The sequence below is a fragment of the Quercus suber genome, unplaced genomic scaffold (assembly GCF_002906115.3).
Source record: "Quercus suber isolate HL8 unplaced genomic scaffold, Cork oak 2.0 scaffold_484, whole genome shotgun sequence".
NCBI classification, from domain to species: Eukaryota; Viridiplantae; Streptophyta; class Magnoliopsida; order Fagales; family Fagaceae; genus Quercus; species Quercus suber.
Window position 1 is genome coordinate 502,198 of NW_027069934.1, and position 72,089 is coordinate 574,286.

General features: G+C 33.7%; 3 protein-coding genes and 1 long non-coding RNA gene across 4 annotated transcripts in view; all 4 read right to left on the minus strand.

The window, feature by feature from the left end:
* LOC112008321 (uncharacterized) overlaps positions 1 to 5,791 on the minus strand; it is a 16,599-nt gene extending 10,808 nt beyond the window's left edge. The window contains exon 1 of the mRNA XM_065762965.1: positions 5,467 to 5,791. Within this exon, the coding sequence (XP_065619037.1) occupies positions 5,467 to 5,791 (325 nt within the window). The remainder of the gene's footprint in view (positions 1 to 5,466) is intronic.
* Positions 5,792 to 17,669: 11,878 nt separating this feature from the next.
* LOC112008320 (uncharacterized) lies at positions 17,670 to 39,042 on the minus strand. Its single transcript, XM_024040653.2, has 5 exons — positions 38,733 to 39,042; positions 36,037 to 36,231; positions 33,279 to 33,377; positions 20,810 to 21,237; positions 17,670 to 18,466 (listed from the first exon to the last, which is right to left on the minus strand). Exons 1-5 carry the CDS (start codon positions 39,040 to 39,042, stop codon positions 17,861 to 17,863), a joined length of 1,638 nt encoding a protein of 545 aa, XP_023896421.2. The 3' UTR covers positions 17,670 to 17,860.
* A 2,743-nt stretch (positions 39,043 to 41,785) lies between these two features.
* Positions 41,786 to 47,832, minus strand: LOC136063077 (uncharacterized). Its single transcript, XR_010624780.1, has 4 exons — positions 47,602 to 47,832; positions 47,236 to 47,415; positions 45,926 to 46,019; positions 41,786 to 42,138 (listed from the first exon to the last, which is right to left on the minus strand). It is a non-coding gene; the product is annotated as an uncharacterized LOC136063077 (long non-coding RNA).
* A 17,293-nt stretch (positions 47,833 to 65,125) lies between these two features.
* On the minus strand, positions 65,126 to 66,019 carry LOC112005492 (uncharacterized). The gene has a single exon (XM_024037747.1). It carries the CDS (start codon positions 66,017 to 66,019, stop codon positions 65,126 to 65,128), a length of 894 nt encoding a protein of 297 aa, XP_023893515.1.
* Between the last annotated feature and the right edge of the window lie 6,070 nt (positions 66,020 to 72,089).

Consider the following 72,089-nt stretch of genomic DNA (forward strand, 5'->3'; position numbering starts at 1 on the left):
TTTTGCCTCTTTTTAATTCTAGGTTGATGTTAGGGTTACATGCTCACATACTTGATATCATGTCTATGGTTATGCCTTGCTTAGATCTACATGTTTGTATGCATGTTCTATGCTCTTATGCCTATCCTTATGCCTCTGCATGCTTGTTTCCTTGATTATATGTTCTATATGCTTTGTGCCATCTTCCATGTGCTTGTGCTCTCCATGCCATGTTTGTATGCTTAGGCCTAGACTTGTTTGTCTTGTGATGTGCTATTGTAGCCCTTTTGTCACTTTGTCTTTCTTTCTTGTGTTTTGGCCTAATGGCTTGGACCCAATCTAGACCTTATGGTCTTTGTCATTGTCCATACACCTCGGCCCATATCAAAGGGTTTGGATCACCCTATTTGCATGTCTATGTTTGCTTGCTTCTATGTTTTATGCTTGTGTTAGCCTCTCTTGTTCTAGGCTTTGCCATGTTTGACACCCTTAGCAGGTTTGTGGTTGTGTGGTTACATCCGATGCCCATGATGCCTTGTTTGGGTGTAATCATTTGGGATGCATCGCCATGATGCCAGTTGCTTCATGCATACCTTTCCCCTTTTTCGCTCCATGCGATGATTTTGCTTACCATGCTTGTTTGTGCCACCCATTAGCTTTCTATGCATTTTTACATGCTTGCTTACATGTTCATGCACGAGTCTTGCTTGCTAGTATGTCGTCCATACTTCAACACAATGAAGCTATAGACACCCAATCCAAACCTACATTTGTCCCTCGTGGACACCCCCCTTTGTTTGCTATCTTGCTTGTTTACCTTCTGCTTGTTTGTTTACTTTCTTGCTTGTTTGCCTCCTCGCTTGTTTGCTCGCATCCTTGTTTCTATGCTTGCCATATCTATCACGTCTATCTACTTTATGCCCTTTCCTATGCTCTTTGCACTTTTTCCTTCCTTTGCTTGTTTGTTGGTTTATTGTCTTTGCCTTTGCATGTACACACATAGGGCGAGGACTCATGAAGTAAGGGCACAGTTTCCTAGGTGCGAGCAAAAGGCCATGGATGCAAGCATGTTGATATAAGCCAAGCGGCTGTAGTCAATAGGTTTAGGGTTTAGCTTTTTCCCTTCAGTTATGTACTCTTTTAAACCTTCTTCCCTTTCTCCCCTAGATGGTTTGTATTAGGTATATCATACCTTGTACTGTTCATCCTCATCTCTAGAGCATAGTGACCCCTGTTTACTTTCCTGCACGAATATTTTGGACCGAGCTCTAGAGATGTAGGCATTTACTTTCCTGCTCTGTGTGCTTGCATTGTGCATGATGTTTGTATATATATACCTGCTTGGCCCTTTTGATGTGATTGTCACAGTTCGTGTCACCTAAGGCAAACGATGCCTAATTTCCCCCGTGAGAGTAAGGTGACTCATTGCTGGATTTTCACTGTGGAAATCTGGCACTTTGCTCGAACACCTTAGGAAAGCATAGATTGGGACCACACCCATTCAAAAGCCAAACCTCAAACCTCGTATGTATGCAAAGCCCCAACAGCCAATGCCAAGATCATGTTTTCACTACCAATTTTCGAAAATTAAGGTTTTACCAAAATAAAAGACTGTCCTTAGACAGGTATGGGGTGTCTAACACATTTTCGACGCGTAACCAAACTTCCAAACTTACGAATTAAGATTTTTTGTCATTCACATTAGATTAGGAAAAATGACATTTTTCTTAACCTAGGATCAGTAATAAAATCAACTAGAAACAGACAACCAATCACACCTTAGAAAAACCCAATAATTGGTGAAGATTTCACTCACCTTTGGTAATCACCTAAAATTTGGCCCAGATTCTTGCCATAAATGCCAAAGGTAGACCTACCTTTCTCTAGAGAGAGAGAGAGAGAAAGCATCCGAAACTCCGCGCGAAACATACGCACCACATGCCATTGAAAGAGGCCCTCCAACGGGGCCCCGCGCACGCAGGAGCTATCGCCACGATGGGTGGTTGAACAAAGGCACGACGGCGGCGGTCTTTCCCGCTTAGTCCGATCAAGGCCGGGCGTCAACACTTGAGAACTTTCTCCTTCTTCCCAATGTGTAGAGAGGTTGTCAAACTTATTAAAAAGTTTGACAAGTAGCTCCAGTATTTATTGTTGATTGGTGTTTAGTGACTTAACGGACTGCTCTAGCTGCTGAACAGATTGCTCTAATGGCTCTATGCGTTGGTCGATGGTTAGGCTCTGATACCACTATGGTATGTACGGCTCTTTATCGTTACCTATGGTGGCTTAACTAAGGAAATTAAATTGAGAACTATTAGAAATATTGAATGAATGTATTATATTTCTTAAGTGATAAAATATATATGAGTGTCTTTAAAGTACAAGTATGTGTGTTATACAAGTAAACAAGGTGGGCCTAAGGCCCACTGCCTATTAGTCAATAATAATAGTATTTAATTAATTAGGTGAACACATGGCAAGTATTTATTAGTGGAGTATAAAGTGGAGCAGGAAAAGTATGACAGAAGATTTGGACTCGGTAATGAGATACAAATAGAACATATCTCAGGTGGGTAAAGATATTTGCAAGTTGATCCTTAGAGTTGACCAAGAATAGCTTGAGAGCACCATGGACAAAATGATAACGGATAAAATGACAATCGATCTCGATGTGTTTAGTCCGTTCATGGAAGACATCATTGTGAGCAATACGGATGATACTCAGGTTGTCATAATAAAGAGGAGTAGCAGAGGATGTAGACACACCTAAATATTTAAGAAGCCATCAAAGCCAAAGGAGCTAACATGTGGTATCAGTAAAGACACGATATTCTGCTTCAGTACTGGAGCGGGCCACAAGGGTTTGTTTCTTGCTTAGCCAAGAAATTAGAGAATAACTAAGAAAAAAGCAATAGCTAGTGGTGGACCTACGATCAGTGAGATCTCCTACCTAATCAGCATTAAAGAATGCATGGAGAATAGGAGGAAACTGAATAAAGTAGAAAAGGCCATAGAAGAGAGTACCCTTCAAATATTGTAGAATGTGCAGAACAACAGTATAGTGAATCGATCATGAAACAGAGAGATACTGGCCTCACCTAGTGAGCAACATAGGAAATGTCTGAATGAGTGATAGTAAGATAAATTAAGCTGCCAATCAAGTGTCTGTAAAGAGAGTGATTAGACAATGGTTTCTCCCCTGAGGGGGTTAAATGTGCATTAAGTTCAACTAGAGTGTCAACAGTCTTGCTATCAGTGAGTCTAGCTCGAAACAAAAATTCAGAAGCATATTTGGCTTGAGTAATATAAAGTCTATCTATAGAATGAATGATTTCAAGATCCAAGAAATAGCTGAGATGTCTAAGATCTTTTATCTCAAATTGCTAATTGAGAAAATCCTTAAGTTCTTGAATGCCACTAAGGTCATCACCAATTATGATCATATCATCTATATATAGGAGAAGCAAAATAGTGCCTTTGTTGGTGCAATGAAGAAATAAGGCAGAATCATAATGACTAGAAAAGTAACTCAAGCGATAGATGGTAGAACTAAACTTGGCAAACCAAGCTCGTGGAGCTTGTTAAAGGCCATAAAGAGCACGATAAAGGAAAACATTTTTGACATCCATCTAAAAAATGTCTCATTTACTAGCAACAGCAACAGTTAAAAGGACAAGAACAAATGAGATTCGAGCAACCAGAGCAAAGGATTCTTCATAATCAATTCTATACTCCTGTGTAAAATCTTTTGCAATAAGACAAGTTTTATAGCAACAATGGACCAATTAAAGTGAGTCTTGATCTTGCAGATCCATTTACAACCAACCATATATTTCCCAGGAGGGAGAGTCACCTTGTGACCAAGTCGGGAATGTTAAAGTGTAAGGGAAGGAATAAAAGAAACTGCACTGCAGCAATTGCAGTAGCAACAAAAACAAGATCAATAGGTGGAAGACAAAACCTATCCATGGGAAACATATGCCCAACTCTAGGACCAGTCCTAAAGTTTTGTCCCGTCCTCAGATCCTACACAATACACCATGAATAATCAAAGGTAATGCGATAACCCAACTCAGCTAATTGTCCTACAGAAAATAAATTGTAAGAAAGGTTAGGGACATTAAAGACCCTAGGAACTGAGAGGTTGGAGGTTGAAATAGAACCTATACTATGACCAAACATTATGGGACCATTTGCTGTGCAAATATTAAGAAGGTGTGGTGCAAGTTCGAGTTGAGAAAATAAGAATGAGAGGGGTGTCATGTGATTGCAACAAGCAGAATCCATAAGCCAAGAGGAAGGAGACATACCAAATAAAATTGAAAGAAAAGAGGAATAAGATGCATTCCAATCATCCGAATGGTATTAGTGATGGTGTTTTGAAGGTCAACTGTGGAAATGGTGATAGTGGATTCAAAAGACTTGGACTTTGCAAAGATATGAGCCATTGGTTGGATATTCTCAGTGTTAGCAACAGTAGCAGTAGAAATGAAAACAACTAATTTGTTGTGATAATAACAAGTCTCAATATTATGGTCAAGACATTTGAAAAATTACAAAAACGTATGCTGACATCAGCTAGGGCTGACATGGCAATGTTCATGTTACGGATGATGTTAGCCTGGACCAGAGGACAATGCGTGAGGTGCGTGACTGAGGTGTAGAATGTTTGGGCGGCATGTGAGGGCACGTGAAGACTCCGACAAGGGTGAGGTTTCCATGGGTAAGGTTTACAGCGGCGACAATATGGCAGTGGTCTTCGTAGTGTGAGACTCTTGGACAGTGGCGGATGTAGGTCTAGAACTAGAGACGATGACTAAGAGATGTCAGAGATTCAACGGTGAATAACTACAGTGACGGTTGTGGCAAAAGTGACTATGAATTTGGAGTAACACCAAAGAGAGACAAGACTGCTAAGAAAAATGTCAAAGTAATGGTTTTGATACCATGTTAGAAATATTGAATGAATGTATTGTATTTCTTAAGTAATAAAATATACATGAGTGTCTTATATAAGAGGCAGAGTGTTAAATACAAATATGTGTGTTATACAAATAAATAAGGTGGGCCTAAGGTCCATAGCCTATTACACGTTAACAAGAACAAAAGATAATTTTGGATTAATTTGAGGAAATCTAGGCCTCTTAAAAGATAACTCTTTGGATAAAAATTCCGGTGCCTTCATTCAATTCTATAGCGGGGGATTTATACAAATCCAAGCAACAATACAAACGAAATTTAAGCAACGTTAACGATAAAATGAGGGATACCAGACTTCTAGGACTTCGCTATAAAGTCAGCAAAATAACAAACTAACGTTAACAAAATAACAAGTCCTAAACAAATTTAATAACAAGCAGCAACTATTATTTTGAAAAAGAAGGAACAGATACTTCAGCCTTCACTTAAGGGATATTGGTGATCCCATCTTGCTCGTAACAGCGTAGGTGTTCAATCACAAAATGTTTGAGAGAAAGAGAGAGATACCTTCATAAACATTTTTGGGGATTCTGCATATTTCTTCCAATGTATCCCAAGCAATTTTGGCCGAAGTAATCAGACTAATCACAAAACATATGCGTTGCCCGCATGAAATCTGGATCATGTGTAAAGCCATGATATTCTTTCGACTCCAAGCCTTAGAAGCAGCTTCATCATTTTCCGATTTAGGTGGTTCGTTGGTTGCTTTAACAATGTCCCAAAGATCATGAACCATCAAATAGTTTCTCAGTTGAACACTCCAAACCAAGTAATTGTCTCCATCAAGAACTTCACTAACAGCTGCACTCCTTGAGGCAGACCTCGTTTCCATCTTTAATCTGTCAAATATATGTACATGGTGTTAGGAGTACACTTTGGTAACAAGACGGGTTTGATGAGTTCAGGTATAATCCGTTCGGGTTTGAGTTTGTATATAATATTGTACTAGTCCAATAATTTCACTGACGGAGAAATACACACAAAACTGCATATAATTGTCCTATATAAAACATGAAATTAATTCTAACGTTCTAGATTATACAGAATCTCCCCAAAAAAAAAAAAAAATTCTAATGTTCTAGTAAATATATAAAGCAACAAGAAAATTAAATTACTAATAAAAACAACTAAATATATAAACATTTGAGAATATAATAAAATAACATGCTAGACAAGGAAAAAATAGTAATTGTAGAGAAAATGTGCAAATTAGAATCAGTAATAACTTACTACTTAGGGTTTGTTGTCAAATTATTGTGAAAATGTTGCAGACATAATATTGCTATTAAGTCAATTGCTATAATTTTGGCCAATTGTCTCATATTAGATTGATTTTAATTTAATTATATTTTCAATGTTTTTCCAATTTAAATGTAAGTTTATTTTATAAGGAAAGAAAAATGCGCATGAATTAGTTTTAATGTATGATTTTTAGTGGAGTACTAAATGGAAAACAATTAAAATCACACTTTAAAGATTAAATGTTTGGTTAATTCATGTTCATTCTTTATTCATTTCAATGTGTGATTTTTCCATTTTAATCTTTGGTTATTTTTATATTTTATAAGGAAAGAAAAATGAATATGTAGTAAATTGTGATTAGTGGAGTATTAAATAGAACACAAAATGAAATGGTGAATGTTTATTCATATAAAACTATTTCTAATTCATTTAAAATAGCGTACACACTTAAAACTACTTCAAAAGAAATAAAGAAAATTTATATTGGAATACATCATCCAAATAAAATTTCGCTAACCTTTTTCTCAAAATAAAAAAAATAAAAATAAAAAACTACTTCAAAAATTATTTAAACCACTTACAACTATTTTAAATTAATTAATTCAAGTTCTCTTACTAGAGCTTACTAACTCATGCATAAACTTCAATGAAAAATTTTCCCATAAATATTTTTGTATTTTGAGAAACAAATACACATATTCACAAGTAGGGACAAAGCCATTCTTTGGCTTTGGGGGGTAACAGCTCCCCTTAAAATTTGAAAAAAAAAAAATCATTAGTATATACTATATATATATTGATTTACTAATTTGGTTCTATAAAATTGTACACTTAGCCCCTTAACAATATTAAGCCCAAAAAAATTAAGCCCAATAACAAAATCACAAATGCCAAAATTAAAAAATTTATCACAATCAAATAATTTTACCAAAATAAAAAAGCCCAGCCCTTAAATTTTTTTGATATAACACTAATCTATGGATTAAATCTTTCCTTTTTATTCTCTGAAATAAAGAAGGGAGAGGAGAAGAGAGCTTTCTGCCTCTAATCTTTTCTCTTTTTTTTTTTTTTTTTTTTTTTTTTGGTTTAAATAATGACCCATGTGCATTTGTACAATGAGTCATGAATGTCTGATGGTACATTGAAAGATATTTGCTCTACAATGAATAAATAAATAATCTAGTGGATCAAATGAGTCCAAAATTACAAATTGGATAAAAATTTCGCCTGCGTTATAGCAAAAAAATAATTGTTTTGTTTACAATAATTGCGAGTTGAGGCCGGGCTCACTACTGTAAGTTTGGATGTGAGGTTATGTCGATGGGTATTTTATTATTATTGCAATATGTCTAAATAAATTGAATTTGTTTTTTAGTGACAAATAATACAAAATAGATAAATAATTAGTATTTGTGTCTTTGTTAATACTAAATGAATGCTCATTTTCAATAAAAGAATAGATAATTGTCTCATATTGGCTAAGAAAATGTGTTTTTTGTAATATAATTTGCATTACCATTATCTTGGTTTTTTAGTGGTGTTTATGGTATGTCTTTGTATTAGAATTCATATTCCTTTTTCTTGTGATAATTTTCATTTTATACTACCGCCCATTAACTCAAACTTCTGGCTCCGTCCCTGTTCACAATGGAGTACTACTAAAAAAAAAAATTCAAAAATGAAATTCGATGATATCAAACTTTAAGGATGTTTCATACGTGTTTAATTATAGCTAATTTTAAATGCATCTGTGGATATAAATGCAATTAAAAGCTAGTAATAATAAGTTAACATACGAACCTGAACGGATAAGCTGAGTTCCTGCTCCAAGAAGACTGGTTTGATTGTGGTCAAGAAATATTTTCTGGCCAACCAAACATAAAATAAGGGAATGCGAGAACTGTGGTTATCAAAAACCGTGGATCTAATAACAAAGAAGCAATGGTTAAGTATTTCACACCTTTCTTTATATTTTTTTCTCAATGAATTTGAAAACAGAATTTTGCAGCTGTTGTGATTATAATAGTGTTATTGTTATGTCTATATAAACATAATGTTCCTCCAATGAAATCTTGCCACGTTTACAAATTACAATACGGGAAAAAGATCGTTAAAGATTTTGTATCTTTAGACTTTAGCTGGCCATAGCTATTTTAATTGTCACCAAATATCTTAATTCTTTACTTGTCTGACTAGGTTTGGTTCTCTCTCTCTCTCTCTCTCTCTCTCTCTCTCTTAAGACTGATCTAAAAAATACAGAGTGATCCAAGCCTACTGAGACAAGAAAAGAATCAAGGCTTTAGCCTTAAGTATAAGGAACTGATACTTAGCCATGCAATTATATGCGGTTTCTATATTGAGGAAGGTATATTCCCATTCCTTTTAAGCTAAATTTATATTGAAGAAGCTACGTTCCCATGATCCTATTCCTTTATAACTAGACGTTAAAGCACCGAAAAATCGTTACAAAGTTTTTTTGGTTCTTTACTTGTCTGGCTAGGCTTGGATCAGTCTTAGTTGGAGGAACTTATGCTTTGCTATTTATAACTAGACGTTAAAGAACTTATATTTTTCTGTATATTCCTACGTTTTCTATATTGAGAAAGCTATATTTCCATTTTTTAATCTCTAATTAGTATTAACTGGTTCAAAAATTTCTATCTATTTTAACATAAAAATTTATTTTCTATTTTACACTACTANACCAAAGTTTGGAAGAAAAAAAAAAAAGGCTCAAAGTGATTTAGTAACTTTTTCTCGCTCTCCCTTTATGTTCTTGCATAACTTGTTTGTTCTGCTTTCTAGTTGTTTTTGAGTCAATCTAGTCTTTTTGCTTTGTGTGTTTTGTTTAACATGTTTTTGTTTGTTGTTTTCAGTTTTGTTTTATATAAAAATAAAAATAAAATTGAAAAATAAAAAAAAATACAAAAACAGTGCGTGTTTGTGTATATTGGTACTTGTGTACCCTAGATGGCCATTGAAACAAAGTGTTTTAAATTTTGTATCTTTTATAGCTTAGATGAACGTCTTTATGCATAGCTAAACAAGTGAGCTTTGTAGTTCGTGTTTGTGATGAGTACGATCAAGTGATCTTTCACTCTTTATACTCTAATCACTCTTTTTGACAGGAAGGACTAGAAAATCTTAAGAGAAAGGTATAAATAACCATCTCATCACTAAAACCCGCCAATCATGTATAATATTTGTGTGCTTCAGTATAGCAAAATTGTGATGTTTTGGCTTACATAATTAGGTATTTCTTTTCTCTCTTATATGCCCATGCATGATATGTTCAAAAAGAAAATATGCAAAATATATAAAAGAAAAAAGAATCAAAATTCTTTTAAAATGATTGTAAGTGTGTTTCTAGGAGTTGTGGGAGTTATATGATGTACCTCAAAGGTGATAGTCTCCATTAAACAGTTATGATTGTGTGTGAGTGTATTAGATCACCTTATATCTTGAATCTTCATAATATGAGAAACTTGTGCACTCTTGCTATGTTTTCACACACAACACGCATACTTTTTGCTACTTTTGATACATCTACAGGTACAATATGTCTTGGCCATTACAAGGAATACATGTGTTAATATATGCTCGTTAAACTGTCTTAACTCATTTTTGAAATATAAAATTAGTTAGCCTTGTTTAGGGTGTGTGTGTGTGTGTTTTGGATGTAATGATGCTTTGCTTATATGTTAAGAGATGTTTTGAGAGCTTAACATGTTGAGTGGATCTTTATTTAAGTAGCTTGCTTGTTGCATTCATCTTTATGTGTTTTTCCTCGCTTGAAAAACTCTTTTTCTTTAAGCTCGACGACTTCTTGACAAATACCTCGACACATCCTCTTCTATTGAGCCTCTTTGCTTTTCTCTCGATAGATTCTTGACAGCAGGCCGATCCATTGAGATTTTCTTCTGACCTCTCTGTCTACTCGACAGATCCTCGATACATTCTCGATCTATCGAGATTTCTAGGTTTCTTCTTGATAGCACCTCGACAGCTTCTCAATCCATTGAGATGATTTCCTTGAGTTTTTGTCTCCTCAACACCTTCTCAACAAATGTTTCGATCCATCGAGATCATGTTTATGCTGTCGACAGCACCTCGACAGATTCTCTTTTGTCGAGATTTAGTGCTCGATAGTTTCTCGATAGATCCTTGATCCATTGAGCTGCATGTTTCTATATATAGCTAAGGCGCGATTTGGTTTCCATTTTCTCACTTCTCTCTTGATAGAAAACTCTCTCTCTCTCTCTCGACCTAAAACTCTTTCTCACTCTTAAATCTCCTCACCCATGTGTTCTTCAACCTAGATCAAGCTCCAAACACTTGGTAAGTGTTCTCTTCTTCTCTCTTTTCATGCACTCATGCAGTTTAGACCTAGGTTTTGGGGTTTTTCAAAAATTTTGGGGTTTTGAGTTTTTAATGAAATTTTTGGGTTGGGCTTTGTGAAATTGTTGTTATATGTTCATGCATTGCATCTTCTATACACTATAACAATGTTTCATGCATTTGTTAGATGTGTGCTTGATTAAACTTGTGAGTGCTATTAGGTTTGGATTGGGTTTTACGCATGATGTTTTCAATTTTTGCATGTCACATGTTCATGCATTTTTCATGCATACATTTTTCCTTTTCTTTTCTTTTCTGAACCAGTGTTGTGTCTCCTTCTGTTCTCTTCTCTCTCTCTCTCTCTCTCTCTCTCTCTCTCTCTCATAGAACCTTTCTATGACACCCAAACAGAGAAAATCTACTTCGGCTCGAAACCCTCTTTGTAGTTCCGGGTCATCCTCTTTTGATCCTCTTGTTCCATCTCATATTCAGTTCTGTAATGAGAAGGCCAAGACGAACTTCTTTGAGAACTTCTAGAATCGTGGCGTTCATCTGCAACGCCAGGTCATTTTGTCGAATTTCTCCAACACTATGCTACTCAATGTCATTCGGACTTAAGGATGGGAATCTCTTTGTCAAAAACCCGTACGTTGTCTCGTCATGTTTATTCAGGATTTTTACTTAACATACACGACATCGATACCTCTGTGCTTCAGTTTGTTTCTACATTCAGAGGTACAAGTATCGTAGTTATTTCGGATCTTATATCCGAGGTACTACACATCCCTAGAGTAGCGCATCCTAACTACCCTGGCTATGCACGTCTTTGGACCGTGTCTAGAGATGACCTTATCTTTTATTTTTGTGAGACTCTTTCCATATGGGGTGGTAAGCTAAACACTCCATGCTCGAGTTTTGCTAAAGGCTTGATATTTCTTAACATGGTGATGACATTCATTCTCACACCATTGTCTCACTATAACTCTATCACTAAGCCTCGTGCTCATTTTCTTCTTTCCTTGATGAAGGATCTTTCCATTGACTTTCCCTCTCACTTTATCACATCTATCATAGATGCATATTAGGACACTACTACACGTGATAAGCTTATCTTCCCTTTGGTTATCATGCGAATCCTCACATAATTTCACATTCCCATTCCTTTCTCTCATTTTTTCACCATCATGGGTGCCATCAGCACTTGTTCTGTTTGGCAGAGTGAGGCACCAAAGTGACCACGAGTGGAGACGACCGATCCTACAACTTCTTTTGTTCCATCCTTTTTCTCGGCTCTTTCTACCTCCGCAGTTGGTGGTGTGACCCTCGAGGCCATCGTGGTGCAACTTCAGTGGATGGAGGCTGACTTTGGTGGTCGTCTTGTCTATCTCATCGATGAGATGTGTCAGATGAACACCGAGTCGGTCACATTGCCCACAGACAGGCTCGCATTGCTGGTCTTGCTCCTTTTCCCTTTCTTTCTCCAGAGGCCTCTCCCGATGATGATGATGAGGATAATGAGGATGGTGCTAGCTCTTCCGGTGATGATGAGATGACCTCTCAGTGACTTACCCTTTGTCATTCGTGACAAAAATGGGGAGTAGTTTTGGGTTTGAAAGTAGTCTTGTTTTTAAAGGGAGAGTTAGTATAGGACATTTTTTATAGGGGGAGTGTGTATAGTTTTGAGGGATGTAGTGAGGTTTATATGTACTTTTCTTTCTTTTTAGTTACATTAGCCTTTTGTACACTGGTCTTGTGACCATTATTATTATGACATACATTGTACTTTATTTTCTTAGATATGACGATGATGTATGTTCATTTTCTTCACCTACATTTACATGTGTTGTTTTTTTTCCTCTCATTATGCACATGTTTCTTTATGGATGCAATCCTTATTTCTATTTCACATATGATGCCTTAATGAGTTTTGTTTAAGTGTTTCAAAAAGACAGGTTGTGAAAGTCTATCATGCCGTGAACTCTTTTCTTCCAAAGTTTTTCAAGAGTTTGTAGTAGGGATATATTTATTTTGTAATACAACAAGTGATTATGAGTTTAGTGATTTAAGACTTCTCTCATGATTCATTTGTTTTGTTGTAGCTTTTTCGCAGATTGCCAAAGGGGAAGATTGTTAGGGACATATTTTATGTAATTTGCTAATCTTTTGACAAAATACACTTTACTTGTAATTTGTTAGATTTAGGATGAGTTCAAGACTTCAAGAAACATGTTGTTCAAGTCAAGTGTTAAAGCCATAAAGATCTGACCAAGAAACAAGTGAAGAAGAGCTGTTCATTAAAGCTCGATAGAAACCTCGACAGAAACAGCATCTATCGAGATTTAAGAACGAAGCCCGACAGAAGCTAAATCTGTTGAGATCTACGAAATCAAAATTTTTAGATCTAATTTTTGGCCCTAGCTGACATGTATGTGTAGGGTTTCTTCTCTCACAACTCTAGACATATATAAGGCTTATTTTAAATGTCTTCATACATGGAGAACACATGCAGAAAGTGACATAGTTCATTATTCTCTCTAAAGAAGCTACTTTTGCGCCATAGGGTTTTGTAACTAAGGAGCTTCCTGATCTTCATTGTTGATGAAATGAAGAACTTTGCAGCCAACATCTTCATTAAGTTGCTGGTGTTAGTCACATACGAGGATTCGTGTATCATTGGTTAGTCACGTACTGAGATTTGTGCATTGAACTGGAAGATTGCCACTACAATATAAGTCCAATTGGGCATTGGGGTAAGGGTTCATCTGTAGGTTGGTATTTCGGGATAGGCCAAAGAGTTTGGTAAGATTCCTTATACTTGTAACTGCTTGTGATTGGTAATAGTGGATTCTTGGAAGTGGTGACCTGAAATTCACCTAGTGGGGTTTTGCCTCAGTTGTTTTCCCTATTCGCAAACAAATCACCATGTCAAATTTATTTTTCACTGCATTTAGATATTTTGGTGATTGTTTATGATGCCACACTATTACATGTAGTTGAACCTAATTAATTAACTTGGGTAATTAATTAATCTGCAAGGGGTCAATTCATTTTAACCCAACAACTAGTATCTCCATTCTACTTTGATGAGCAATGAGGTCAAATATCTTTTCCCTATCCCATTGCATTGTAGTATTATCAATCAAGTCAGTCACATGCAAGTTAGGCCAGTCTTCTCTATGGAACACGAGTTTATGTGGAGCCACGTGTGAGTTGAAACTACAATATTTCGACCATCCCTCACCCTCCAAGAAGAGCCTTCAGTGAAGATATCCCTCACTGCCAACAAAATCCGCCAAACATACGATGGATTATTACCAAGTACTACATCTATAAAAGAACAATTGGGAAAATACTTTGATTTATAGACCCTATAGAACAACGAGTGTATTTTGTGTATCAACCTCTAAGCTTATTTAGCTAGTAAGGCTAACTTAAAAGCTTGAATATCCCGAAAACCCATGTCACCACTCTTCTTTAATGTACACAATTTCTTCCAATTAATCCCATGGATTTATTCTCATCCTTTGTTTGCCCCCACCCATATTTAACCAAAGTAGAGTTGATAATATCACATAAAGCCTTTGGGATTTGAAACCATAGAGTAAGTAGGAATTGCTTAAGCAACAATTTTAATAAGAATTTCCCTACCTACTTTAGAGATGAATTTCTCTTTCCATCCCATCACTCAATAATTTTCTCCTGCAGGTCCTTAAATGTATTCACCTTTGATTTACCCCCCACCATAGGAAGGCCAAGGCAGTTTTCACAATTCTCCATAACTCTCACCCCCATTAATGCTTGGAAGTCTGCTTTGACTTCTTGTCTTGTGTTTCTATTAAGAAAAAAAGGATGTTTTCTATCCATTGATTGCTTGGCCCGAAGCCGCCTTATAACACCCAAGCAAATGAATGAGGTGTTGACATTCCTCCACAGTAGCTTGACATAAAATAAAGCTATCATCAGCAAAGAGAAGATGCGAGATACATACCCCATTAGACATGACAAGATACCATGCAAGTTTTGTGATTCCTTTGCTTTTCTCAGCAAAGTTGAAAGGCCCTCCGCACAAAGCAGGAAAAGATATGGAGATAATGGATCGCCTTGCTTTATATCCCGTGATGGATTGATAAACCCTCTAGGTTCCCCATTAATAAGCACATCTCACACTATTGTTGCACTATTATATACCTACAAAACAGAAATCCTATAAAATATATCACTACTATATACATATAGTCTATTGAATAGACCAAATGTGTTATTCTATCACATCAATCCCTATTATCAAAAAAAAAAAAATCACATCAATCCCTAAGATGGATTCTATAAAACTATTTGTCCTTGTAACATTAGTTTATTCAAAGTTAATGCAAGTTTTATTTATACAAATTATAAAATATTGTTTTAAATGTGTACCTTTGACTGATGGATCACCAAAAGCTATGAAAGATTATGTGAATTTGCTTATAGAAAAATAGAAAAATTAAATTAGGAAGAGAAAGTTGTTAAAGATTGTGTGAATTTGCTAATAGAGAAATAGAAATATGAAATTAGGAGAGAGAGAGAGAGAGAGAGAGAGAGAGAGAGAGAGAGAGGAATGGGTTTAACTGTACCTAAGAGCATTCCCATTAAAGGTGCTAAAAATGCTAAACGCTATTTTTTAGCATTTTTAGCACATCAAATGATAAAAACACACTTCCATCAAACATTCTAAATCCTAAAAAATTTAGCACCAAGCTATTGTGAGTTGTTATCAATAATAGCTCACTGTAGCTAGATTGTATATATAAAAAAAAAAAAAATTAAAAAAAAAAACTTTTTTATTCTCACAACTTCTCTCCTTTTTCAGTTCTCTCTTCTCTTTCGTCTCTCCTTTCTCTCTTCTCTCTCCCGATGGATGTGATCCGGCGATGGTTTTGGTTCGACGATGGTTCTAGTTCAGCAATGGTGGTCAAAAAGTCATGGGTCTGATGGTCCGATGGTCACGATGTTGTTCTAGGTCATGGTGCGGTGTTACTGGGTTGTGGGTCGTGGTTTTGATCTTGATTTTGGGTCACCGACGGTCGTGGGTCGTGTTGCTGGGTCATCGTCGCAAATCGAGCGAGCTCATTCGCTCACCGACGCAGATCGTGTTCTTGGGTCACTTGTGTTCCTTGGTCTTCTCTAGAAGATCCATGATTTGGTCCAATTGATTTTGATTTTGAATTATTTTTTTTTTTGTGCTGTTGATTGGATGTAGATGTGAGATGTGGAGGGTGTGGTGGGTGGATGTTAATGCTGATTTGGTATGATTGCTGTTGATTTTTTTTTTTTTTTGGTCTGACGGTGGATGTGGATGTGGATGTGGTGGGTGTGGTGGGTGGATATGGAGTTTTTTTTTTTTTTTTCCTCTGCTGTTGTTTGTGGTTGCGGTGGATCTAGCTGGTGGCTGGTGGCAGCGATGGTGGGTGGATGTGGTGGTTGTGGTATGGGTGGGTGGATGTGGTGGCCAGCAGTGCTGAGAATAGTTGGGTTGAGAAAGAGAGATAGAGGATAGAGAGAGGAAAAATAAAAAATGAATAAAAAATAATAAAGAATGAACATTTAAATGGAGTGTTAAAAAAAAAAATAGAAGTTTTTATGTAAGGAATACTGTAAAGTGATGTGTTATATGTTATAAAATTAGTTTTTGAGATGATAAATGTTAAATTTTTTAGAAGTTTTGATGGGAATGCTTTAATACCATATATCTGGTTTCGTTCTCTTTAGCCTCTTTGAGACAAACTGGAGGTGCAACAAAGAATAAGAAATATATAGCTGGATTTGTGCGGAAATTTTAGCAAAAAGTAGTAGCAAAGAGAAAAAAAAATTATAAATAAAAATAAGAGTATGTTCAGTTGCACAGTTTGAACTGAAGACCTAGTTCATTAAAAGTTGTAAAATGACAAATTTTTTCCCATGTTTTCACAAGCCTTAAAAACACAAAATTAAAAAGAGCCCAATGGCTGTTATTGTTTTATCTTTTCCGTTGTTTTGAGCTTACCAAACAAGTTTTTTGTGCTTGGAAATAGAAAATGGTCCTTGGAAATAGGAAATTGATAAAAAAGAAAAAGAAAAAAACAATTGTCAAACATAGCCTATACTTCTTCCAGACCAATCCCCAAACAACCCAATTCCCGTCACCGCACTCTTCTGCCCGCCTCCTTACTAAATCCGCAAAACCAAATACCACACTGCCACAAATACGATAGTGAAGTCCAAGTCTTCCTGAACCGGTTGATTTGTCAAAAAGTTGTTTAGTTGGACTTTTGGCTGGGATTTTAGTTTTCTTGGTGGCTATCTAATTAAGGCCACGTGCCTTTGTTGATGGAATTTAAAAAATAAAATAAAATAGTTCTGTTGGCAATTAATTTGTCAACTGCGATGGTTCCAAAAGATTTGGACTTTCTTAGATTGGCTTTCGCTTTTCCTTAGGATAAAGGGATTTGGATTGTCTGAAGATTAGGATAAGTTTAATATGACAATAAGTGTTTCATAACTTAGACTGTGCTTTGGCTTTGATGTATGAATTTTTAATAATAAAAGGTTGCAACATTAATTAAAAAGTTATCAAGTCATTGTTTTGTTAGACACATAAAATAAAGAACATTTTAGAAACAAGTAGTGTATTTTGGTCTCAATTTTTTCCTGGTTTCCTCTAAAATAAAATAAAAAATTGTGGTCTAAAATAAAACCTGTACTAAATTTTATGGAACAAAAAAGAACATACATTTTTACCTTTTAAATATAACTTTCTTCTATTTTTTATATACAACCATATATTGCTGAATGTCACCAAAACTTGGAATTCAGACACAAATTATAAAATATTGAACAGTTTGTCCTCAAATAGCTTTTCTTATTATCCATGGATAGAAAAGTATCTTGACAGATTTAACTAGAGATTTTTTTTTTTTAATTTCTAAATACAGACTTAACTAGACTTCTTTTGCTTCAAAAGGTAAAGATCTAAATTCGACATATACATTGCAAATTTTTCTCAAAAAAGAGATATACATTACAGATGAGGTTTTGTGGATTATATTAGGCATTATACTATCCTTGCTCAAAACAAATAACAGAATTCGACAATGAATTTAGATAATACAAACTGAAAATATATAATGGAGTCATGATTTATTTGATTTAAAGACAAAAGGTCTAAATTGGGAGGAAAAACACATGATACCAATCACAAACTGAAAGTTCATCAGTTATCTTTCTAAGAAAAAAAGAGAGTAATTTTTGGCTCTAAGCCAATTATTAAAGAAACAGTTATACGTGGTACGCACAACGAAATAGCTTACATCCAAGGTTTCACATTCCTGTCGAAGATTCTTGGTCTATAAGTTGAAGCGACCATGGCGAGAAGAAGGTGAACTTGTTTCCATGCGAATAGGATGACAGGAACAGTAACAAGACAAATGATAGGAATGACCACCCACAAATTTCCATCTAGAATAATGGAAAGTGAGGTTAAAAAGTTGACCATCATGGGTGCTATGGAAAAGATAAGAGATGAAAGGCCAATTATCATTTTTTGGGGTAAGGAAATGAGGAAATCTTCCTCTAAATTACGTGATGTGATTGTATGAAACACCAATAATGATGTTGTGGCAGAAGCTAGGAACAGTGCATTGGATAGCATAAAGAGCATAAACACCTTATCCTTTGAGAACATTGGCAAGCTTGTATTTTGATTGTTACCACCTCGAACTGTAATTGCTGCTGCAAACATAATAATAACAATTAAAATAGCTGGCACTGTACAAGACGATGTTGTCTCCTTGATCCAATTTTTTGCCTGATCAACCAAGCCCTTATGGTTCTCTACAAACAAATCTTGAGGTGTAAAACCATCGTCGTTTTCAGCTTCTATTAAGGAAGGACTGACAATGCTCTTCACTTCCTGTGCTTATTAAAAAAAAAAAAAACTCACATCACAAAATAGTTTAATATATAAATAAAATATCGAACACCTTGTAATTTTGCGTGTTTCATATCCCTAATTTAAAGAATCAATATCTATGGCTCAATATAACTTGAATGAAAGATTTATATGAGTAAAATTTTTATCATTACTTGATGGTCATAATTGACGCGGGTGAAAGATGGAACAAGGGAGAATTAGGGCCACCTAAAGATAAGGAGATAGATGAAATGGGGGCTAAGCTCAACTAAAAGATAAAATTCAATACAAAAGACTTGATACTGGACTTCCATATCTTCACATAGGTTCAAGACACCTCCACACCCTTACTTACTACATAATGAGTATGAAAACATCAGTAAGGTCATTTAATGGATACCCTTAAGGCACTAGCAAGCCAACAAAGAAAAAGGTGTAACTACTCAAGCATATTCAACACATTAAATGATGACCATTACTCAAAGATCTTACACTTCTATAAAGACAGTGACCAATAATAACCACCCACAATTTTTCTTCGAGTTTAAGCCAATAATCTTTCCTTTAGATCTTTTGGAAGCCCTATCAATAATTTCCATCTAATCATTTTCTAAAACACAAGAGAAATGAACACGTTTCTTATTCATCTTGCCTTACTCGTGAAAAACATGGCTAGATGAGTACGGATTTATAATCTTCTTTGCATTGACTAAGATTGAAACGGCTTGCACCCCAGTCACATCTTTGATTGTTGATATGAAATCTTCCACACAAGAGCTTTAATTAATTTGATCTCTGCATGTAGTTTATCTACTTTCATATATTGTTTCACCTTTCACGAAGGCTTTCCAGATGGAATCTAACATCTCTACACCATTATGACGTTCAAAAGGACTGAATCAATGAACTCCAACAGTAGATCCAAATTAAGATTATATTAACCTCAAGTCAAAGTGTGGCTTATGGGTTCAGCACCGTACACGATCTTTGCGATGCCAACACTATCAATTCTTCACCACATATATATGAAGATAATTCATTTGCATGACTATGATAACTATTAGTTTTTGATCTTCTGGAAACTTTGCAAGTATGAGGGATGTAAGAATAAAATGTAATCAATGTTAAATTACCAACTGTTCTAAAAACTTACACTATTGAGATATGGTAATTTATTTATTTAACCATATAGTTTAACATTCCTCCTCATGTGTGGGCTCAAACTCCATTTTTAAAGGTGAGACCCAATGCATGGGATTTTAAATAGGAGGTAATGTGGAGGAAATAATGATCGAATTTAGGACTTGCTGCAATGATATGATGTTAAATTATCGATTGGAACAATCAGTAAATTAACAATCTAATGATAGGCTTATTAAAATTCACATCTAATAAAATGATATTGAGAGGAGTTGTAGCCTTAGTATGCAATCTAGTTTGTAGCCAAACTTTGTTCCAAAAATAAGAAGAGTAAGGATTCAAAAATATCAAAAAATTCTAACTTTGAAAAGATACCTACAACTAAAAGTTTGAGAACATGGAAAAGACTTATTGGAGAGGCTAAAGATATATCTTGTTCGCTTGACGAGGGAGTAGATGTACCTATTTCAAAAAATTGTTCATCATCAATCAAAGTGACAGCAATGATTAGGTGAATTTGGTGAAGAAGAGAGCAGTGGGGTCGGAAAAAGATTACGTTCTAATTTCCTCTGCAAAGCTATCTTTCAGCCTCATTACCCAACATGAAAATTCTTAGTTTAAACTATTATGGGCTTGGAACTCACAAGCAGTTAGAGACATTCACTGTTTTGTGAAGCAGTTAGATCCCCAAATTATGTTTCTTACGGAAATTACTAAACTTGTTTACTCGAAGAGCTGAAATATATATTTATGAAGTTGAAGCTGGGAATGAAGTATACTTCGGGAGTTTTTAATGATTCGGGGTAGGCAAAGAATCTGATGCTTTGATTACATGAATTTATTAATCAAATTTGTAAAAATTTTCATTTAGTTTCTTTTGTTAGCTAGTGTCTCACTGAATTGTAATAGAGCTGTTCAACCATTTGTTAGTGTTGCTAAAAAAAAAAAAAAAAATACTATTTATTAGTTTGAAGAATGTCCATAATTTCTGTTCCCAAATGTATAACTTGATTATTTATCAAGTCTGCTATCGATTTTCCTCTCAAAAAAAATAAAATAAAGTAAGATAATTAATCATAATGTCGAGGAGAACTGAAAACAACTCTGCACTGAAATTTTACCAAAAAAAAAAAAAAACTCTGCACTGAAAGTATATACCTAAATAATATAAGGGTTTTAATAATGTAAAGCGAGAGATGTTACCTTAAACCATTGTAGGTCTCTTTGCATATGAAAAGCTGCGCCTGGAATAGTATTACGTCTGGCGGAAGGTTCTGTCATCGCCGCCATGTGTAATATGTTATTTCCTTCGTCATCTGTTGCAGCTAATATTGAGTCCTTCAAACTAAAACAGTACAGAAGACGAACTATTTCATACTGACGGTATAGAACGGCGCACATAAATGGGTTTCTCCCTGTGAACTCTTCCTCGGCCGACACAAGTTCAGGACATGCGCTCCAAATAGCAGTAACAAACTCAATCATCCCCTTCTTGGTTGCTTTGAAGATGGCCTCGTAAACAAGACCCTTTTCTAGTTGTTTATCACTTGAACACCGTAACTCTTGGCACATGCGAAGTAGAAGTTTTTTGTATTGGTGCTTCGATTCATAATCAGATGTTTGTCTGATTCCTGAGTCAATAATAAAAACAATGATCAGTCAAATAGATGAGGGAAAAAAATGAAGTAAAAATAAACTTTTTAACACAATCAATCACTAATAATCAAATATACGGAATTAATTGATTAAATATATTGTAACCAAAAGTTGAAGGAGATTCGAAACAAATAATAAGTCCTTCATAGTGAAAAAAGCAAATAATATTAATTTATTTAATAAAATTTGCTTAATTAAAAAAATTAAAAATAAGAGAACTATTACTGATGAGTATAGAAAAATCATTAGGTAGTCCACCATAATAGACAACCTTGTGTTCATGGTAGGTTAAAAAAAAAAAAAAAAGATGTAACCGTTTAAACAAGTTCAATCTATTAAATAATTGTCGGTTCTAGTTAACTCAATTGGTAAAATCTCTGATTGATGAATAATAGATATGAGATTCAATCTTCATCTACACCAAAGACGGATTAATGTGTTGACGCCATACATTGAAACTTTATCTAAAAAAAAACTATTAAATAATTATGTTACTCAAAGCCATTATAATATAAGGGCTATCTATAACAGAAAAGTTTGAAATGATGGAATAAATAACTTCATCTTATTAGATTCAGCACTCTGCTTATTTACAGCTGCACACTTAAAGCCACGTGACCAGCACACTTCACAAAATAAATTAAATCACTTGTAGCTTAATCGAAATGACTACTTAAACTACTGTCGTTTCATCTTTCTTGTCTTTCCTCTCTTCTAGCTTCTTCTTTGTGATTAATTTCTAACAACCTAGGCCACCTATAAAAGGAATAGCCTATCTCAATTTGCTAAAGTATGAGTAAAAAAACCACAAAATACTATCTACATACAAAATAAATTAATTGATACTAACTTAAATATCGGAAGCGAGCATACTTTAGTAGTCTCATTGATCAACTTTCTTTTTCTAGCAAATCTTAAAAAATGGTCAAAAATTCTAAATTTGTGTGGTTAATCCAACTGACAATTTTTGGCATTATTAATTATATTAGAGACAAACAATAAAGTATTTAAGATCAACCGTGAGAAACACCTTTCTTCCTCTATCTAAGATCAACCATGGTAAACACCTTTAACGAGATCATCTTTACAAGATCAATCATGAAGCTTTCACACCATTTGATGATGGGAAGGCCAATACTTAATGAGACCTTTAATATATATGTTCGAAATCATCTTTAACCACAAAATTTGGTAAACCATTTATTGATATTAAACTTTCACATTGCACTAGTTTTTGATGCGGGAGTTTACTATCAAATGTAATATCAGTTTTTTACATTTCCAAATTTCAAAGTAGTTAGAAAATTATGAAAGTCCCGTCTATTTTGTGTCAATGACTGTACAGGAATCGTTTTCATAAAAGCTCTTAACTTAGGTTAACTACCTAACTTACTATTGCAAAGTACGACAGGGTTTAGTCCAAGTGGATCTCGAATCTTGAGCTAATATTCTAACATAAAGAAAATAAGAAATAAAACATAGGAGAAGAGAGATAAGTATATATGATGAATTTTCCGAAAGTATTTAGCGTAGTTTTGGCGACTATGAGACTTGTGGGCAGCAGAATAATGTATGCGGCTAATAGCATTTTCGAAAATACTAGAAATGTAAACTATTTTATAATATTTTTTACAAATTATTGATGTGGTGAGTTGTTATCATTAAGTGAAAAAGTAATGTTAGTGATGAGTTCAAAATGAGAACCAGTAAGGATTGGCTACATCAAAAGTTTCTAAAAATATTATAAAACATTTTGTAGTTGTAAAATTACTCATAGGGTTTTTGTTTCTATTTAAAGAGAAGAAAATTGAATTAATATATATATGTAATAGTCAGCAACAGCCAACAAATTCCTATGAATTACATTATTCCGTAAGGCTTATCAAAACAAAAAAAGAAAAAAAAAATTATTCCATATGAATAGAAATCCTCTGTACTATTTTTTGTGTTCCACTTTGTGTTTCACTGATCACAACTTGTCATGTATTTATTTAATTTTCCTTATAAAATAGCCAAAATTTAAAATGAAAAAAAATAAACTTATGACAAGTTGTGATTGGTGGAACATAAAGTGAAACACAAAATCTAGCACAAAGGATTTGTATTCATTCTATATACCATAAGAAGAGATTTAAGAGTTTTCTATAAGCTCTAAATTTTATAAAAAAAAAAAAAATTGATTTTAAAAGTTTTCTAGAATAAATTCTACCTTCTAAAGCAGTCTACTTGTGAACCAAATGTTTTGTTGGCATTTTTTATGTTGTGAGTTAGCGTAGTCATTGTTTACTTTTATGTATTTAATAAAATAAGGATTAGTTTGAGTGTATTTTAGTAAGCATTTATTAAAAGACCCAATAGTAAATAGTGATCACCACGTATTGATAATATTGGGTCATTTTAATGCATTTATTATCATCTATTTTGTTTAATTATAGTCAGCTTTTAATGGAATGTGCTTGCAATTTTAGTTCTCACGGTAGAAAGGTCCATATTCTCTACTTGTTGAAGTATTGGTTTAGCCCATTAAAACCAATATACTCGGTAATCTCTGACCCGTATATATACACCATTTTCTTGTGTTTGGCGTGACTCAAATGTGTGTGGTTTTGGGCCTTTTGGCCGAATATGGAAGAAGACAGAGGGGAGCAAGGGAAGAGGTGTAGCTCTCCTTCCTCTCACACACAAACACTCCATTTTTTGCATGGCTTTGACACCCGTCTCGATCTATCAAACTAATGAAATTTCAGAATATAGCCTAGAACATTTTATTCTAAGATGTTACTTGTTTATGGGTTTGTGTAAACCTAATAGGAATATGAGAGCCCATTTAAAAGACCCATTAAGCTCCTATTTCAATAAGGTGGTAGAAAAAGAAAACCAAAACCCTAATGCTTCATAAAGTTTTCTTATTTAAAACCTAGCCTCCACCTTTTGAACTTATGAGTTTAGGAAAAAAAAGAATAAAGAGATCTTGCTGCGACTCTTATGCGCCTTTGGGTTCTGTGTATAGCAAAGTATCTGACATCAACAATTGAAAATCTTATTGTTGTTTTTTTTGTGAAGTCGTTGTAAATCAATTTCAACAATCAAAAGGTTTGGCATGGAGTTAGTCACGTAGTAGGATTCGTGCAAAACAATTAGTCACTGATTGAAGATTTGTTCAAAGGGAAGAAGTCTTCTACAAGTCAAGTCCAATTGGGGATTGGAGTAAAGGTTCAACTGTAGGTTGATATTTTCATATAGGCCATAGTAGTAGCAAGATTTCTTATATTTGTAACTACTTGTTTTTTATTAGTGGATTCTTGGGAGTGGTGACCTGAAATTCATCTAGTAGGGTTTTTGCCTTGTGAAGGTTTTCTCCATTAGTCAACAAATCACAATGTCAAATTTAGTTTTTGCTACACTCTAGATTAGATTTGTGATTTGTTTATGCCTTTACATTATTTGTAGAAAATCTAAATAATTAATCATCCTAGATAATTGAATCAATTAACCAAGTTAAATTTACAACCCAACATGCTAAAATAGATGCGAAAGAAAAAGTATGAAATAAACACAAGAACACAAGGTTACGTGGTTTAGCTTAATAGCCTACATCCATGAAAGAAACCTTTAAGGGCTACATATTTATTATAAGAGTAAAGTACAAATTTGGTATTGTAATAAACCCAACAACGATATTTATATTGGACTAAATTCTAAACTAATAAAACACTAACTATGGTTAATAGACCTGTAGTACAATTAAGATACTTTACTTGCACGCAAATAGGATTGGGGTTGGACCTATATGATTAATATATTTTTAAGACTCTAACCCATAGTATATGCTGGTGATGATAGAGAGTTAAAGAGTGTTTTATCCGCTTTGGTTTTATGGGTCTTTGTTAAAGTTCTTCTATCCTATTCTTTATGTTAAAAGAAAAAAGCTATCTTCTTTTAAGTAGTGTTAGTTTTAGACCCCTGGAAAAACAGTGTTTAACCTAATTCATTTTGAATCAAGTTTTCACTTAGATTCATTTTCCAAATCTAGGTTGAATGTTCATCACAATCAACATATACAGTGGAAATCTAAATAAAACAAGATGTAATGACCTAGGAAAATCAATTAAACAAACTAGTTTCAAGGTAAAAACCTGAGGGGAAATATCCCAAGAGAATAATCCACTATATCAAATTGAGATTTATAGTTCAAGAATACCAATTCATAGTAAAGCTAACACAGTTACCAAATTGAGCTATGACCCTCTCAAACTTCTTTGATGTTAACTTGCTCCAACATGAACCTCCAATTCATGTCTTGATCTTCAGTATGCTTGATAGCTGAAACTTGACTACAACTTTACTCCACTAGTACTAGCAATATGCGTGTGATCTTCAGTAGGTGCTTGAAAGAGTTAGAAGGTACAATAACCTCACAGATCTCATAAGAGTAACTCTCAAGTCTTGAAAAACATGTATTAGGATTTTCCTTATATACCAAGCAAAATTGGGTTCAAACCCTAATTGTTACGCGAGTTGTTGGGCCTTATTTAAAATTCTGCAGAATCGCATCTCGATCAGTCGAGCCTTTCCTTCGATCAATCAAGCTCTTTAGTTTTTCAATTCAACTTTCTGCAGCTTATACGTTATTGTTTCTTGACTTGTATCACCTTGAGTAATGTCTAAAACACTTCATAGACTCTAAGATCTAATTCTAAACAAGTTTTTGTTCTCAGTTTGCCAACATACAAAGTATTTAAAACTTAAACATTTATGAAAGTTCAAATAGCGTTGAAAACATTATGAACGTTTAGACTCCAAATTACAAATTACTAATTCAAGCTTATTATCAAACAATTAATGTGTGGAACATGAACATAAGCTAAACACAGAATTAATAAAAATTTAAGCCAATTATAATCACATCCACAGCAGAAAATAAAAGGCAAAGATAAGGGAAGAGAGATGCAAACACAAGGACAACACACGATGTGTTATCGAAGAGGAAACCGAAGCTCTAGGCATAAAACCTCTTCGCCGCCCTCCAAGCGGTCAATAATCCACTAGAAAATGTAGTTGGAATACATGAACAGCAATAGACCTTCCAAGTCTAATCTACCCAGGTACCTAAGCCCTCAAAACTTCTTGCTCCAACGAGGTTGCGCTGAACCTTTTTCTTCTCTAGCTTACCGGATTCCGCTATAACCCATAGCATCAACTAATAACCATTAGTTCCTTCCAAATTGCTTCCCTTAGCACCAACATACCTTCTCACAGACGTGGGTGTGGTGAGAAAAGAATTTGGTCAAGAATCTTTTAAGGATGTATCAATGGAGAGGAAGAGAGTAGAGGAATTTGAAGAGTCTCTTAGTGAAGATTGGGGATGAGACAATCTTATTTTTCTTTAGGGTTTTTCTCTCAAAATTCTCTCTGGAAGCTCTCTACATTTCGTGGGTATAAGGGTCTATATATAGTGGTGTGTGTTTGGAATACGAAGAGACAGTTTTTCCCAAATAGGGCAAGTTGGCGGCTTGGCCACGCGACTGGTCTAAGTCACAAGTTTAAGTCGCAAGCTAACGGCTTGGCTAGCCTAAGACTTTTGTCTTGTAGTGCGACAGCTGGCGTGACCCTTCACCTCCCCACATGCTTTTAACGTGTGCTGCAGTTGGTGGCTTGCAAGTTACGAGTCAGCCACGAGTCCCTGCTTCTTTGCACATTGTTGAGCAATTCTTCACACTCTCTCACACACTACCCTTATATGAATCCCACCTAAATACAGGGTTACTAAGTGCTAAATTATAAGCAAATTTGCACGGAATAAAGCCAACAAAATGGTTGATAAAATTCAACCTTACAATCTCTCCCTTTGACTATTCCGTGACAAAACCCTATAACAAACTCTAGACTTAACGCGTGAGTTGGGAACAATTGGAAAACTCACTCACACCTAACTCTACAATCTGTGTAGCTCTTGAACCATAAGAACATGTATCTCCTGAAACACAACAACACAATAAGTTCATTATATGTAGAAAACTTGTAATGCATATGGAGCAAGCACAATGCGATCAAGCAAAGTGGAATATAACAATAGACCATAGCATGACCAAAACAGGCAATCACTACATACAAGTGATCACAATGCTCATTCACACTTGGAATGAACATCCGGACATTCAAGCTGATAAACACAAAGCAAATCACTTGAATGACCAACACTCAACCAATACATAGTACATGAAGTAGATGCATCTAGGAATAAAATCCTACAAGGGCACAAGAGTGAGAGTACTTAAAGAAAATGCATAACATTTAGCAGCAAGTACTAAAAACCTTAAAAGCTTACAAAAGCAACAGGTACAAACATAAACTAAGAACCTTAAAAACCTACAAAGGTACTAGGTAAAAACTATAAAGTACTTCCCTTAACATATCACTCCCCCTATCATGAATCATAGGAGTTGTGATGAACTTGGAACATATATACCTGTAACCTGAAACACTCGCACAAACCACATTAGACCCTCAAGGTAAAGCAAGTAATAAAAGGACAAGTATAATGTAACAAGTAAATAACGATCAAGTAAACATGATGTGAAACATGTGAGCAACTTGATCAAACACCAAACACCAAAACAAAGTTTTCTTATTAGCTCAATGTCTTCTCCCCTTTTGTATATGCATATCCCCTATGAAATATCTCTCCCTCTACAAGTGTGCATGAGAAATAGAATTTCTCCCCCTAAGAATGTGCACAAGGGTCATAAAGAAATGACAAAAACTCTTCGGTATACTCTCCCCCTTTTTGTCAGAAATAGACAAAGGGTCAAGGAGAAACGAGGGCAAGAGATGAAAGTATGAACAATGATAATGATGCATGAGGGGTGTAATGATGCATGAGGGGTGTAATGATGCATGAGAGGTGCGAGATGAATGAGAAAATGAAGCTCAATCCTAAGACATGACATGCTAGGATGAAGAAAAAATGTATAGACCAAAGCATGACAAGGATAGCAAGGTGTGTGCAAGAGGTGGCAAAGTGCAATGCATGGCCAATGCATGGAAAATGCACATGTGGGGTAAGGTGTGTTAAATACACAACCAATGAACTAAACATGTTCTTAATGAGGAAACATGAGAAATCCCAAAGTTTGATACTCATCGGAGTCCAAACAAGTGAGAAAATGCCTAAAAGGCATTTTATCATGCACGTAGCATGTACATTATAAATTACAATGTAAAACAATGCATGAATATCATGAAATCCACCCTTAAAACATGATCTTTTTGCCACAAAGGGCCAACATCCAAAGAAAATCATCAAAAGAAACCAATCCCATACAAAATTTTGATAAAAATTAAGTTTTCCCAACCCCTATGATGAAAATCCCAACCAAGAGCACAAAACTCATCAAAACATAATCCAAGAATTCAAATCAATGAAAAGAGTTTAAAATTACCTTAGAGTTGTTAATGGAATGAAAAACCATTCAAATTGGTTGGGTTTTGATGTAAAAATATTGAAAGAAGGGTTTTAGAGAGGATGGAAGAGGTTTAAAACAAGTTTCCCACAAAAAAGCTTTTTAAAAATTGATTCTGGGCGTTTCGCGACTGGTGAGTCGCGAAACCATTCTGTGTGAACTGGCAGCTCGGACTCGCAATTTGCAACTAGCCAAAATGAGTTGCCAAAACTGATAGCTTGGATTCGTAGCTTGCAAGTCGCCAAAATGAGTTGCCAAAAATTCTAACACTTGTTTTTCAACCCAGAACATGTTTAAACTATAAAAAACAAAGTATGCATTAAACATGAACACAAAGAGTGATAAAAATCACTTCAAAAAACATATAAAATGATCAAAAATCTTTTTGAATTGATCCATATAAAGATGAGAACACACACATCACATTTAAACAAGTACAATCGAACAAATAAATAAGGCATTCATTGAACATTAGGCATGTGTGTTGTGTGTGTGTATTAAGTGTGGAATAGTCCATAGTCTAGAGTGAAGTTTCAATGATTAATTCAATCAAGTCATACACAGCTAGTACTAAGTCAAGTGGTCTATCTCAATTATAGAAATGAACATATATGACCTCCCACAAGAAAATGATTACATATCTTTGAAACTTTTCATTTGGCTCCATATACATCATATCATTTAAACTTTTTGAATCAATACATCTCATTGTGAGATCGATGCCATAAATTTTTGATATTCCAATTTAATGAGTTAGCCTTTGGCTTTTTGGGCATTATACATTTTATTTTGATCGCTTTCCCTTTTTCCTAGTCAAATACTAGTATGTGCGACAAGATTTTGTAGCTCAATATCTCTTTTTATTTTGAGATTTACATTTGTTGAGCTCTTTAAGAAAAAAATAATAAAAGGGTGGGAAGATATATAGGCACAAGTCTATGCATGTATCAAAACCTACATGACTATTGACTAATCATTCATGACAAGCTTGACGATTGATTTACAACAATCACACAAAGATGTCAAGATTTTTCCCACAAAGATATAAGTGCATAAAGAACAAGCTAAGCTCGTAAATGCATAAAGTCATTTGTACGAAGGTACAAGGCAAAACTCATATGTGATATGTGCTCAAATATATACGATCAAACTTTTTGAATTTTTTACTTTTTATGTGGTTTTGGATTTTTTACTCACACAAAACTAAAACATAAAAATAAGATCAAAACAAAAGCAATGCATACAAATAAATGCAAAATGCACAAATGCATGAAGATATAACAATCAATGCGTGAAGGGTTCAGCAAAGATCGAAAGAATTAGATCAAGGACCAAAAGAGCAAAAACTCAATCATAGGAACCCTTCCTCATCCAAACGAAATGATTATTTGGAATGAGTGTCTCAAGAGAAGTGAGACGAGGGTTGGAAGAATGAGAACCGGAGATGCACATAGTCAAGGAGTTAAGAGCATTAAACACTTTCTTTAACAACATGCTATTATCACTCAAATCTGATTTACCCTTTTTAACACAACTTCCAAGAAGCTCAAGTTTTTCTTTCCTTTTAATTCTTTTAAGAGCATGAAACTTAGAGCAATGAGGTCTTAGATGACCAAAAGCACCACAATGGTGACAAACAATGTGTTTAGGTCCACTAGACTTTTTAGGAATGGATCTAGCAACATGGTTTTGTTCTCTCTTCAACTTATGACATTGAGGTCTTATATGACCAATCACACCACAATGGTGGCAAGTTGTAACAAACTTAGATCCATCCAAAGCCTTAGGTTAAGACCTAAACGGAGGCTTTGACTTAACAGCCTTTCTTTCCACCTTTTGATTTCTTTTGAGTGGAGGAATGTACACCGATTTTTCCTTTGAGGTAGAACACACAATAGGCACAAAATTGGGTACTACAACATGATTGCAATAAATATTTTCACCCTTTTTAATAATAGGTTCAGCAATCAAACACTTGACATACATCTTAAGAGATTTAGTTTTACATTTTAACTCATCAACAAGTTTGTTAGATAAAACAAATTTAGCATCCAAGTCCATATTCAAACACTCAAACTCTTTCAACTTTTCAAGAAAATTTTCAGCAAGTTTCTTATATTTTGCAACCAATTTGTTAGATTCATTGAGCTTAGCGATCAAATCATCATTTTCACAAAATAAATTGCTCAAATCCTTTTGAAACTTCTTAGCATTTTTCTTCAAGAGTTTGATGTTAGGAATATCAACAACACCCAAGGATTTATGTAGCATAGCATCACAATCATGAGGATTATCACTCATAGAGGCATTTTCACAAACACGTGGCATGCTACATTTATCAACATCTAAAACATGCATAGAGGCATACAAAACACTATCCATGGCAAATAAACACAAAGGGTCTAGGATCACACTAAGATATTTAAATCACAACAAGTGTACTCGCTCTGATACCAATTGAAAGTTCAAATAGCATTGAAAACACTATGAATGTTTAGACCCCCAATTACAAATTACCAATTCAAGCCTATTATCAAACAATTAATGTGGGGAACATGAATATAAGCTAAGCACAGAATTGATAAACAATCTAAGCCAATTATAATCACATCCACAGCAGAAAATAAAAAGTAAAGATAAGGGAAGAGAGATGCAAACACAAGGACAACACGCGATGTGTTATCGAAGAGGAAACCGAAGCCCTCAGCATAAAACCTCTCCGCCGCTCTCCAAGCGGTCAATAGTCCAATAGAAAATGTAGTTGAGATACATGAACAACAATAGACCCTCCAAGCCTAATCTACTCAGGTATCTAAGCCCTCCAAACTTCCTGCTCCAATGAGGTTGCGCCAAACCTTTTTCTTCTCTAACTTACCAGATTCCGCTATAACCCATAACATCAACCAATAACCATTGGTTCCTTCCAAACTGCTTCTCTTAGCACCAAAATACCTTCTCACAGACGTGGGTGTGGTGAGAAAAGGATTTGGTCAAGAACCTCTCAAGGATGTATCAATGGAGAGGAAGAGAGTAAAGGAATTTTAAGAGTCTCTTAGTGAAGATTAACATCAACCAATAACCATTGGTTCCTTCCAAACTGCTTCTCTTAGCACCAAAATACCTTCTCACAGACGTGGGTGTGGTGAGAAAAGGATTTGGTCAAGAACCTCTCAAGGATGTATCAATGGAGAGGAAGAGAGTAAAGGAATTTTAAGAGTCTCTTAGTGAAGATTAAGGATGAGGCAATCTTGTTTTTCTCTAGGGTTTCTCTCTCAAAATTCTCTTTGGAAACTCTCTACATTTCGTGGGTATAAGAGTCTATATATAGTGGTGTGTGTTTGGAATACGAAGAGACAGTTTTTTCCAAACAGGGCAAGTTGGCGGCTTGGCCTCGCGACTGGTCTAAGTCGCGAGCTAACGGCCTGGCCAGCTTGGGACTTTTGTCATGTAGTGCGACAGCTGACGTGACCCTTCACCTCCTCGCATACTTTTGACGTGTGCTGCAGTTAGCGGCTTGCAAGTCACGAGTCAGTCATGAGTCCTAGCCGCGAGTCCCTGCTTCTTTGCATATTGTTGAGCAATTCTTCACACTCTCTCACACACTACCCTTACATGAATCTCACATAAATACAGAGTTATTAAGTGCTAAATTACAAGAAAATTGGCACGGAATAAAGCCAACAAAATGGTTGATAAAATTCAACCTTACAATTTATATCTAAATATTTAGAACCTAGCCAAGTAGTTTATCCTTTGTTTTTGCTTCTAGACCGACAAATAACTAAACTCACAGTTTGAACCAATATGAAATCCGTCCAGAAAGTCAACTCCACCAACTCATCAGTAAGTCAAGTTTTCTCATCAACTTGCATATTTATATGTCCTTTTGCTTCTTTGTGGCTTTCTGCCACTTTCTTCTCAACATTGTACAATTCTTTTATCTTTCCCGTTTTTGCTTTATACTCCGTTTTTCTAATTCCTAGTTTCATTATTTAGTAAGTAAAAGTCCTTATTAAAAGAAAATTTTAAAATAAATAAGAATATCACATAAATTCTGAACAAGACATTTGTCTTGAGATATTAAATATCACCAAAAAAGTAGTTCAAATTCTTAATTTTTTTTTCTTTCCCTTCTTTTGACATCTTAGCTTATGCCTTTTCTGTTTGATTTTTTATTTCTTCTTTCTCTTTTCTCTTATTTTCAAACAATGTCCTACAGATTAATCAAGTATATATAAAAAACCAAATCAGTTTCTCCATTTTTGTCGCCAGCAACCAAAAAATATTTTAAATAACATTTTTCCATTACCGTGTGAGAAAAAAAAAAGTTATTTTACGGCCATTACAATATCTCACAATATTCTTACAATAAATGATATGTCAAGCTATCATAAGTCCAAATTAATAAAATGAAATAAGAATATTATGAAAATGCATTGAAATTTTGTTGTCTCTAAATTTTCTTGAAAAGAAAAATAAAGTTGCACAAAAATATGATTTTCACTGTGACAAAATAAAATTCCTAAGAAAGGAGACTGTAGATGGGAACATACCTAATCCGATATTTCTTACTTGAGTACTTTTCCCTTTTCTGGTTTTTTGGATGCGTACAGGAATTTGATTGATGTCATCAACCCCGGGAATGCGTCTACCTTTCAGCAGAATTGACCAATGAATCTTGAGTAAAAAGTATATATATAATAATAGTAAAAGTAAAAAAATTTAATTTTTAATTTTATGACTATTTCAATGTTATTACGTAACCTTGTCGACATTATAATATTTACTTTTTATTTAAAAAAAAAAACTTAAAGAGATATAATAAGAAGCGATCAACTGTTATATTTTAGTTGAAAACAATTAAAATCTACTAGACTAAAGCAACTTAACATTAAACAAATTTTGAATAATCTGGGTTCTGTATTTGCTAAATATATTATATAAAAAAAATATTATTTTGGTCCCTAAACTTTATCAAAAGTTTGTTTTTCATCATTTTAAAAAGTTCTCTTTTTGTCCCTAAACTATTGAAAAGTCCATATTTTGTCTTTAAACTATTGAAAATGTTTTATTCATGTTCTTAAACTTTTCATCCCTATTTTTGTCAGTAAACTATTGAAAAAACTCTTTATAAAATTTAGAGACGAAAAAAGAACTCTTTAAAATTTAGAGACCAAAAACATACTTTTTGTAAAATTTAGGGACCAAAATAGTATTTTACCCCATATTCTAAATTAGGATTAATTGTACTGATTCATCCAAAAATTATGGGGATCATTGCACTACTTTGCACTCCAATCTACTAAAACTTGCAAAGCAATCACCACTCCATATTTTAAAAATTGCATGTCCAAGTCACATGATCCTAATTCAAAAAATTGTCCATTTTACCCATTAAATGACAACTTTCACCCAGTACCAGTGTTGAGCACAAACACATTTCAAATAACAATTGGATAAAGTTTAGGTACAAAATGTGTTTGTAGCCTATGGCTACAAACTTACTCATTGGAGCTGAACTTTGAGAAATCCATCATTGAATTACATCTTCTTCTTATATACTCTATACTTACAAAATTTCAAAACAATTTAAGATCAATAGTTATGTCATCAATAAATTGTTTCAATTGCAAGTTTTTGTAGTTTAAAATTATGCATAATATATAAACTTATAGATAATATGGTAAATAATATCTGATTGACACAAAATTTGATATGTGTATTAAGAGCATACAGAACATGCAATTCAACAATTAGATCTTCAAAATATGTAGTAATATTTATTTTATTGAGTAGAGTTATAGCCTTAGACTACAACAAGTTTTGTAGCTAAACTTTGTTCATAACAATCCACGTAATAATTTTAATATATCTACTATGTGGTAAGAGCTCTTCTATTTATGAGGATAAAAACTTTTACATGTATAAAATAAAGGGTAAAAGGATCTACCGTCTAAGGGCAAAGGCCATTCATATGGTGTGATTGCAAATTACAAGACATAATTTTTATTGTAAAAAGTATCATCATTTCGCGTTGTGGTTTCAATATTGATAACAACAAAAAATTTGAGGTTCGAATCCTAAGTATACTTAACACTGATTAGTATCATTATGAGGTGCTAAATTTTTATCAAATCTACGAAAAAACTATCATTATTCGCCCACGTGTGAGGTATGGGTTCATTAAAAATTCATATGCAAATTAAAGAAAATATTTCAGAAATATTCATTTTAAAATTAACAATAAAATAGTCAATGAAAACAATTGAAAACATACTATTTTTTTTTTTCTTTTTTGGTAAATGAAAACATACTTTAAATTATATGATGGAAGCATATTGTATAGAATTGAATATTTCGTCAAACATGAAAATAAAAAGATAAATAATTAAAATAAGATACACTTAACAAAATTATATATAATCTTAATAGAAATTTTGACGTCTTGGAACTTTGATATGCAACAGAGTAAGTAGAATTAACTTCATATATTTATATACATATAATCGAATATGTATAGAATATAATTTTAATACTTATGAATGAAATATGTATTGCTAAACTTTCCTATGCATTGTACATGTTAGAAACTAGTTGTAAAACATAATGTGGAGGAATTGAGGGTTGAGGATCAGTGGTTTCAAATTTTTGTTTAAGCTTGGCTATTATATTTTAAATTTTTATTGTCAACACTAATTATTTTTTGGTTAGTCAGGTAAATATTGGAAATATGATGAGATAATGTATATCATTTATTTAATTAGTAGATTATGGAAAAGTAAACTATGTAGCATATGGCCTTTCGGTCATAAATATTATTAAAACAAAAATTTTAAGGAAAATGAAAGATAATTTTCTAATAAGACTCATTAATATTATATTATATAGATAAAGTAAAATTGCTGCAAAATTTAATGTGAAAAAAATTATAGATCATTTTCAGAATTTAAAAAATGTCAAATTCCATATTTTAAAAAGAATAAATAGAAATGTATAAGGAAAATTTATTTTTTGTATTTTTATTTTATTTATTCCTTTTTAATATATAGTGAATATATGTTAGTTTGAATTTGAATTTGTTAATTTAGTATTAAATGATATTTATTCTTTTTATTTAATTTTATGTATGACATAAAATCCTAATTTGTTCTCTTCGCAATATTGTTTAGTGCTGCAGTTAGTATTATAAATTAAATCCATCCTTTTCAAAAAAAAAAAAAATAAATAATAAAAATAAATAAATCCATCCAAGGTGTCTGCAAAATAGCAAAATAATTTAATAGGCAGTAGATAATAGAGAGTGAGACTCACAGTTATAGATCCATTGTTTCCAAGATATGAGTTGATTTTCACTCGTATATGGAAAAGACATGCTAGCTAATGCCAGCACAGGGGACTCGTCCTCGATATCTAAAGCAGTCACCAAAGTAGGGATTTTTTCCAGCACATCCAAAGCCATATCTATTGAGTTGCAAACAGAAGGAACTAATTGAAAGGGAATCATAGCTAATATTTGAAAGCATAGAAATAATGAGTTATTGTCAAATAGTGGCCAAAATGGCCAAATACCACATTTTTTTGAAATTTTTAGCAAAAAACCACTGTTTCGGTAATAAATGGCAATCTATCACTTTTTCTAGTACTCGAGTTTGATGAACTTGAGTACCCTACTTTATAGTTCCACCGTGGCACTGCTAAGCTGAAAATTGGGCGATTAAAAAAAATAATGTGGTACTCGAGCTTGGTAAACTCGAGTACCATGCAACATAATACTCAAGTAAACTCATTTTGGTATGTTCCTTAATTTTCATTTGAATTTTCACAATTTTACACACTCAACGAATTCGAATTTTAAACAAATTCATATGATCTGTACATCTAACGTACATACTTTTCCATTGAATTTTCATTATTTCGTACTTTCAATGAAATCAAATTTCTCAACAAGTCTAGAATATCTGTACATCTTATTTACACATTCACGATTTGGTACGCTCATTGATTTTCCATCGATTTTTCCTGAATTTCTACATTCAACTAATTCGAACTTTTTTACAAATTCGAATTATTCAAGGCATTTACCATTATGTGATTTATACGAATCATTCATTTTTCTTTCATGGAGTTTGTCCATTATTCATATGGTTACATATTTAAAAAAAAAAAAAAACACAAAAACCATTTAAGTGCAATAACCGCGCCAATGCTAAAAACAGTTTATGCAAAAAACAGTGAACATTTTTATAAGAAAATAGTGAATAGTTTTAATTAATGCAAAAAAAATATATTTTATGAATGCAGTAAGCAGATATGAATATACAGTAAACATAATTTGCAGCGAGCAAATTTTATTAATGTAGAAATAGATTTATCAATGCAAAAAATAGATTCGATTATTGTGAAATTTAAACATGAAAAAGCATACAGATTGGCTTTTAAATTTAGAGAACACAATTTCAAGAGGTGTTTATGAGAAAACAGTGAACAATTTTTTAAATAGTGAACAAAAAATAATTTATGTAGAAAAGAGAGTGAACAATTTTTTAAATAATGCTAAACAGAAAATAATTTTATGCAAAATCCTAGAAATAGTTTATGCAGAAAACAGTGAACAATTTTTATGAGAAAACAATGAACAATATTAATTAATGCAAAAAACAGATTTTATGAGAAAACAGTGAACAATTTATGCAGTGAACAAAGAATAATTTATGAAGAAAAGAGAGTGAACAATTTTTTAAATAATGCTAAACAAAAAATAATTTTATGCAGAATGCTAGAAATAGTTTATGGAGAAAACAGTGAACAATTTTTATGAGAAAACAATGAACATTTTTAATTAATGCAGAAAACAGATTTTATGAATGCAATAAGCAGATTCAAATATACAGTAAACATGATGTGCAGAGAGCAAATTTTATTAATGTAGAAACAGATTTTATTAATGTAGAAACAGATTTTATCAATGTAGGAAATTTTTTTTTATCAATGCAGAAAAACAGATTTGATTATTGTGAAATTTAAACAAGAAAAAACATACAGATTTGACTTTTAAATTTAGAGAACACAATGAACAGTTTTAATTAATGCAGAAAACAGATTTTATGAACCATTAGGGAGCTCTAACTTTGTTATCTGATCAAACAAATCCTTAGGGAGCTCTTACCATGGCCTCCAATCGCTATTGTCAACCATTTTTTTTCTTCTTACTTCTAGACCCCTTGAGATTCGTGTCACTGCGCCACCCTCGCAGTGCCATGCCTACCTTCCCACAAAGAGAAAATATAGTTTAGATTGTGCATATGGTTATACACTCATAATAGTGGCTTATTGTTTTATCCAATTTTCCACATTACATGCTTCAAAGTTGGTCAAGAGGCAAAGTATATAACAAATATGATATTGAAAGACTTTAAAGAAGTATTTTGAAATTAATAAAAAAAAGCTACTTATTTTTATGTTTTTGTTTTATTTGTAGATTATCCCAACCAAAAAAAAAAGTATTTTGAAATTAAAATCTCTATATTTTACAATGCTTCTATTTAAATAAATAAAAACATAAAAAAGCTACTTATTTTTATGTTTATGTTTATTTGTCGATTATCACCACCCCCCCCCCCCAAAAAAAAGGTTATTAGGAACTCGAGTTCCTTACAAGGTACTCGAGCTCACCAAGCTCGAGTACCATAGAAATAAACATAAACATAATTTTTTTTTTTAAAAGTACTCGAGTCTAGTATACTCAAGTATTGTTGCATGGAACTCGAGTTTATCAAACTCGAGTGCCACATAATTTTTTTTAATCGCACAAATTCCAGTTCAGCAGTGCCACGGTGGCAAAACTGATGAGAAACTCGAGTTTTAGAAAAAGTGGTAGTTTGCCATTTATTTCTGAAACAGTGTTTTTTTACTAAAAATTTCCAAAAAAAAGTGATATTTGGCCATTTTGGCCATCAAATAGTAGTAATAATAATGAGTGTATAGTCAAATCTAATTAAACTTCTTACCAAATATTTTTGAATAAATGCATCGAGTAACAAACGTAGCACCATTTACACTGCCCTTTCCAGGACTTAGACTTCCTGGAGGAGTTACAGAATAGAGATATTGAGCCGTAGCTATTGAATTGGAGTTACGCGTAAGAGCCATCACGACTGGAATGAGTTTGTCAAATTTGTTTCCGTTTCCAATGCTAAGTAACATTGGACACTTTTCAACTATGCATTTTGCCATCTCGGTGTTTCCAACAAGAGCACAACAACCAAGAACCGTATTACCATCTTTATCCGCTATTCTAAATTTGTCTGTGGGCAACATGTTTACCAACTCTTCACAATATGCAGATGTCCAGCAATGATAGCAATGTGTAAAGCCGTACTTGTATTTGAAATTATTGCACTCTCTGCCCCCGGATTGGAAGTAATGAACTGATTTGCTCTGGCCCAATTACCGTCACGAAGATACTGCTTAAATAATACATACTTACGGAGTTCACTGTTCTCTGTCCCTGCAAAGTTTTTAACAAAATATTTAAGAGTATCTAATAACAATTACAAGATTTTTTATCTGGATTTCAACTTATACCTCTTGATGTTTTCAATAGAAACAGTTACGGATCAATCCTCCCAACAATTGAATTATAAAAAAACAAGAAAAAAAAAAATAGCACTAAAAGAATAATCATATTTGCACGAGGGTTATACCCTAAACTCCACCCAAAATACATATAGTGCAAATTAAGTGAAGATATAACTTTTTTTTTTTTTTTAAATTCCATAGTTGGTGCTTGGAAAGAGGGGGAATGTGAACTTTGAATATCGCTGTTAGAAATATTAGGAGATTTTAATCGAGATACAACTCATACAAGACTCTTGACGTAAAGATATAGTTTTTATTGTTGACAAAATCAAATAAAAATGACTTTATTAATAAATTAAAATTTTTATCATTGTGAATTGTATCTTTGTCTTTCATGGATTTGCACTGTGTATATAGCTTTGCCACTGTCTTGTGGATTAAGCCTATTTTAGAATGTTTGAGCATGTTCATTTTCAAGAGATAGAAGAGAGTGTTGAGGGTCATTTTTGTAAAACACAAATAGAAGGAAGGAGGCCCAACCCAGCAATGCAGGCAGCAAATAGAAGTGGCAAGCATAGAATAAAACTATTAAGCCCAAGCGGCAGGAATAATGGATCACAGGTCCATAAAATAAATAAATGGTAAAATAGTGAATTAGAAAACAATCAATTTAATATATTATACTTAATGTCATGGTAAAATAGAGAAGGGGGTTGATGGTTAGTTGTTCAAATAATGATGTTAATGTGTAGGTGTTCTTCTAAAAGACAGACATAACTTAGCATCAACACATGATCTAGAGAAAATGTTAATTAAAAATGTTATGGGTTCGAGAGAATATAGTTATTGAAGTATGAAATAAGTAGAAGAGAAATTTGGTTAATAAAATCAATTTGTAAAGAAAAAATTGGTTGCAAAATGTGTAACATACATTAGTTATCAATCTGTTTGTTTATTATTACTATACATTCTAAAATATGCATGTTGAAATCCGGTTACGAACACAATCGATACGCAATGTTGAAATCTGGTTACAAACACAATCGATATGCATAGTATTCTCTCATTGTAACAGAATCAGTTGTATTAGATCTAATTCAATCTACATCTCTATACAAAATGCCAAGCCTAAACTCATCCTCGTGTTGAAACCTCTTAAGCATCGTACTGTTATCAAATATTAAAACACCAATGTAACACACCAATGTATTAGAAATTATAAAAATTTAAATTAAAAATTTTAAAATAGCACTCAAAATGTCAAAACCAAAATCAGAATTTAAAACTAATTTATCATCATGGGTTTAATATTTTTTAAATCTTAAGATTTCTCTCTCTCTATCTCTCTTATATGTATTATCTTCGTATTTTTTTAAATTTTTTTTTTTTCTTTTTTGAAAAAAGGCAGTAATATATTTATATCTAAAAAATCTTGGGATTTTATGAGAATGTAAGGAAATAAGTTAAAAAGCTTAAAGTTGAAAGTAATATAATTCTTGACAAAAACTTGAATTTTTTTATTTTATGACAGCATTGTACCCTCCTTATCCCGGTTTAATAAATTAGTAAGTCTTAAACTATCAAAACTCATTACACATTAGTGTCTAAATTGGCATGGCAATCAAATTGGTTCATTTTGCAAACTTTAAAGATTACTATTACTTATGAAGCATTAGTAATTAATACCACGTTTATGTCCCTTCTTCAACCTGGATATTTGCCCAAAATATGGAGTTTGGACCATTCATTCAACACACTATTAATTTAATCTTTTGAATCTATATGGAAACTACAAAGTTGAAGCGCAGGTAGAAGCATGAACACAATTTTCCACAACCCATATATATATATATATATATATACACACTCACAAAATATCATATTCTCTCTACTAGTACCCACATTTACCATTCCACACCATCCAACTGATTGCTTTCACATGTTAAAAACATGGGCAAAATAGCACTAAGTTGAAAATTCCATATGATCGTTGACAGGCAGATTTCAAAATGGTCTTTAACCATCATTAGATGTCCATATTTTATTGGTGCAGTAGAATTTTTAGCAAATTTTTAAGCATTATTTCATTTTCATAATGACTAATAAAGTATCTATATATAAATCACTTTCTCAATAAAAAAAAGTATCTGTAAATCAATCAAATCTTTGATACCCCTTTGCAGCTTCAACTTTGTGGTCATGCCACGTTGGCTGTTGCACACACAATCTTTGAATGTATTCTACTTAGTGAAACTCAAAGAATAAGAGGTGTCCTCCAACCAAACATGATCTACTAAATGAATTACATGCAATCTCTGTCAACTTAATAGCAATTACATTGATTGTTTTATTAATGAAAATTCACCCGCCAACAACCATAAAGTTTGTACGTTTTTAGACCCCTTAAACACAACCAGATTAACCTAGTTATTTGGCTAAGTGATTAACTTAGATAAATTATTGAGTTCTAGGTTAACACATATAAATCATATCATTGAACAATGCGAAAAATAAATAACACAACAATATGATAACCTAGGAAAACCAAACTGGTAAAAAACCTAGGGAGGATTTAACCTAGCTATTCTCAAGGTAAAACAGATCCACTATAAAAGAATTGAAGTTTACACAATAGTGACTTAAACCACTAACATCCTATTACTACCTCGAGTAGGAAACTTACTACCACGACCACGTGACAGCTCCGAGTCCACGGACTACTTCTTTCTTGGATTCACAGCATCCATAAGTACTCCCACTTGTGTTTCTTTAAGCTCTTATGCAGCAACTGAATCGATCATCAAGCTCTTGACATAATCTTGATTCTTGATAACCCTAAGTATATGTGAAGGAAAACACCTCGAGATCTCACAAAAGATTCACATACACAGCATAAACAACAACTACAAAACGTGGCTAGGATTTTTCCTTTTATACTTAAGGTAAAACATAAAACCCTACACATCATACAGGCTTGGGCTGAGTTGATAAATTTTGCAGAAAAACAATCTACACGAGCTTCGATCGATCGAGTCTAATTTTCGATCGATCGAGCTAGGTAGATTTACACAATAAATCCTGCAGTACACTCGATCCCAACTTTACACATAAACACACTTTGAGCAAGTCTAAAACAAGACTAAACGTTTTGATCATGGTTTGCCAACATTACAAAATGAAGTTCTAATACATTTAAACCTAAAGTCTTAGAATGCAACAAAGTTACAACAACAAAATACATTTTCTGCAATTATCTACCATTAAAATAAAAGTTTAAAGTAGCTAACCCTAGTAATTATGCAGATAAAGTGGAATATTAACTAAAATCTAAGAGATAATCAACTTTGTATAAAAAACATTACACTTTCAGATTTCAAAGTTCTACATTTTCAATCACTCTTCAAAAATAGCAGAACAATAAAGAAACTTTGTAAGTGTACTATCTTACATAGGCCTAAAGCAAATTTGAGAGAAGCCAAGATGGATGGACATCGACCCCACTCTTCATCCAGCTTATACACTTTGAAATCAACCACTTTGGGACTATTATAGTCTCTAATATACTGGTTGGTATGTTCTACCCTCCCCCTTTCTTTATTAAAGTATCTATCAATGATGAATTATCGATCCACGAAACGTTTCCCAATGTATCAATCACATAGAATTGGCCCTTATATACAGTAATATCATCATACTCAAAACTGTTATCATCTACAATGACTAAACTCCTAGCCCCAAATTCTGCAAAGCCTAATCTTCTGGCACCAAAGATAACAAAAACGGTAGAGTCATTTACATTAGAGAAATCCCAAAAGAACAAATAAAAACAAAATAAGCATTCTAGTAAATCAGAGACATATATCAATAGAAAAATAATAGTAAAATTAAATATCAAGAAGAAAAAGAACAAAGGCGATCAGAGAAAATGCAGTTCAATTTGCAAAAATTCAGTAATTAACATTAAAATCCAATAATTTTACTTACAAAAAATTACAGAATAACTGTACTCCCCAAACATTTAGATTTTAAACCATCCATCTTACAAATATGGCTATTAAGAAAACATAGAGTACAAAACATAGGTGATTAGAGATGAGTGATTAGAAATGGCATCACAAAATTGTCTCTAACAGCCATATATGAAAGAAGAGCCAACAGGAAATAACAAAACACTATTCTAAAAGAGAACCAAGTGAAAGCATTGTTAAATATTATGTACCATGTCACCATAAAAGTGTTTTTTAGAGCATCTAAATCTATAGTTGGTGACGTCTAAGCCCACCAAACTCCAAAATTGAAGCAAAAAATATATATTGATAATTTAAAAAAAAAAAATATATATATATATATATGTGTGTGTGTGTGTGTGTGTGTGTGTAGGTAAAGATTCCCTTAGGAAAAATCATTATAGGCCAACATAAAAAATCTTAAAAGAAAGCTACGACCTATTAAGAAAATCAACCCTTAATGGACACAAAGGAAAAGCTTCATCTATTATTACCTCCAAATCATGTCACTCTGCACTCTATAGGCACTTACATAAAAATGAAAATAGAATTTGGCCTTTCAAATTAATTCAGTAACTCTTATTGAAGTTAATAAATGGTTAGTGAGAGGACCTTTTGTAGCATTAAGTAGTTAGGAATGAGAAGTTAAAGACTTTAGATATACTGAAAAAAGACTTTGATTTAGTAATCCTTAGCATGCAGTTATTGACAAAACATAATCAGTTCGAGAAAACTAAACAAAACAGAACTCAAGAAATTGGAAAAAAAAAAAAAAAAAAGGGATATTAGGGAAAAATGTAGCCAAACCTTAAACCTTGACTGAGTAATGCAGTAAAATAGTATCTAGCAAATTTTTTGTTATCTATCCATTTGTTTCTATTTAAAAAATGCAGTAAATAATTCAAGGGAAACCATTATTTCACTTTGAGGAACATCATCAATAAATCTACACTCTATAGTAATCAATAAAACATAAAGGCAAACGAAAAAAAGTGCAAACCTAACAAAAATCTGCTAAACAAAATAAAATCTAACCGATACAACAATGGAAGAAAACAGAACTCAATAAACTGGAAAATATAAATGAGAGATTAGGGTAAAAGGTAGCCAATCCTTAATTCTTGATTGAGTGATGCAGGAAAACAGTATTTAACAAAGTCTTAAAAGAAAGCCACAACATATTAAGAGAATCGACCCTCAATGGGCACATATAATAAGCAGAGAAAGTAAAACCTAATATGTGACCCCTTCTTTTGATTCAAAATGTTGTATTGCTAAAGCACATCCCTAAGATTCCATTACTCATCAATAGAAAATCAGCCCACTACCTTCATTTTATCTCTTCATTGGGTTGCGAAGCAAAATTTTCAATAAAAACTCAAGAACTAACACCAAAGGGTGGATGCACGCACATATGAAAAATTATGTGAACATGAGACACTTCATGAATCATATACTTATTCAGAGTAGGCCAAAACACCAAAACCTACAAACATTGAAAAAAATAAAATGCTAAGAAATCAACCATTATTGAACGACAAACATGTTTTTTTCTACACATATTCAAGGGCTAAACCCCAAGATGCCACCCCAAAAAAAATAGGATTATAATAAATCAAGAAGAAAGCATCAAAACAAAGAGTATAACACATTAAGTAACAAAATGTTGATCTTGGGTATAGGTGCTGCAGAAAAGAAGCGAAACAGAGTGGGTGTCAAATTAACAATTGGAAGGAGAGAGAGGTTTTATTTTGCTGTTTTCTTCTTTTACCAACTGCCTATTCCTATGAATGCAGATCATCTAATGACTTAGATTGTCCCTAATGACATTGTGCACCTTTGTTTAGTTTTGTCTCTAAATTTCTATTTCAAAGAAGGCAATAAATAATAAAAGAATATAATAATTCCAATTTGGAAAAGATTATAATGTTAGTAAAGCAGTAAAAACAAAGATTATAATCTGAGGTCAAAACATTGAAAGAGAAAGCATAAACATCCGGATTTTAATTCAAATTTGAATAACAAAAAAGTAGCGGTAAGGATGTGAAATAAGTACAAGGGAGAATTGGCTGAAGAATTAATTTGTAAAGACAGAAGCTAGCTAAAACATGCAAATCAAAGCCAATTGAAATAGGAATAGAGTAAATGAACAAAATGTAATACGAAGTATGAGATAAGTAAAAAGAAAATCTGCATTCAAGCAAACTATAATAAACTGTAAAATGGTGTTATCTTTCAATTCTCTTGTCGATGTTCCTTTTAAATGAAGAGCGCGGTCTGGTTTTTCAATAATCAGCATATATAGAGGTTGATCTGATTTATAAATGGCCTTTCATGATTCTAGGGTTCTGCCATTCTTGATCCGATTATTTCTAAATTTCTATTTCAAAGAAGGCAATAAATAATCAAAGAATACAATAATTCCAATTTGGAAAAGATTATAATCTGAGGCCAAAACATTGAAAGAGAGAGAATAAACATCCATATTTTAATTCAAATTCAAATAAACTATAATAAACTATAAAATGGTTTTAATATTCACAACAAAGCATCTAAAGGAGAGAATGGACATCTGAATTTCAATTCAAATTTGAACACAGAAAATTGATGCGTACCTTTCGTCGGTCTGTGATTAGTTCCAATTATGTTGGTCACGAAGTTGCGCCGATCTCTATCTTCGTATATCAAATCCCTAAATTGACAGCAAACCTAAAGAAGACAATAGGGTAAAAGATTAAACCAAATCTGACCCGTCTATTTTCATAAATTAAACAAAACTACTCCTTACCAAAAAACCTAAATCATAACCAATCAAATATATGATTTTGACAATCACTATTGGATACAACATACACAATATCAATTAACAATTACTATCCATGAAATTCTACTAAATACAATACAAAATAAAAGAATAAATTTGTCCAGGAGTATCTCCTAAATTGAATGGAAATGGGCACATAAGATCATTCAGCTTAATAACATTTTGTTATGTCTAAGATATTAGTATACAAAAAAAGCCTGCTTGGTGGCAATAATGCAACTTAAGTTGCTGCATAACTGATGTTGGTGTTGTTGCTAGAGGCTTAAGTAACTGCAAAATTGCTGGTTTTGTTGGAGACGTGATGAATTCTTTGATTGATCATGTAAAATAAAATTGCTAAAAAGAAAATTAAAAATAATTATTCCTCTTTCATCATACATAATAAAATTAATTAATTAATGTGAATAACACACTAAAGATGGTTTAAGTTGACCTAAAAACAAATACAGATAACATAAACTCAAGTTTTATGATTAAAAATGGGGTTGAAATTTTACCTTAAATGGATTGTAGTTCAGGCTCACCAAAAGCTTACAATAGAAGAAGGAAAGTTTACTAAAGAATTTCACTACATAAAAACATTATATGAGCCTTCTAAGTCTGACTTATAAGCAGAGACTAAAGAGTTCATAGGTTTAGTTGTAAACTATTTAATGTTTTGCTCAATATAAATGATTTAAATACTCAAGTGAATATAATTCCAATAATATTATAGAGATAGAAGAATTCCAATAATTTTTGTAAAGAGAGAGTTAATTTGAACACAGATAATATCAGTGTTTAATCCTAACAAATTTAAACCATATGCTTTAGCCATTCCAAACTAGAAAATATAATGGAGTAAATAGAGTCATTACCAAAGAGAGTTCAATTAAAACTGAAAATACAATATCCACGAAGTAAACCAAAAGCACCAAGAAAATCGACTATATAAAGAGTTCTATAACCTGAAAAATTATGGCAGGAAAAATGATGGTAAACTCTATACTCTAGTGCAACTAAGATAGAAATGATAAAGATTAAACACAACCAGACAATGGAAAATTCAATCTAAATCACTAATAACGCTCAAATTTAAAAGATTAAAATAAAAAACTTTACCAGAAACAAATTCGGCAGTCTGACGATGTACGAAGGCTCATATTTCTCTCTGTTTTACAGTCTCAAATTTCCAAGTCACTATTTTAACAGCCTCAAATTAATTTTTTCTGTTTGATATTGAGACGGTGTTTAATTTCAACAACCCTTAGGGACTGCAGCTCTTCCTTTCAACAATAACATCTGCCAAAGAAGGGTTGCAGGAAAAAAGCAAGGAAGAAAAGAAAAACCAAATAGAATTCATTGGATGAAATTTTTATAAGAAGAAAGAAGAAAACAATAGCATGAACAAAAGGAATATACAAATTTGAAAAATAAAAAGAAAAAAATAGAAGTAGGTTTGCTCTATCATGTCTTTTGCTCTTTCACCTCTCATCATCGCTCTGTGTTTAGTTCCGATTATGTTGGTCACGGAGTTGTGCTGATCTCTATCTCTGTATCTCAAATCCCTAAATTGACAGCAAACCTAAAGAAGATAATAGGGTAAGAGATTAAACCAAATCTAACCCGTCTATTTACATAAATTAAACAAAACTACTCCTAACCAAAAAACCTAAATCATAACTAATCAAACCAAAATACCCGAATCATAAATAATGCCCAAATGAATCTCCCTATTAAAAACCCCACTTTCCAAAATTAAAAACAGGACATATGGGTGGCGACCCTAACAGCTGATCTCTATCTCCGCATCTCAATACCTCTGGGACGTTTGATTGATGGGTGCTAGTTGTGGTGGTTTAAGGCTAGCAGGGGATGTCGATGGCTGGCTGTACGAATCTCCACTGCATTGCAAGTTTTTTTTTTTTTTTTTTTCCTTCTTCCCTTTCTCTATGTCGCAATATCGCTAGGCATTTTCTTTTAGAGAGAGAAAATGTTAAGCGAAGTCTATTGAAAAGAGATCACTTGGGTTTTCTTAGATGCAACGTTTTTTTTTTATATTTTATTTTAACCCTTTTTTTTTAATATACCAAAAAAGCAGTCAAACGGTGTTATCCTTGTAAAACAATATAATGTATTGCTTTTTAAAGTTAAACATGTCTAAATTTTAGATAGGCAGTTATCCTATGTGTCAGCACCTCCTTAATTGTAGGAATCAACTTTCTGTCCGCTTCTGCTATTATATATATGAGATAGGTTCAAGTTACACATTTTTTAAACCATTGGATTTAAGTAGATTCAACGGTAAAAAAAAGATCTTCATTATTACAAATATTTTTATTAGAATTTCATTAATTACCCTCATTTATTACATTCTAAATCTATCTCTAAACCCAACAAAATTTGATGTCTGACTCTCTCTCTCTACGTTTATCTTCCTCTCCATTTCTCTCTCTCTCTCTCTCTCTCTCTCTCTCTACATTCCTACGTTTCTCTCTCTATCTCCTCCTCCATTGCTCCTCCACCATTGTTCCACCTCCACAGGTTGTCGGTAGACAAAAAGGAAGAAGATGGTTTCAATTCATTGCAGCAGCTATGATGTCTGCAATTTATGAGGAAAATAAGAAAGAAGATGGTTTCCTGTATATGACCTACAGTGGTGAGAACACCTTTGGGATTTGCTGAATCGTGATTAAGCTGCATCTATGTGAATAGGAGTTGCAAATAAAACTAAGAAAATGATGGAATTAGATTAGAAGTAAATTCTCTGTAGTTCATTAGATTGATGTTCTAGGCAGTACACTATGGTTTGGATCAATGACTATATTTTTTAGTTCGTCAACTGATTAGTATTATGTTATTTTTAAATTCCAGATGGTTTGGATCAATGTCTACTTTTGCCAGTTTGACTACCTCTTTTATGATACTATTTTAAGTAAATGAATTCTTTGTGCAGCTCTATGGATGTGTGCGCGCTTGACTCTGTATTTTAGAGTTCTGGGGTTGGCATAAGCTCAATACTGATGGGTATGTGGGGAAAAAAAAGGGGAGGTGGGAGGAGGTATTGAATCAATTGATAGAAGTGGAGGGTTGAAAGCAAAATAGGGATGATAATGGCACATGGACGGGTTTCTTGAGCACCACTGCTAAAGGATGGCCTCCAATTAGTCGTCTAGTTTGAGATAATAGTTTTAGAAGTTGGACCTGGTGCAAAAATTGTTATTGGCATCATTAATAAATAATGGCACATCTAATGATAGAATTTTACAAGCTATGGTTAGTGACTAGTCTGCCTATTGACACACCCACACTCAACATCACAATATGCTTCAGTGTTATCCTGGGATTGGATTTTAAGCAATTATACATGGAACCACCATGAGTACTTGCTGAATAAAAAAATTAAGCACATCAGTTACAACTTCACACTTAAACATGTGGATTTGCATGTCTATTTGGAGGTGATATTAATACATGTATCAATATTGTGAAGTTGAGTGGGAAGGCCTAATCCTTTGTATAATTGGCTTGCGTGGGAAGTAGATTTGTGTGAGAAGCAAATGTACTTGTCAAGCGTGGTTGTTTTACTATTGCAAGATCTGTCTTCACATTTGCGTGAAAAGCAAATGTACTTGCCAAACGTAGTTGCTTTACTATTGCAAAATCTGTCTTTCCAGACCCCCTAGAGGATTTGACAACAATTCTTAGTTTAGTGATTGTCTCGTGTTTTAGAGGTGTTGTAATGTGTATTGTTTTCTATTTTTCTATGGTTTACCCTTACTATTAAAAACTAAAAAGTGTTTTCCTGTGAGATTATTACGAAAGTTCCAATAAATTTATAGACTCAGCTGTTATACAGACCATTCAGCTGGGAGACAAAAATAGTCATCTGTAGTGGCGGCGCCACGTTGAGGTCAAGGTGTTCCCAGGAACACCTTACCTCCAAAAAAAAAAAAATTATATATAATAATTAATAATTAATTTTATTTATTGGTGACTCTAGAAATTTTTTTTGAGGTGTTCCTTAGCAAGTATAAATTACACGATCTAATAAAAAGAAAATTTTGTATATTGATAACAACAACAATTAAAAAACACACAAAGACATAAAGTTTACAATTGTCTTCTACATGATTTTCTTATCAAATATTTGTCTATAATTCTAGCAAAAGAATAAATATTAAACTATAAGTCCATTTGAAATATTAATAAAATTATTAATTATTGTTGTTTAGTTGTTCATTAATTTGTTTGTCTTTTATAAACTATAATTTTTTATATTATTGTTTCATTAATTATAAAATTATTAATTGTTGTTTAGCCAAACATAATTTAATTTGTTTGTTTTTATAATGTATTGGTTAATTAAATTATTAATTATTGTTTATTAGTTGCTTCCCCCAATTAATTATTGGTTAATTAAATTATTGTTTATACTTATGTATTAATTAAATTAATATTTACTTAATATTTTTTTATTATAATATATTTCATTTAAAATCTATTTTTGGTGAATTTCTTGCTCATTTGTGATATTTTCATCTAAATTTTATGTTATATTTTGTTTATTACTAATAACAAATTTATCCATTAATCTTTTTTGAGATTCAATTAGTTTTTCTTCTTTTTTTCTTTTTTTAAGTTTTTCATATTCAGATGCATATTTTCTAGTAAAAATTTCTAATCAATCAATATATCTACAAAGACTAAATAAAAAATAGCTTTCAAGTGTAGAACAAATGAGAAATAAAACCTGATTTATATAAAAATTATTATTGTAGTTTCAACGAACAATAAATTTTTTTTAATAATCTCAACCTGCATAGATAAAGATTTATTCATTATATTCCAATAACTAAAATATATATATATATATATATATAAACACAAGATTAAAAAAAAAAAAATACAATACAATACTGTACAAGCCCAGGGCCCTAGCCCAGCCAAGAGGATGCCTGCCAAGATGGTACCCACCAAAAAAAAAATAATAATAACAAATCCTATCCAATAACACACACACACACACACAAACAAAAACGCAGGCTTAAGTTAACAACCAACAAAAAAAAAAAGGCCCAGACGTGGTGAAACGTCCAGCCCACTGCCCAGAGAAGGCAGTACCTCAAACTCAAAACCAGCCATTTTTCAGTTCTGCTTCTGCAGAATCAAAACCCAAATGCAGCACTCAGCAGCAGCGAAAAAAAAAAAGAAAAAAAAAAGATGAGATCGGAGGGAGCTTGGTCTAGGGCCGGCCCTGACAGTGGGAGTGGAGAGAGAATGAGAGAGGCGAAGAGCATGAGTTGAGAGAAAAAGCAGAGCAAGAATGAGAAAAAGAAAGGTAAAAATTTTAGAGATTTGAGGTTTTTTTTTTTTTTTTTTTTGACGACTTCTAATCGCGTTTTTGGTTTTTTATTATTTTGTTTTTAGAATCCATGGGTTTGCTACCAGGGTTTGCTACCTAGTTTTTTTCCGTTAAATTGGGTTTGTAGTATGCTGTTTAGGGATGATATTGGGCCCTTTTTTCCTGTAGGCTTGCTCTGTTACAATTTTTTTTTTTTAGATTTTATTTCAAAAAAAATTTTTTTGGCTTTTTTTTTATAAATTTTTGGGCATTCTTAATTTTGGATGAGGGTGTTACTAATTTTTTTCTAGGGTAAATNTTGCTACTATGGTAGAGCTTGCTAGCACTGCCATGGCATTATGTCACTAAAAGGATTTTACAAAATCTTCAGAATGTACATCATAAAGCACAACAATATTAATATATTATAGAGGGTGAGGAACAGCAAAACTAAATCAAATTGTCCACCGTCGGGCTTGGGATAAGAAAAGTGAGCAACTGACTACCAAGCCAACAAAGAGAGTTGTTCACATTGTCTACCTTGTATTTATAAAGTTTCATGTAAAATGTTCTTGGTTATTTTTTTGGAAAAAATACAAATTTTCATTCATCCAATCAAAGGAGCAAATCTTTGTTCATTTAGAGAGCTTTTTCTAGTACTGATTCTTGACCCATTTGATTCCCACCGAGGTTCCACTCTTAACCTTTTGGGCGCTCACTAATGCAGCTGCCTTGGCCTTGCCAAGTCCTGCCGATGCTGTTGCTTTCACATCTCCCATCTTGCTGCCACTGCTGTTTCCTACCTTGTTCATGAGCTTGTCATCATCATCATTGCCACCACAACCTTCTACGCTCCATTGCTCACCCCAGCCTGGTGCCTTACTTCCCATGGTATCTAAATTTTGCTCAAAGACACAGACCCATTAAATTGCTTTAATTTCCTCTAGTGTCCAAAACAGAACTCGGCAAATGAATCCATAGATTACATACTGTCCCAAAAGAAATCACATCAAAAGGAAAAAATTGCAATCAAACATAACATAATATTTCAAAGAGAAATGGAGACAAACAGAGAGAAAGAGACAAACGGAGAGAGAGAGAGAGAGTCAGACATCAAATTTTGTTGGGTTTAGAGATAGGTTTAGAATGTAATAAATGAGGGTAATTAATGAGATTCTAATAAAAATATTTATAATAATGAGGATCATTTTTTAATCGTTGGATCTACTTAAATCTAATTGTTCAAAAAATGTGTAACTTTTTAGAGTTACACAAAGTGTAACTTGAACCCATCTTTATATATATATATATATAATTGTGTTAGTTTTTAGAGCCCTATAAACTAGATTGCTTAACATAATTAATTAATCATGTGAATACTTAGGTTTATTATTCAGATTTATGTTAAAACAATAAAGTCATATCATGTAAAGCAGTGAAAAAATAGATAACAAAACGATATGATAACCCAGGAAAACCAAACCGGTAAAAAACATGGGGAGGATTAAACCTAGCTATCCTCAAGGTAAAAAGCAAATCCACTATTAAAGAGTTGAAGTTTGTACAATAGAACTTAGACCACTAAAATTCTATTGCTATCTCGAGTAGAAAACTTACTACCACGACTCCATGATAGCTTTGACTCCACGAACTACTCCTTTCCTAGGCCTTTGCAACACAAGCACCAACACTTGTGATAAAAAAAAAATAAAAAATAAATAAAAAAAACACACACACACACACACACACAAACTCTCCTATTTGTGACTCTAAGACCACCCTTAAAGGTTTAGATCATCAGTACCTTTGATGACTAGAGAAGGCAGCAACTTCTACAACACCGGATCTTGAAATTCTCCAAGGAATAACACCGGTAGAAGACATAAGAGAGTTTTTTAGTACAAAACCCTAGATCTACAAAAGAGGCATAAGATGTACTCTAATCTCTCTAAAAAACTTTGAAAACCCCTGGGTTAGCTTATAATCTCCTTTAAATACTGGAAAAAATGGCTTGCGATTTGGGCTTCAAACAATCAAGTTATGGGCTTTTTACATTTGCTGATTTTTTGCTAATATGTGACTTTCGATCGATCAAGTACCAATCGAGTATCAATCGAACGAAACAGATTGTGACTCATTTTTTTTATCCCGAACTTGAGTTTTTGTCTTGGACTTCAATGTAGACCATTCTAAACCAATGAGACTTATTTTTTGTCATAGTTTGCCAACATTACAAATTCAAAACCTAACATTTTTCAAACAACTTTATTCGATACATAATTACATAACTTATAAATAGTATTGATATGCTTCTTTTTTTTTTTTTTTTTTTTTTTGCCGAATAATAGTAGTGATATGCATGTACAACAATTTCAATACTATTTTATTGTAACATTAAATCTTACCTATTTAGTTAATATTCCTTTGATCATTAGCTATAGTTAATTTAATATTTGATTCTCAATCAAATATGGACAAACAATTGAAATCTTAAATGAAGAAAAAATTGTCGTACAATTATATATGTCCAAAAATTAAACTTATAACTCATAAGTTAAGTAAATAAAAAGAAAAAATGCCAATAGAATTAATTAAGTCATTAAAACCAGTACGTACTACTGATTTCAAAGTTTAAGTAGGTAAGAAAAAAAAATGTTGTTCTTGTAATTGGGTTGGTGTGTATATATATTTGAGGTTTTATTGTTTGATTAGTTGGTAATAACTAAATAACTAATAACAACAGTTGTTTTGGTTGGTTTAGGCCTCTCCTTGGCCTAGGTGTGTGCTAACTGTTTATTGCCAAGGGTAACAGCAGACTCAGCAGTGATGCGTTTTTATATGAAAACGTTAAAATGCTAACCATTAGAATAAAGTTAATCACTTGTATATATATGAGCATGTGCATTTCAGAGAGAGATCTAGAGATACCTATGAAACTACTTTTGGGGAGTGTGCATATTGCTGCCAAAGTATCCCAAGCAATTTTGGCAGAAGTAATCTTCCAAATCGCCCACTTTAAGGGGCCTTTGCGGGAATATCGGATCACTCCTAAAGCCATGGCATTCTTTTCGGACCAAGCCTTAAAAGCTTCTCCATCATCTTCTGCTTTGGGAGCTTATCGTTTCCTTCCACAATGTCCCAGAGCTGTTGATCTGCCAACTTGGTTTTCACTTGAAGACTCCAATCCAAATTATTGTCCACATCCTCAAGATTTTTAAAAACATCTGCATATGTTATAATATTAGAATTAGAGTAGATTATAACCATTTGGTAAACCTTTTGGATATGTTGTGTTAAAATTTAAATAAATTTGTTTCATTAGTGTAAAGTATAGGTATAGCCATAGCCGCAAAACTTAGGACTTGTAAAATATTTTTCAATTGTGTTGATGATAGTTATTTTGACACTTAGTGACTAATTAAACATTTGGTGAACGTTTTGGATACATTGTGTTGAATTTAAATATATTTGTTTCATTAATATAAAGTATAGGTATAGTTGTAGTCACGAAGATCATGCGACAATTCATGGTATAAATATGGCATCATATTGATGCAAATCTTTTTTTATGAATTCATATTCTATAAGATTATTCAACATATAAAACCACTGCTACTGTGTTTTTGCTCTTTTTTTCCCTAAAAAAAATAAAATCTTACGATATACGATTTTACCAACCCTTCACGATCTAAGATCTCAACTTTGACAAGCTTGTTTCCAAGCACTTTCCCATAATTGGAGAGTCCAAAAGCAACTCTACTATATATTGGTCATCCAAAATTAAAGATAAATTCTCTATCTTAAATCCAGTTACATTAGAAAAGTGAAATTGTTGTGGCATTTTTTTTTTCTCTCTTATAAAAGAATATAGGATAACTCCTATTCGCCAATTGTTTGCTGTTTTCAAAGCGTTTTCAATTTTTTTTTTCCAATTGTGTGGTTTCTTAAAACTGTAACAAAAATACACTTTCTTTAAGCCTATTTTTTAAGGTGGGCATATTATTTGTAAGATGAAATTTAAGGCAATCTATCAACAATTTGTAATGAGTTTCAATAAAACACGTTATTTTCTTCTACTTTCTTATCTTGGACTGAATTTTGAATGGTAAAAAGTTGCTGATATTCATCTTTACAATACGGCCACTATGATTCTGGCATCGTTAACCTTTGTTCTTGAGCTGATTGATAGCCTCTCCAATATTGTCTGACAGTCATTCTACCAATAAATCCACTTCCTTGAGGGAACTAACTAAACATTTTGACAAATTTGATATCAAATTATACACCCTCATATATATGATGTTCCTTGTTGATGTGGGCCAACCTTGTTTTCTCATTATTGAACTTATTATCATGACAGATGATGCATTCATACCATATGCGTTTCTCTCTTCCAACAATTCTTTCAAAACTTGTTAAGCCAAAACATTGTTTTGAAAGTGGGGTCGAACTAAAGAAACTAGTCGAGTTCCCACACGATATGTGCAGTGCAATTTTTTATTAATTAGTTTCCTCCAATATTCTAATAAATTTTTACTAAAATCTTGTAGCTTAACTGTCAATGGAGATATTTAGGATTCAAATTCTCACACCTAACTATTGAATATATATATATATATATATTTCAATCATTTTTCTTGTAAAAATTTATAATCTTTAGTTATTTTATGGACAAAATAGAATAATACTATGAATAGTATAGTGATTAATCATACTATATATATATATATATATATGTTTACAAATTGAAAAATTGCATGATAGTTAATATAGATAGGCATGTTTCATGCCTACTTAAAAATGCAAATATCCTTCAATTATTTTTTTACATTCTTAATTGTGTGTTACTAAATTTATTTATTTTTTCTTTTAGTTGAAATTTGCTTCAATTGTTGCGAAAACAACTAAATTTGAGCAAGAATATCATATTTCAAGTCAATTGTTTCTCACATAAAAAAAAGAAAAAAAATCAACTATTTCTCATATAAATCTTAGTAAGAATGACATTAAAATTTCATTATGCTAAAAATAATTAATATAACAAAATAAACATATTTATTTTATTAGTAATATTTCCAATTACATAGAATAAATACTACAATTTTAATTCCACACACACACAAAATTTATATTACATGTCACTAAAAGGAATTAGGAAATTTAAAGGGTTAAGATTAATTATAGTGAATTCACAAATATATATATATTTATAGTTTTTGTGTCAATTGTAATCAAAGCAACTAAATATACGAAAGAATGTCATATTCTAAATTCATTATTATTATTCCAATTAGAATTTACTTCTTATATAGTGTTTATAAAAATAATTATATAAAGGACAGAATCTGGCTACAAAATTTGCTAATTCAAAAAAATTAATATATAGATATAAATATAAACTCTGTTGAAGTAAAAGTCTAAATAAAGAGAGTCTCAAAAAATGTGCCATATAGCTCAATATCATACCCTCGAACTTGAAGTCATAATACTCTTTGCCGGTAGGTAATGAAGTGTCCATGGTGATGGTAGTAAACTAGTAAAGTGGTGTGGTTTCAAGTTTAGAAGTGATATGGGTATAAGTATGAGTATGAAGGTCTCCAATTCCAAGAATTCTTAAATCTTAGAACTCAAGCCTACCACTAACTCTAACCAATCTTCCTTCTCAAAAGAAAAACATTATCAGCGGTAACAACTTCTTTTTCCTTTTTTGAATGAAGCTAATACCATTCTATTTGATAATTGATAGGCATGCTAAGTCCACCCCACTACCCCTACTCCCACCTAGTTTTATTTTATTTTATTTTATTTTTTTAAGAATGTTTCAACCTGTGGCGTCTGCTTTTAATGATTACTCTTTATTATCAGACCAAGATATCAATAAGTTTTTAGTGTAAGCGGGGATTGAACCTTCTATGATTTTGTTAAAAAAACTATTCAGTGTCAATTTTATTTCCATCAAAATTAATATCATTCTGTTTTAATTTTAAGAATACTGTAATTTTCAAAGAACTACTTTGCAAATACAATGATTTCACATGCTGCTAATTTATTTACTTATCATTTTACCTATCGGAAATCAAAAGGTTTAAGTGAAGCATGATTTATGAAATTTTAGTAGTCTAATAATTTAATGATAAGTGGAGCAAGAGTGATATTGAGTCATTTTTTAATAAGTATGGAAGTCTTCTGATAATTAACTATCAATAATCTAGATTTTATAAATAAAATTAACCATTACACTATAATTCATTGGCCAAAAATAGTAATTTAACTTTTTTTTTTTTTTTTTTTTAAATTTTACCAGTGTCAACAATAATAAGAAAACTATTCCATACTCATGGTTTCTGAAGAGGAGAAAATAAGCTGACGGATCCAAGCAATGTTGATGGATGGGCCCATTAGGTGCAAGACTCGGTGAGGACGGATTTGTTGGCCACGTGTCAGACAGAATCCCTATATGGGAATACTTGCGGCACACCTCCTAGATTCTAGGGGTAATTAGAGTCCTAGAGCAATTAGGGTTCTAGAAGCTGCGTGCATCGATGGAGATCTTCTTTATAAGGAGTATGACTTGTCCATCACGTTTGGGACTCCTCAAGAGGATTTCTACAAGGAAAGACTTCGACTCCAAGTAAAAAAGGTCAACTTTCGACGGTGATAAAATCCACTAAAGAATATAGTTGGGATACATGAACAGCAGAAGACCCTCCAAGCCTAATCTACCCAAGTACCTAAGCCCTCCAAGCTTCTTGCTCCAACGAGGTTACGCCGAACCTATTTCTTCTTTAGCTTGCCGGATTCCGCTACTTGACCATAGCATCAACCAATGTATATTGGTTCCTTTCCAAACTGCTTTCCTAAGCACCAAATGGACCTTCTCACAGACGTGGGTGTGGTGAGATAAGGGTTTGGTAAATGACCTCTCAAGGGTATGACAATGGAGAGGAAGAGAGTAGAGAAATTTGTAGAGTTTCTTTAGATGAAGATTGGGGATGAATCAATCTTGTTTTTCTCTAAGGTTTTCTCTCACAAAATTCTCTCTTGAAGCTCTCTCAATATGATGGGTATAAGGGTGTATATATAGTAGGGTAAGAAGGGAATGCAAAACGTCAGTTTTTATCAAACAGGGCAAGTTGGCGACTTGATCTCACGGCTTGGCCAAGTTGCGAAATCAAGTCGCGACGTAACGGCCTTGCCAGACTAGAACTTTTGTCCTGTAGCGTGACAGCTAGCGCGACCCTTCAGCTTCCCAGTGTGCCTCTCACGTGCCTGCCTTTCGCGGCTTGCCAGTCGCGAACCACCCGCGAGACTCTGTTTTTCTTGCACACTCTTGAGCTTTTCTTCACATCTTCTCACACACTACCCTTACAATTTTCCCACCTAAATACAGGGTTTCTAAGTGCTAAATTACAAGCAAATTGGTCACGGAATAAAGCCAATTAAATGGTTGATTAAATTCAACCTTACATCCTCAAAGGTAGAATTCAGTTTATAATTCGCAGGCATTTTGATATTGTATATTTGTACTAACTGGAAATTATGGACTTTGAGGTGTACATAGAATATGGGGAAATGGGCATTTGCTATTAATTTACAAACTATGCAGTAAAATGCCCGTATTTTATAACTATTTAACAAAATTTTAATGTTTTTGAAACACAACAAAATCGAGCTACAGGTGGAACTCGACCTTAGCAATGTCGAGTTCTATACATATTTTGCCGCTTAATTGTTTTGGAAAATTTAAGTGGAACTCGTTATTGCTAATTTCAAGTTCCATTTAAAAATATACATAGAACTCAATTTTTAGTATATCGAGTTTACAAATGACTTGATTTTGTTAAAATTGAGTTTAAAAAATATACAGTGTGTTCAGTTTTTAGTTTTCAAGAACAAGTGGTATCCAAATAAACCAAGTTAACGCTGAACGGTTTTAGACCCCTTAAACAACCAGATTGTGTAGCCTAGATTAATTAGCCAAGTTGTTACTTAGTCAAATTAAGCAATTCTAGGTTAAAACAATCCAAACAATCATATCAAGAATATAAAGCAGCGGAAAATAAATAACACAAGATATGATCACCCAGGAAACCACTCGGTAAAAACCTAGGGAGGATTTGACCCACCGATCCTCAAGGCTAACTTGAATTCACTATGAAAGAATTGAAGTTCGTACAAAAGGACTACAAGCTCCCCGCTCGACTTCCTAATGCTACCCACCAGTAGAACTTCCTGACACGACCACGCTCAGGCTCCGAATCCACGGACTACTTCTTTCTTGAATTCTTCAATCAGCTACAAGCTCCCCGCTTGCTTTTCTTTTAAGTTCCAATGGTTGCAACAGTAATGATCTTCAAAATGTTGAAATCATCTCCACCATGAAAACCCTAAGTTTTGTGTAAACGAAAGCTCCTCAAAGATCTCACACGAGATTCACACAAAACAGCAATGTATGAGCAACAATACAATATGGACAACCTTCAAAAACGTGGCTAGGGTTTTGTTTATATACCTAGGGTAAAAACATAAAACCCTAAACATTTAATGAAGTAGGGCTAAGTTGGAAATTCTGCAGAAAATTCAACCTGTGCGATTTTCGATCGATCGAGTCTATTCTTCGATCGATCGAGCCAGGCCGAAAGTCCCAAGTACTTCTGCAGCCACTCGATTCCAACTTTACAATATTAAACCAACTTTGAGCAAGTCTAAATAAGACTAAATACAATGTTTTGATCATGGTTTGCCAACATTACAAATTAGAGTTCTAAATACATAAAATCCTAAGACCTTAGAACCTAACAAACGCCATAGTGTGGTTAAAATTTAAAAATTTTACAATCTTCTTATTTTCTATTTATTTTCATTTGCTTGTGTACAAAACATCCCCACGTGGTTAACTTTTCTTCAAATCGATGAAAGCCAATGTATGAATTTTAATCAATACTTTTTGATAAAAAAACAAGGGCTCACTGAAGATGCATGCATCAAGCCTATTTGTTTGTGGTGGTGTCCCTTCTCTAGTTATCTTCAAAGATAGAATTCAGTTTATAATTCCTAGGCATTTGATATTGTATATTTGTACTGACTAGAAATTATGGACTCTGAGGTGTACATAAAATAAGGGGAAAATGAGCATTTGCAATTAATTTACAAACTATGAAGTAAAATGCCCATATTTTGAAACTATTTAACAAAATTTTCTTATTTTTTAAAATCGACAAAATCGAGTTATAGGTGGAACTCGACAATAGCAATGACAAGTTCTATACATATTTTGCCACTTAATTTTTTTGGAAAATTTAAGTGGAACTCGTTACTGCTAATTTTGAGTTCCACATAAAAAAAATACATAGAACTTAATTTTTAGGATATCAAGTTTACACATAACTCAATTTTATTAAAATTGAGTTAAAAAAAAATACAGTGTTTTTAGCTTTTAGTTTTCAGGAATAAGCGGTATCCAAACAAACCTAGTCATTGCCCTAGTGTTTTGGTTAAAATTTAAAAATTTTATAATCTTCTTCTTTTTAATATATTTTAGTAATCTACTGTTCAAAACATCCCCGCATGGTTAATTTTTATTCGAATCGATGAAAGCCAATGTTTGAATTTTAATCAATACTTTTTGATAAAAATACGAGGACTCATTGAAGATGCATGCATCAAGCCTATTTGTTCGTGGTGGTGTCCCATCCCTAGTCATCTTCGAAGGAAGAATTCAGTTTATAATTCCCAGGCAATTGATATTGTATATTTGTATTGACCGGAAATTATGGACATTGAGGTGTATAAAGAATTAGGGGAAAATGGGCATTTGCAATTAATTTACAAACTATGCTGTAAAATGCCCATATTTTGAAACTATTTCACAAAATGTTCATGTTTTTTAAACTTGACAAAATCAAGTTACAGGTGGAACTCGACATTAGCAATGTCGAGTTCTATACATAATTTGCAACTTAATTTTTTTGAAAAATTTAAGTGGAACTCGTTATTGCTAATTTCGAGTTCCACTTAAAAATATACATAGAACTTACTTTTTAGGATGTCAAGTTTACACATAACTCAACTTTATTAAAATTGAGTCTAAAAAAAATACAGTGTGTTTAGCTTTTAGTTTTTATGAATAAGCGGTATCCAAACAAACCTAGTCAATGCCCTAGTGTTTTGGTTAAAATTTAAAAAATTTATAATCTTCTTCTTTTCAATTTATCTTAGTAGGCTATTGTTCAAAACATCCCCGCGTAGTTAATTTTTATTCGAATCGATGAAAGCCAATGTTTAAATTTTAATCAATACTTTTTAATAAAAATACAAGGACTCACTGAAGATGCATGCATCAAGCCTATTTGTTCGTGGTGGTGTCCCTTCTCTAGTCATCTTCAAAGGAAGAATTCATTTTATAATTCCCTGGCAATTGATATTGTATATTTGTACTGTCCTGAAATTATGGACTTTGAGGGGTATAAAGAATAGGGGGAAAATGGGCATTTGCAATTGAGTTATGTGTAAACTCGATATCCTAAAAATTAAGTTCTGTGTATATTTTTAAGTGGAACTCAAACTTAGCAATAACGAGTTCGACTTAAATTTTCCAAAAAAATTAAGTGGCAAATTACGTATAGAACTCGACATTGCTAATGTCGGGTTCCACCTGTAACTCGATTTTGTCGAGTTTAAAAAACATAAACATTTTGTGAAATAGTTTCAAAATATGGGCATTTTACTGGGCTGGGGAGGAGTAGTGATTCTGAATCCTGAAGTGCATACAAAAATCTTTGAAGAGTGCATTGTCAAATTGTCATCCATTGTCGGATATCAACACTCTAGGCACTCCAAACCTGCACACAATTTTATTCCATACGAAGTTCTTAACATTTTGTTGTGTGATATTAGCTAAAGGTTCTGCCTCTATCCACTTGGTGAAATAATCAATACCAACTACGAGGAACTTCATTTGCCTTACACCTAGTGGAAAAGGGCCCAAGATGCCTAGTCCCCATTGCGCAAAGGGCCATAGGGCCGTCATTAGAGTTAGATACTCTAATTGTTGCCTGGGAATATTTCTAAATTGTTGGCATTAATCGCAGACCTTAACATAAGCTTTGGCATCTGCTTGCATATTTGGCCAATAGTATCATACACGGATGACTTTGTGAACGAGTGATCTGGCTCCCGAATGATTGCCACACGCTCCTTCATGGATTTCTCTCAATATGTAGTTTGCTTCGTCGAGAGCCGAAAACCTAAGATAAGGCTGTGAAAAGCCTCTTTTATACAACACCTTGTCCATAAGTACGTACCTGGCCAACCTTACCTTTAACTTTCTAGCTTCGTCCTTCTCTTCTGGGAGTTGTCCGTCTTTTAAGTATGATATAATTGGAGTCATCCAATTTCGTCTGCTCTTCACTTGTTGTACTTATGGGATGTCTATACTTGGCATATACTGAATTTCATCAAACTTGTCCACAGCTTCATTCATTGAGGCTTCCTTCGCCAAGGCATCAGCTTCTATGTTCTCTTCCCTCGAAATTTGAACAAAGTTAACTTTCTCAAATTTTTTCATAAGGCTCATCACCTTATTAAGGTACTTCTTCATTCGTTCTTCCTTAGCCTCATACATCCCTTTCACTTGGCCTATGACTAACTGAGAATCTCCCAAAACAACTATGGACTTCGCTTCCACAGACTTAGCCAATTCCAGACCTTTGAGGAGAGCTTCATATTCGACTTCATTATTAGTAGCTTGGTACTGCAAGCGAACCCTGTGTTTTAGTTTCTCCTTCTGGAGATTGTAGAACCACACCTATCCCCCCTGCATACTATGTAGATGAACCATCCATATGGATGATATATTTCTTATTTTCCATCTCTCTTATATCATCATGGGTTGGGGTAAACTCTGCAATGAAGTTTGCTAGTGCCTGAGCTTTTATGGCATGCCTTGGTTGGTACTTTATGTTGAACATACTAAGCTCGACAGCCCATTGAATCAATCGTCTGCAGCTTCCAACTTGTTCATTGCCTTTTTGAGCGGATGATCCGTCATAACGTTGATGACATGAGCTTGGAAGTAATGCCTTAGTTTCCTGGAGGCTATTATTAGCGCGAAAGCTAACTTTTCTATCATTGGATATCGTCCTTCTGCTCCCTTCAAAGCTTTGCTGGTATAGTAGACTGGCATTTGTACATTTCCTTACTCCCTTATTAATGTTGAACTCACGGCATGAGGGGTCACTGCCAGGTATAAGAACAACTCTTTACCCTTTGGCACTCATCCGTCCACTCGAATGCCTTTTTAAGAACCTTAAAAAATGGCAAGCACTTGTCAGTAGCTTTAGAAACAAACCTATTGAGAGCAGCAACTCGCCCGGTAAGGGACTGAACTTCTTTGACATTCCGCAGAGGCTTCATATCTAGAATCGCTTTAATCTTTTCCGGATTCACCTCAACTCCTCTATGTGAAACCATGAATCCAAGGAATTTTCCTGAGGCTACCTTGAAGGCACATTTGCTGGGGTTTAACTTCATACTGTAACGTTTGAGTGTGTCGAAGGTCTCCTGCAAGTTGTCCAGATGTTGTTCATCATCCAAGCTTTTCACTAATATATCATCCACATAGACTTCTACATTTCGTCCGATCTGAGGACGAAACATGTGATTAACCAGTCACTGATACGTTGCCCCAGCATTTTTCAAGCCAAAGGGCATTACTTTATAACAGAATAAGCCTTGGCTAGTAACGAAAGAAGTCTTCTCCTGGTCAGCCTCGTCCATCCTTATCTGGTTGTATCCTAAGAAAGCATCCATGAAAATAAGTAATTTGTGGCCTGCAGTAAAATCCACCAGTTGATCAATGCATGGTAACGGAAAGCTATCTTTCGGGCAAGCCTTGTTTAAGTCGGTAAAATCCACCCATATCCGCCACTTGCCGTTCGCCTTTTTAACCATTACCACATTGGCCAACCAGTCTGTATAGTACACTTCCCGTATAAACTTCGCCACTATTAGCTTCTGAACTTCGTCTTTAATAGCATTATCTCTCTTAGGGGCAAACACTCTTCTCTTTTGTCATACTAGCTTGGAGGAAGGACACACATTTAGTCGGTGAGTGATGACATTAGGGTCTATACCTAGTATATCCTCATGACTCCAGGCAAATACATCAATGTTTTTCCTTAGAAACTGGATGAGGTCCTTTTTAACTTCTTCTTTTAGATCTGCGCCAATCCTAGTACATCTTTTAGGATTGCTATCATCTAAGGAGACATCTTCTAACATTTCAATGGGTTCGGCTACAATTCTCCTTTCCTCAATGCTCATCGTCTGTTGCTGCTCGTCCATGGCAAGCATAGCCAAGTAACACTCCCTTGCCGCCAATTGGTCTCCTTGTACTTGTCCTACCCCATACTCCGTGGGGAATTTAACTGACAGGTAGTAAGTGGACATGACTGCCTTCCAACTATTCAGAGTAGTTCTTCCAATTATGGCATTATAAAAAGATGAGCAATTTACCATAAGGAAGCTTACATCTTTGGTTACCTGCTGCGGATATGTCCCCACTATCACTGGCAGCGTGACTGTGCCAGCAGGTTGTACCTTCATTCCTGCAAAACCCACTAGAGGCGAGTAAACTGGACGGAGTTGGTCTCGTCCAACCTTCATTTGCTAAAAAGTAGGATAATACAGAATGTCCACTGAGCTCCCATTGTCTATCAACACCCTTCTAGTTGTGTAGTCAGCAATAACTAGGGTGATGACAATAGCATTATCGTGAGGGTGGTGAATTCCCTTGGCATCTTCATCCGTGAAAGTGATTGCTTGCTCGTCCGTGGTCCTAGCTCCTGGTGATTGTTCAGAAAGTTGGACGCTCTGCACTACTTTCAAGTACGCCTTCTTTGACTTGGATGACTGTCCTGCCAAACTTCCTCCCATGATAACTCTTATCTTGCCCAGTGGCGGTCGTGATGATTCCTCTACCTTACCCTTCAATTTTTCATCCTTGTGGTCTCGTCCCAGGAAATTTCTCAGCTTCCCTTGCCTTATGAGATTCTCAATATGTTGCTTTAAATCAAAACACTCGTCCGTGTCATGCCTGTGGTCTCTATGGAAGCGACAGTACTTGTTCCTATTGCGCTTGTTGGGATCTCCCTTCATTTTCTTAGGCCGCTTCAAGGATGGATCGTCCTTGATTTGCATAAGAACTTGCTCAAGTGGCACATTCAAAGGGGTATATTGTTGATTCCGCGCTAAAGAACCTGGCCTCTTATTATCTCGATCCTTTTTTTCTTCTATTCGTCCCTTCCTTGGATGAGGACCCTGTTCAGAATGACGAGCAGGGTTTGTTTCCATTCTTTCAACTCTCTTCCTCTTCTTAGCTATGATTATGTCTTCTGCGTTCATGAAATTTTGGGCGGAGTGGATGAGTTCAGCCATGGACTGAGGTTCTTTCTCATAAAGTTTGTGTATGAACAAGTCAGAGTTAACCCCGTTATGGAAAGCTACTAACAGGAGCTTGTCATCTACCTCGTCTACGGTCAAGGCCTCCTCGTTGAAGCGCATGATGAAGGAACGCAGGCTTTCATTCTCTCCTTCCTCTATAGTCAACAAGCTGGACGAGGAACGCTTGTGCCTTTGCCCTCCGATAAATTTTTAATGAACAACTTGCTTACCTCCTCGAAGGATATCACTGTGTTAGGAGGTATTTTGTTAAACTACACTCGTACAGGTCCTTTGAGGGTAGTAGGGAAAGCTCTGCACATTATTTCATTTGGAGCCCCTTGAAGGTGCATGGTAGTTTTGAAGGTGGCAATATGATCAAAAGGATCCCGCGTCCCATCATATGAATCTAACGAAGGCATCTTGAACTTGGGTGGTAAAGGGTGAGCATTGATGGAAGCCACGAAGGGGGAATCAGTCATGTGAACCAAATCTTCTACAAGGTTCGTTCTCCTCATAGTCTCCCTCATCTCATCCATAACTCTTCTCATTTGGTCCATTTCCCTCTCCAAATGAGGTACCCTCCGTGGAGCGGTACCCCTTGACTGGCTTTCAGGTTCAACATTCCTTCCATCTTCTTAACTCTAGGCCTATCCTTTAGTGTCCCATTCGTGATGCTGCCTCCTTAAATTAAGTTATCTCACCAACTCCTGATTTTGGCGGGTTAACTCTGCATGGTGGGTGCCGATTGACGGTCACGATGAGGGTTGCTTTAGGCATCCCTGTTCTGTTGAGGGCCTGGACTAGTGGCCCTTGATCTTGTTCGAACCATTTCAACCATTTGTCAGAGAAAGAAATTGCAGAACTCAACAAATTAAGTTCAAGAATGACAAATTTATTTCCCACAGACAGTGCCAACTGATGAATTCTGTTATACCAGTAGGCTGAAAGTCTCGGATGTTGATGATTTTGTGGTAAGTCCTAAGAAAATAAACACAGAATCAAAGGAGACCGGTGGAAGCCGGCCAAGAATCCTCCGATGGCAAAGTTAGTCTCTGTAATTTCAAAAAGGTTGGAAAAATCTCAATGACCTACCATCTTGTTGGCGATCGTTTATATAGCATGTGGGTAGCGGTTACTTATTTGATAACTTCCATAACCGCCATGGAAAGGTTCGGAGATAACTTCCATAACCGCCATGGAAGTTACATTATGGGTATGCCTTTCACAACGGTTGGACTTGGCTTACAATGGTTCGTCTATTCTCACACCTGGCGAAAATACGCACGTTTAAGGCTCGAAGTGCTCAAGACACACCAACCTCATTCCTCCTTCAAGGACGGACAAACGAGGTCGCCATGGACAAGCAAGGGGTACCTTCTCTTTGGACGACACTTATGGACGAGACATGACACGGACTTGGATTTTTTTTACACCATCAAAGTCTAGAGTTTGTTATAGGGTTTTGTCATGGAATAGCCAAAGGGGAAGATTGTAAGGTTGAAATTTATCAACCATCTTGTTGGCTTTATTTCATGCCAATTTGCTTATAATTTATCACTTAGTAACCCTGTATTTAGGTGGGATTCATGTAAGGGTAGTGTGTGAAGAGAGTATGAAGAATTGCTCATCTTTGTGCAAAGAAGCAGAGACTCGCAGCTAGGACTTGCGACTGACTTGCGATTTGCAAGCCGCCAAATGCTGTGCACGTGAGAAGCATGCATGGAGGTGAAGGGTCACGCCAGTTGTCGCACTACAGGACAAAAGTCCTAGGCTGGCCAGGCCGTTATCTCACGACTTGAACTCGCGACTTGAAACAGTTGCGAGGCTAAGCCGCCAACCAGCCTTGTTTGGCAAAAACTGACTCTTTGTATTCCAAACACACACCACTATATATAGACCCTTATACCCACGAAATATAGAGAGCGTCTAGAGAGAATTTTGTGAGAGAAACCTTAAATAAAAACAAGATTGCCTCATCCCCAATCTTTACTAAGAGACTCTTTAAATTCCTTTACTCTTCTCCTCTCCATTGATACATCCTTGAGAGGTTCTTGACCAAATCATTTTCTTATCACACCCACGTCTATGAGAAGGTTCATTTGGTGCTAAGGGAAGTAGTTTGGAAGGGACCAATGGTTATTGGTTGATGCTATGAATTATAGCGGAATTAGGTAAGCTAGAAAAGAAAAAGGTTCGACGCAACCTCGTTGGAGCAAGAAGCTTGGAGGCTTAGGTACCTGGGTAGATTAGGCTTGGAGGGTTTATTGTTATTCATGTATCCCAACTACATTTTCTAGTGGATTATTGACTGCTTGGAGGGCGGCGGTGAGGTTTTACGCCAAGGGCTTCGGTTTCCTCTTCGATAACACATCAAGTATTGTCCTTGTGTTTGCATCTTTCTTCCTTTATCTTTGCCAATTATTTTATGTTGTGGATGTGATTATATTTGGCTTAGATTTTTTATCAATTCTGTGTTTGGCTTATATTCATGTTCCGCACTTTAATTGTTTGAAAATAAGCTTGAATTGATATTTTGTAATTTGGGGTCTAAACGTTCAAGGGTGTTTTACACACATTTTGAACTTTCAAACACCTGGGGATAGAATGTGGATCTGGATGAAAGAGACGCTACAAGAAAACTTTGCACAGATAACACAATACATAGCTACAAAATTAGCTTGGCTTGGCTTTTTGTAAATGGCTTACCTTGACATAGTAGTCCTTCCAGACTCTGCGAGCGATTTGATGACCTCCCAAATCAAATTCTTTGAACTTAATTTTTCCAATATTCAACTCCTCTGATGTAGGGTATTGTGTCAGCTGTTGCTGTACTAATCTCTAAAAATCAATCAAAGAAGGCTCAACATCACCCCATGACACCCCAAAAAAATTGCCCAAATGGACATACGACAATGCAAGGATCATGATATTCCATAACAAATATCATCCCACTAATTTGAACCTTCATAATTCATATTCACACACATTTTCAACTTAACTATGCCTTGCACAAAGAACATGATACTCCAAAAGAATGCCGACAGCCTTAAAGCCAAACCTCTGATAATTAAAAATTAAAAAGCAAGATCTGAAGCAAATTAATTCTTAAACTAATACGCATTAGATCCAAATACTACAAACAAAGAAAAAGAGAGTGCCCAAGCATTTTCCACACAATAAAACAACAAACAATATAAATTAACACATATATCAACAATCGTGTAGTAACTCAACAACTGATAAACTAATAGTTCTTGAATCCAAAGCGAAATAGAGAATCAATAGTCATTCATCAACACTGTCAGAATACGAAAATGTTGCGAATTCAAATTGATTTTCACAAGCCTCACTAATCCAAACAAGTAGTGCAGTTATACTAAGATTTGATTCGATGAGAATCTGAATGAAAAAACAACAAATTTTCAAATAATCTGATTCTGCATCAAAATTGATCAATTCGATCAAATAAAGATCAAATTTGCATGGTTTAATTTCAATAAAGTAATTGATTCGGTGAAACACAATAGATCGAATAAAAAGCAACAAACATTAAAGCACAATAGTGAAAGAATCGAATCAAATCAAATTGAATTGAATAGAAAGAAAGGGAAATTGAACCTTCTTGCGGAGACCAGAGTTACCAGGCTTTTGGCCATCGATTGGCTTGGTCTCGACGAGAGAAACCTTGAACACCATTGCTGAGAGAATGAGAGAAAGAGTGACTTCCATTTCTCAGTTTTCTTAGAAATGTGAAACGAAAATCATGGGAAAATCGATGAAAAAGTGTGGGTAAGCCAAATAAACAAAGAAATCAAAGAGGAAATTAGGGTTTGTGACTTCCATGATCCATTAATACCTAATCGGAGCTGAGAACACAAGGCCAAGAGAAATGAAGAGTCACAAATTGCCGAGATCAATTCGTACCTAATCGGAGTTGTTCGATTTCTATGATTGTCGAGCTTTAAGATTTCCATGATCATCGAGGTTGTAATAATGATGATTGAATTTGGATAATATGGTTTCATAAACTGAAAATTCAACTTCTAGAATTTTCACATAGAAAATTCGAAAATCTGAATTTTTTGGAATTTTTTGGAATTTTCTGCATAATTTTCTAGTGATTGTTCAGAAAAGTTGAAGAGGTTTCAATCTTTGTTAACCGTTTTATGAAAAAATAATGAACTCTCCATACGTGCCTTTTCATGAAACATACGTGTCTTTTTATGAATAAAGGCTTATATTCACTTGAAAAATAACTAACTCTTCGTATGTGCCTTTTCATGAAACATAACTCTATGGGTATAAATAGAGGCTTATGTTCACTTAAAAAAAAAAAAAATATACAAGAAATCCTGTGGTCATTCTTAGCATTGCTATTTGTAGAACTTAACATTTTGGTTGTATTTTAGGAATAAATTTGCGATAACCCTTTAGCAACAAAAGTGTGAGGGGCAAATATTGTCTAAGGAAAACAATATAGTGCCTCCAAGTTATCTACTTTCTGTTTGTCTTTTGTGTTATCCTTATTCTTCTATTATTACTTTGTGTAACATCTCCTACAATCTTAGACAATGTTTGACTATACGGCAATGAGTAAATGATAGTACAACTTTGAAGATGTTGAACCATGGTTTGGCAAAATTGGATCGCTTTGATGGAACGAATTTTACACAATAAAGAGAGCAATTGGCTTGGATTTGAAGAGTTCTTTAAATGATGAATCGATCATAAAGAAGATTCAATGGAATAAGGCTTAAAGAAACAACTTTCTTTGTTGGCAAGACAACATGATGATTATTTCACATTGTGAATGCATCAAAAGCCATGTTCATAGTTTGAACATTGAAGGTACGAATTTCTTGTTCATGGGCAATTTGAATTTCAAATTGATCGATAAGTTTCTTTGTTAGAATATTTGCATGTGTTGCGAATTTATTTGAATTGAGATATAAGAATGAAATTTTATCATGTTTAAACGTTATAAAGTGAAGTAAAAAATCTAAAGGATGGGAATTTAAACTTTTAAAGTGATAGAGTATATGAATATTTTCCTATGTGATTTTCTAAACTATGTGAAGACATTAAGAAAACATGTCAAAAGATCTCATTTTAGATCAATTTAGACCACATCACTGAATTGAAGAGGAAAGTCTAGTTAGAGGTGTGTCTAACACCAATTCTAAAGTGAATGTGAATAATGTTAAAATTGGAAGTTCTAGTAAGAACAATAAACTTTTGAATGTGAATAAGAGTGTGAGTCATTTTAGAAGAACAACTCCAAGGATCCCAACAATGACAAGTAGAATGTCATGTTTCCTTTGTGGAAAGAAAGACCATTACATTTGAAAATGTAAGTTCTTAAAGAATAAGAAGGATGAAGATGGAAATGCCAATGAAGCAATTGTCATTAAGGACATTATTGCTATGGTGAGTGATGTATGCAATAAAGATCACTATATTTCATATGGCTGTAATTGCAAATTCTTCCAATTGGTGTTTTGATTTAGGTGCAATATTGCATGTGTGCAATTAAAAGGCACAATTCAAGACTTATGAGGAGTCTTCCATAGAACTAGAGGTGCTTGTGGACATTCACAGTAAGACAAAAGTTCATGGAAAATGCATTGTTGAAGGGAAATTGAGTTTTGGCAAGAAGTTCTCTTGACCAATGCTATATTTTCATGTATCTAATATCAAGAAAAGCCAATTTGTTGTTTAAGAATGGTCTTGTCCAAGAATTAGATATTAGTAGGCAATGGATATGCTACTATCTAAGTGTTATTTATCAATATGTTTTGGTTGTGCTTATATTGTTGATTCTTTATTTGTAGCATGCTAGATTGAGACTTTTAAATTTCAAATTCTTGAAATTTATGTCAAAGCATGATATAATTTATATAAGCATGATGCTTTGAATTGAATGGTGTATTAACTAGAAATGATGAATATTTCTAAATATATATTATTCTTTGTGAGGAACATGTCGTAATACACCAAAGTGCAGTCTCTTATATACCCTAATAAAATTGTTTGGTAAAAAAAAACAAAGAACTCTATTTGATATGGTGGATGCCATAAACTTGAGTGCAATCAACTAAGTTCCTATCTGATCAATGGGAAGAAGCTTTGCTTAGTGTATGCTATATGTATTATAGAGTTTCATCTCAAAAGTATTTCATATGTGTTATGA

Coding starts and splice junctions, on each gene's coding strand:
- LOC112008320 (XM_024040653.2), bottom strand. CDS start 39,042: ATGTTGCCCACAGACAAATTTAGAATAGCGGATAAAGATGGTAATACG. Junction 36,232..38,732: donor CATTTATTCAAAAATATTTG/GTAAGAAGTTTA, acceptor TTCAAATATTAG/CTATGATTCCCTTTCAATTA. Junction 33,378..36,036: donor GAAACAATGGATCTATAACT/GTGAGTCTCACT, acceptor TTCTGCTGAAAG/GTAGACGCATTCCCGGGGTT.
- LOC112005492 (XM_024037747.1), bottom strand. CDS start 66,019: ATGCGCTTCAACGAGGAGGCCTTGACCGTAGACGAGGTAGATGACAAG.